The sequence below is a fragment of the Apium graveolens genome, chromosome 6 (genome assembly GCF_009905375.1).
Source record: "Apium graveolens cultivar Ventura chromosome 6, ASM990537v1, whole genome shotgun sequence".
Classification (NCBI taxonomy): Eukaryota; Viridiplantae; Streptophyta; class Magnoliopsida; order Apiales; family Apiaceae; genus Apium; species Apium graveolens.
In genome coordinates this window covers 54,378,692-54,450,780 of record NC_133652.1, presented here as the reverse complement: position 1 = coordinate 54,450,780, position 72,089 = coordinate 54,378,692, and the positions used below count along the sequence as shown (strand labels likewise).

At 35.3% G+C, this 72,089-nt stretch overlaps 6 protein-coding genes and 1 non-coding gene across 7 annotated transcripts; all 7 read right to left on the bottom strand.

The window, feature by feature from the left end:
* Positions 1-9,643: 9,643 nt before the first annotated feature.
* On the bottom strand, positions 9,644-10,645 carry LOC141667558 (putative germin-like protein 2-1). Its single transcript, XM_074474103.1, has 2 exons — positions 10,418-10,645; positions 9,644-10,336 (listed from the first exon to the last, which is right to left on the bottom strand). The coding sequence occupies exons 1-2, from the start codon at positions 10,545-10,547 to the stop codon at positions 9,798-9,800; spliced, it is 669 nt and encodes a 222-aa protein (XP_074330204.1). The 5' UTR covers positions 10,548-10,645; the 3' UTR covers positions 9,644-9,797.
* Positions 10,646-14,168: 3,523 nt separating this feature from the next.
* LOC141667805 (putative germin-like protein 2-1) lies at positions 14,169-15,136 on the bottom strand. Its single transcript, XM_074474428.1, has 2 exons — positions 14,962-15,136; positions 14,169-14,843 (listed from the first exon to the last, which is right to left on the bottom strand). Exons 1-2 carry the CDS (start codon positions 15,089-15,091, stop codon positions 14,293-14,295), a joined length of 681 nt encoding a protein of 226 aa, XP_074330529.1. The 5' UTR covers positions 15,092-15,136; the 3' UTR covers positions 14,169-14,292.
* Positions 15,137-27,907: 12,771 nt separating this feature from the next.
* Positions 27,908-28,909, bottom strand: LOC141667557 (putative germin-like protein 2-1). Its single transcript, XM_074474102.1, has 2 exons — positions 28,682-28,909; positions 27,908-28,600 (listed from the first exon to the last, which is right to left on the bottom strand). The coding sequence occupies exons 1-2, from the start codon at positions 28,809-28,811 to the stop codon at positions 28,062-28,064; spliced, it is 669 nt and encodes a 222-aa protein (XP_074330203.1). The 5' UTR covers positions 28,812-28,909; the 3' UTR covers positions 27,908-28,061.
* A 3,520-nt stretch (positions 28,910-32,429) lies between these two features.
* LOC141667807 (putative germin-like protein 2-1) lies at positions 32,430-33,397 on the bottom strand. The gene is made up of 2 exons (XM_074474429.1): positions 33,223-33,397; positions 32,430-33,104 (listed from the first exon to the last, which is right to left on the bottom strand). Exons 1-2 carry the CDS (start codon positions 33,350-33,352, stop codon positions 32,554-32,556), a joined length of 681 nt encoding a protein of 226 aa, XP_074330530.1. The 5' UTR covers positions 33,353-33,397; the 3' UTR covers positions 32,430-32,553.
* A 12,778-nt stretch (positions 33,398-46,175) lies between these two features.
* On the bottom strand, positions 46,176-47,177 carry LOC141667545 (putative germin-like protein 2-1). Its single transcript, XM_074474074.1, has 2 exons — positions 46,950-47,177; positions 46,176-46,868 (listed from the first exon to the last, which is right to left on the bottom strand). The coding sequence occupies exons 1-2, from the start codon at positions 47,077-47,079 to the stop codon at positions 46,330-46,332; spliced, it is 669 nt and encodes a 222-aa protein (XP_074330175.1). The 5' UTR covers positions 47,080-47,177; the 3' UTR covers positions 46,176-46,329.
* A 3,522-nt stretch (positions 47,178-50,699) lies between these two features.
* On the bottom strand, positions 50,700-51,568 carry LOC141667781 (putative germin-like protein 2-2). Its single transcript, XM_074474396.1, has 2 exons — positions 51,493-51,568; positions 50,700-51,374 (listed from the first exon to the last, which is right to left on the bottom strand). The coding sequence occupies exons 1-2, from the start codon at positions 51,566-51,568 to the stop codon at positions 50,824-50,826; spliced, it is 627 nt and encodes a 208-aa protein (XP_074330497.1). The 3' UTR covers positions 50,700-50,823.
* A 14,246-nt stretch (positions 51,569-65,814) lies between these two features.
* Positions 65,815-65,921, bottom strand: LOC141669774 (small nucleolar RNA R71). Its single transcript, XR_012554034.1, has one exon. It is a non-coding gene; the product is annotated as a small nucleolar RNA R71 (small nucleolar RNA).
* Positions 65,922-72,089: the final 6,168 nt, after the last annotated feature.

Genomic DNA, 72,089 nt, shown 5'->3' with positions numbered 1-72,089 from the left:
CAGCGCCCGGGGAATAGAGGCGAAACCGGAGAAGATCGAAGCGGTTATCAATATGAAGCCTCCCAAATGCATTAGAGATATATAGAAATTGACGGGCCGGCTCGCCGCCCTTCGGCGTTTCATTTCCCGGTCAGCCGAGAAAGCACTTCCCTTCTTCGCCGTGCTCAAAGGGACAAAGAGTTTTGAGTGGGGGCCCGAATGCCAAAAAGTGTTCGAAGAAGTAAAGGAATATTTAACAAAGGCACCACTCTTGACGAGGCCCGATCTGAAGGAAACTCTTCAGCTTTATCTAGCTGTGTCCGACAGAACTCTGGGGGCCGTTCCTCGTGAAAAATTATGAAGGTAATCAATATCCTGTGTTTTATGTGTCCCATGTCCTCAAAGACGCAGAGACAAGGTACCCCAACGCCGAAAAATTCGCATATGGGTTGGTTATGGCCTCTCGAAAATTGCGACATTATTTCCAGGGACGGACGGTCCAAGTTGTCACCAGCCAACCTTTGAAGAAAATTTTGAATAGGTCCGAAGCCTTTGGGAGAGTCGTAGCATGGTCCATCGAACTGAGGGAATTTGATCTCGAATACGTTCCCCGAACGACAATTAAGGCCCAGGCTTTGGCCGACTTCGTGGTTGAGTGCACATTCTCGAGTCCGAAGGATCTCTTGCCCGGCTTAATCCTATCTAGCCCCGAAGGATTTGAAATATGCCAAGCCATAAGGTTCGATTTCCCCTTGACAAATAATGAGGCCGAATATGAGGCCCTCCTCGCAGGAATGAAGCTTGCCCGAAGCCTCGAGGCGAAGCACCTAAGGGCCTTCAACGACTCCATATTGGTTGTGAAATATTTCACAGGGGAGTATGAACAAAGGGATCCCCGAACGAAAGCCTATGCTTCCAAGGTACGTGATGCTTCTTTATCATTTGAAACCTTAAAACTAAGTCAAATTGGCAGAGAGAACAATTCTAGGGCAGATGCCCTTTCCAGGCTAGCTTCGGCAGAGACACAGAACTTAACTGGTTCTATTTACCTCACCGAAGCCAAGATGCCTTCGATCGAGAAGAAAGAGTGCCTAGAGATTCACCAGGGAAGCGACTGGATGACCCCCCTCAGGAACTTTTTGGAGAAAGGCATTCTGCCACCCGACCGGAAAGATGCCCTGAAAGTTAAATACAGAGCATCAAGCTACACTATAATCAATGGGCGGATGTATCGCCGATCAGTCAGTTAACCTCTTCTGCGCTGCTTGAACAACGAAGAACATCAATAGGCTTTGGAGGCTGTACACGAAGGAATTCACGGCGAGCACCTGGATGGTCGGTCACTCGCCTTTAAAATTCTCCGGCAGGGATTCTTCTGGCCCACTCTGAAGGCAGACGCCATCGACTATGCAAAGAGATGTGTACAATGCCAACTGTTCTCCACTGTCCCGAAGCAACCTCCAGAAGAAATGACCTCTGTACTAAGCCCAATTCCATTCGCCGTATGGGCCGTGGATATAGTTGGCATACTACCCACTAGCACGAAGCAAGCGAAATACTGCATAATCGCCATCGACTACATGACCAAATGGGTCGAAGCCCGTCCTTTGTCGTCCATAACCGAAGAAGCCGCTAAAAAGTTCTTCTTGGAACAGGTCATCCTCCGGTTCGGCATCTCGAAAACCTGCGTCTCAGATAATGGAACTCAATTCATTGGAAATAAATTCCGCAAGTTTCTGCACCACTTCGGAATTGAACAGAAATTTAGCTCAGTCGCCCACCCACAAGGAAATGGGGCAATCGAGGCGGCGAACAAAGTAATATTCCGGGGAATCAAGAAGAGGCTGGGCGAGGCAAAAGGAAGATGGGCGGAAGAACTCCCTTGGATCTTATGGGCCTACCGAACCACCCCCCGGACATCGACCGGAGAAACTCCTTTTAGAATGGCTTATGGCAATGAGGCCTTAGTTCCTGTTGAAGTGGGCTTGGAATCATACCGAACCGAGACCTACAATGTGGAAACTAATAGCTTCGGGTTGAAGGCGAACGTAGACTTGCTGGAAGAAGAAAGAGAAGCCGCCCATCAAAGGAACACGAGGTATTTACTGCAAGCGGCACAACACTATGACTCCAATGTGAAGAAAAGGGCCTTCGGAGTAGGAGACCTAGTATTAAGGGAGTTGGCCGCATCTATGCCGGCCAAGCAAGGAAAGCTCCAGCCGAACTGGGAAGGGCCTTACAAAGTGACCGAAGTCGTTCGCCCCGGAACCTATAAGCTCGAAACATTGTCAGGCGAATCAATTAAAAATACTTGGCATGCCAGCCGCCTTCGAAAATTTTATCAGTAAGAAATTTCTTAAAAGCTTGTATTTCAATTATATGTGAAAAATGTAAGCAATCTGATTAAATAAAGATGCATTTCCTGTCAAAATTTCTTTATTTATACCTGCTGCGGCCAACCAAGTATTATTTGAGGGCAATCCCGAAGAAGATAAACCCTTCGGCCGCCGCCATTGTCTAATTTGTTAATTAAAGACATAAGGGGCAATCACCCAAAAATCGAACATCACTACGCTATTATGACAACTTGAAATTGGTAAACACGAATTAAGGGCCTTAAGGGGCAATCCTAGAATAACGCCCTATCATTCGTCTTAACTTAATTATTTATTATTAATGAGGCCCAAGGAACCCTTGTCCCTGGGCGATCAAAGGAAGAGCATGGTCCTTCGGCCTTGATAATGAAAAACAATTAATCCAACCAGGTTTAGGGGCGATCCCGAAGATGACCGTTGATCTAGGGGCGATCACTAAAAGATCAGCACCCATGTACCCTCGCCTGAATTAAAAAGGATTAACCGCCGAAATCATCTTCGGCCTTTAACCCTTGGGGCCGTAGGCGGTAAGAACACTTTGATAAAATCGTTGAGGCGAATAAAGCCGAAGATACGATTCCTTTTATATACGATTCATTTTATTATCAAAATTGTTGAGGCAGATAAAGCCGAAAATACAATTCGATAAGATCGTTGAGGCGAATGAAGCCAGAGATGCGATTCATTTAATTGTTGAGGCAGATAAAGCCGAAGATACAATTCAATAATTTCGTTAAGGCAAATGAATAAGCCGAAGATACGATTCATATTATTCAAATTATTAAAATTATTTAGGCGAATGAAGCCAAAGATGCAATTCATTTTGTAAGATTGTTAAGGCAAACGAAGCCAAAGATACAATTCATTTTTCCTTATGGCATCCATAATGCCGAAAATACGATTCATTTTTAAGGCGAATAATTAAATGTAGTCGGACAATGCTGATGAAAAACAAAAGATGCATTAAGATATAAAACCCCGAAGGCTAGTTAAATTACAAAGAGTACCAACTACGAGTACCAATTACAAAGTACAGATTACAAAAATAGAAATACAGGAAGACGAACGAAGAATGCCGCTGCAAGAGTTGGGTATGACCATGGAAACACCAACGACAAACTTCGCAACAAGATCATCTTCCGTCATGTCAAGCACCTCAGTGCTGAAGGTTCAGGCTTGGGGGTCTTCATCCGAGAGCTCTTCCTCTTCACCAGAGGAGACATGAGGGACTTCGAATGCTGGACGTCCGATAGGATCCTCCAGGCTGTCGTCCATCAACTGCTTATAGTCCCAGTTCAGGCCATGGGCCTTCTCCAGGACATAATCAGCCCCGAACTGGAGACATCGCTCCTCAGTCCGGTCCAGCTGCTTCTGCTTCTTCCGAAGCTCCTTTCGGGACCTCTTCAGCTGGACGTTTCGATGGGAAATCCTCCGGTTCTCCCTCTCTAGCTCGGTCTCCAGCCGAGATCTATCCTTCTTCAGCTCAGCGGCTTCGACCTCATTCTGGGCTTTCACCCGTACAAGTTCCTCCTCGGCCGTTGTAGCCCTCCTCTCCAACTCCTTCACCGTGGCCATGCGAGTCTCCATATCCTTAACCTTATCCTCCACGGTTGCGGCCCAAGGGGCAGCCTGCAAAAGGACGACAGAAATATTACTAAAGGATTCCGAAAGGAAAAAGATGGAAGAAAAATAGAAGATTAAAAACATACCAAGGACAGGAATGACAGAAGCTCCGTGCAGGCTTCGGTAGCAGAGGCCGAAGCAAAGGTTGGAAGGTCGACCGGGAGCTGAAGGCCATGGCAGAGATCCGAAGCCACCTCCTTCGTGGATTGCCGGGCTGGGTAAACAGTATGGTCGGACGTGAGCACGCCCCACCCCGGGAGATAAGAGCGCACAATCCCCTCCTTGCTCCGGGTCCTCTTGGAAGGGTTCCCCTCTCCCATGTACTCCAGATCGTCCCCCTCCTCGGCCTCAGAAGCCACTCGAGATTGACGGGGCGGCGAAGGCTTCTCGGTCTGGGCCCTTTTGCCTGTGCCCTCCGAGGGATCGGGCGTAGCCCCCATATCAGCAGCCTTCTTCGCCGCCTCTTCGGCCGCCCTCTTCTCGGCCGCCCTGGCCTTCTTTCTCTCGATCAGGGCCTCCCTTGAAGACACTGAAATAAGAAGGGAAAACAAGTCAGTCCAAGCATATATATAATCGAATGCATAATAAGAAAAAGCAAATACAGGTGCTGGGACAAAACTAAAGAAAAGACCAAGGAAGAAGTTTTGTTACCCCCACCCCACAAGCTGAAGAGCCAGTCCTTGTCCCTGAACTCTCCAGGACCCAGCTTCTTCACATTGACGTCTACCAACGCCGTGTATCTTTCCTTCTCCTCCAAGGTCAAGCTCGGCATGAGAAGCAGTGCGGGGTTTACATCCCGCCAAACCGACATGGCCGCCAACCCTGGACCACTCACATAACACCAATGTGTGTGAGTGGATTTATTGTTCGAGTTGGTCACCGTCCAATCAGGTCGCCCTGCCCGACGGGCGATGGTGTAAAAACCAGCACTCTTCGGATTCCTCCTGAAATCGTAGTGGTACCAGAATAGGCGAGTGCTGGGTGCGATCCCGGCGTAAAGACACCTGTTCTGAAAATAGTTAATGTGGATGAACCCGTTCGGGTCCATCTGTCCGAGGGCGATACCCATCTAGAAGAAGAGGTGCTTAATCAGCTTCAACGGTGGCACCCTCAAGCCACATTTGAAGGCCGCCTCCGAAATCCCTATGGCGCAGCCTTCATATCCGTCCGGTACCCCGGGAGTGTCGAAGATTCTTTCACCCTCCCTCGGCGCGTACAGCCAACAAAGCCCTCGGGGGACAGAGTAATTATCGTACATCTGAACGACGCGCTCTTTCGTCAGTTCAGATCTATTATTGGTTGCGGGATAGTCGGCAGTCGAACCGTATAGGGCCCGTCCTGTCCGCTCGGGGCGAATGGAAGACGTTCCCACCAAGCTGTTGGATAAGGGGTCCCAAGAATCCGGGGGACGTTCTGCTCGGTCCATGTCCCTGTATCAGGAACAGAGAGATATTAGTCCATGTACTCAAATTAGCAGATAAAAGAAAAAATAAACACCCGAGTACACGCCCGAGGACCAAACGAACCAGAACCCCGGAGGCTGTTTCCGAAGGCTGCTCCTGAGCCGAGCCCACCCGAAGGATGTTCTTGCCTACAGAGCCTTTCATAAACATCGCTCCAGACCACCTGTTTAAGCCCTGGGTCGGCTCCCGAAGGGCGTTCTAAAACCCAGAAATCCCGAAGAATGTTCTTGGTCAGAAAACGCATCGCATGCCATCTTTAAACCCTTGGGGCCTCCCCAGAATTGGTAAAACCCAAAAACCTATATTACCTACCCTGAAATACCCTAAAACCCCAGAAAAACGCAATAGCACACACAAAAACCCAGAAAAACCCCATAAACCCAGAACAAAAGTCCACATGCAAACTCTCTAAAACACGGAAAACTAGCATGCAAATTCAAAACTGGAAAACAAGAAAAGAGAATTACTTATTTGGAGATGTTCTTGGATTGAAATGGGATGATTTGGGAAGACGGAGTTGCTGTTGCCCGTGATTGAGAGATTCACCGCAATTTGTCACTGTGTATGGAGAAACTAAAGTGATAGAAAGGAAATGAAACATACAAATGGGCTTATATAGGCGCCTAAAATAAATTTAGAAAAGCGACATTTGGGGGATTTTGAAATGGACGTCCCAGATCAAGACGGTTGGCATTCAACGGCTGAGATTGAGTCATGGAACGACGTGCCACCAGCTGTCATCAATGCACTGCAAGTCCCCATAAGCTTGCCACATGTACGACCGAAGATCGAGGCGGGATTGAAGCGATAGCCCTAGGGTTCTTTCACCCCAATATGGGCCGAGATCGGTGTCCGTCGGCCGGCCCGAAGGCCCAGCCGAAGGACAGGGACATGTTGGTTATAGGCCCAATAAGGCCCATCGAACGAAGGCCCATTAAGCGGTTGTGCAACTGGGCCGAAGGACCTCCACGCCCGCGTAACGAAGGCCCACGGAAGCTCAGGCCGAGGCCCACTATTCGCGGACCGTTGGACAGAACAAGGGACATAACGCCCCCTTTTCCCTCCCTCCTTAATGATTTGTAACGGATCAGCATTGACTGCAGGATTGGGTATAAAAACCCTTGTAAAGTAAGACAAGGGAGACACATTCTCAACACTCTGCTTCTCTTGTATTACTACCCTATTTTTACAGCCAGATTCTGATTCTCACACCGGAGGTGAATCGGGGGTTTCGCATTCTCTTCACTTTCAGGTACGGCCGAAGTCATCTTCAATACAATCGAAGCCTGTTCACGCGACCGAAGGATCTAGGCGTAACAGGAACGATAAAAACGAGGAACACAAGATATTCGGGGAAATATATTTTCGTATATAAATCCTCGAGGGTGTTGCTACACTCCAGTCAATAAATTAACCGGCTACAATCTAAGAATAATAAAGTTCCTAACTACTACAAATATTTACAAATCAAATCCTATACAATAATCTAGCTTTTGTTTGTACTATGATTTAATTACCGGGTAAAGATTATAATGCCCCTAAGAATATACAAGAGTTAAATCGGGCATTATAACGTTACTCCGGTGAGAAGTTAAACGGATAAACAAATAGTTTGAACTTCTCTGTAAATCAATGCTGCCATTTCACTTCTATTTTTGGGAGAGAAGATGAACAGAAAATTATTCAGAATGAATGGCTTAAATCTCTTCTGCTGTAAAGTGTAGTCTTTTATCCAATAATGTGTGGCTGAGAATTGATAGCTTCTGTGGCGACAATTTTGTTCTTATGTGGCGACAGTAGTGTGTGGCGACAACGGGGGGAGGGGGATCCTGTGTGGCGACAAGGTTGTTTAACCAGTAAATATACATGTACTTGGTTAATCAAAATGGTTTTGTACATGTTTTTATTTCCTTGTTCATTTTGCTTTTCTTTTTTTTTTCTTTTTTTTTCTTTTCTTTTATTTTTCTTTTCTTTTGTTTTTGTTATTCTTTTTTTTCTTTTTGTTTTCTTTTTCCTTTTTTTGTTTCCTTTTTTTTAAGTTTAAATTGTAATTAAATTAATTTATAAAATAAACTTAAATATAACTTATATATATAAACTAATTTAGATTTGTAAAATAAACTTATTTAAAGTTTATAAGATAAATCAATTTAAGTTTATTAAATAAATTATTTTAAAGTCCATTAAATAAATTTATTTAATTTACCAATTAAACTTTAAGCTTCGCTAGTCCCCTGAGCTGTTTAGCTGAATACTCTGCGCACCTCTTCTCGTACTTTAACAGATAAACGTTCAACCTAAGTACGTTCCTCGACTTAACAATCCTTCTATAAATAATACCCAGATTCCTTTCACGAGCTGTTGATGCCTAGTGCAACTGGTCTGGTTCACAGACGACTAACCCCGATTCATGTCTTCGTATTATAGCCTTGAATACATTGTTAAGCTTGCCTCAACTTTATTGCTTCAGACACTGACTGTCAATAAACAATTGTACTTTCACTAGAATCCTTTCTGGTACTCTAGACAACGTCTTCATTAACCTCTGTCTATACCCTGTCTTCAATTCTTCAGATTCCTATGCTTCGAACACTGTCTATCTTCAATCAATGCCAATACACTGAAATCTTTCGGTAGCAATTGTATACTGAATCTTCAACATTTCTGAAACCCTGAAAGTCTTTAACCTTTGTTCTTCACTGAGGCATGATCATATTAATGAACTTTTTTCAGTGACCTGTAGACAGAGTTCAGGCTTTCTTCTAATCTTCTAATCTTCTGATTATTCGTATTTGCCTTATCTTCATTCTTCCTGATTTCTTGTGTAGACGTAATATTATTAACCTGTCCTGTTCTAGTGTTGTTATCGTGTTGAGTTATCACGTAACTGTTCATATAGCTACGCAGTCTTACCAACATAGATGTATGCCAATAAGTGCCAACTATGCATGGGTATACATGCCTACATGCATGATAAGTGTTCAATCGCTCTAAAACCTTAAGTTTAACAAATATAACCAATACGAATACTTGTACCAATTACAATATTTAATTTAAATCAAATAAATGAAGGTGAGATCTCGAAATCGAGTCCTTTTATAAATCGAGCTCCGATATCATGTTAAGTAATCAGTCGCTCTAAAATTTTAATATAGTAGAAAAAGATCTAAACAAGATCTTATACTCTTTAAATATGCCAACTAACAAACTACTTGATTAAGTTATTCTTCTTCTTAACAAAAAAACTAGCTTGATTAATAGGCTAAAAAATGTGATTTGTACTGGGCAATTCAATTGTAACTTAAATTCGAATTACTATCATTTTGAAATACTCACTCCGTCCTAAAATACATATTGTTTTAATTTTTGAGATTTGAGGATGGTTAGTCTAATAACCACCGGTCTATCACCTTTGGTGAGGATACTTTAAGAAAAACTCTACATGCTCACACAAGTAAATTAGGACTTTCATTCAAAAGTTCTTTTAAAGGCATTCAGATGAATATATAATAGATAACCTCCTAGTAATAGAAGGAATTCATGTCAGGAAAAAATCTCAGAGACAGTTCAAAACCCTGTTTCATATGCAGTCGGAAAATAACCGTCAATGTATATGTTTTAACTAAATTTACATACTATTCTCGTCCATTTGACTTTGTTGAAATTTATATTATACAAGTGGAAGATTTGGCTATGAAAATTCCACATTTCATAAAGGTACTTACCTTATACATTCGGTTTCCTCAATACTGGCGTGACAACAATACAAGAAGCAATTCTATCAACACTTAAATTGCACAAGTCATGCCAAACAGATTGATGTGAGATGTTTTTAGCAAATACATTTGAATGAAGTGCTTTCATTCTAATCGGATAATCACAAAAATTGTCTTGACCGGTTATGAGACTGATGAGGCCTTTTTAAGTTTTTTATTAATAAAGGCCTTCTTAAGTTTTAGACTAAAACTTTAAGTTTTTGCCGAATTCTCATATCCCCGTATCGCGCACCCGCACTCACGCACACGCACTCGTGCTTCCTAGGTTTTAGTAGAAGTTAAAAAGTAAGAAAAAGAAACATGTGATCATATTGAATGAGATGTCATTGAGGCTGTCTTAGCCTCCAATATCACAATGATATGGTAAAACCTCAAAGTTTTGAGGCTTGCAATTAACCAAGATATATAAAACACAATCAGTCACCGCTGATATTTTTATTTAAGGTTGATGCCAACAAGCAAATTGCGATACAATGAAATATCAAAATCATCAATGTCAAATATTAGTAATTAAACAATAATTGAACAATGGCTTCACAGCCATAAGAATTAATTATAACCAATCCAATACGTTCACCTGCTTAAAATCGTGCCTGCAGCTGCTGGACTGTGTTTTTGTTTAGTTGGAAAGCCTTGGCAAGAATGTCAGCAGATATATCAGGATTGGCTCCAAACACAGCATTAGCAATGGTGATAACCCCTGGATTTTGGCTGCTAAGAGCAGCAATTACTACTGCATTATCGTGTCCAATATTCTGTTGATAGTGTACAAGACCTTCTGGGAACACAAACACATCACCTTCGTTAAGGACTTTGGTGATATGACGATTTTCTGGATTCGAAGTGACAAATCCAACCCTCAATGTACCTTTGATAACTGTCAAAATTTCAGTAGCACGTGGATGAGTATGTGGAGCATTGATTCCCCATGGTGCAAAGTCAATACGAACAAGGGAAATGCCAAGAGTGTTGAGTCCAGGAATCCTGGCAACATTAACCGTAGTTACATTTGATCCAACTTTAGTGGATGATGTGTCACCGGCTATGTTCAATCCGCCAGTAAAGAAGTCGTTTTCAGTTACAACCTTGGGGTCCTTACAAACTAGTCCGTTCACCAACACTGAAAAAAGAATTATATTTTTCAAAGTGAACAACAAAGTGAGTTAGTTAAATATGTGAATCATGCATGAAATATATATACCTGGGCTATTTGCATCAGCAACGCAAAAATCCTGAAGAGGATTATTATCGGTCGCCAGAGCAACAAAGCAAGTCATACTACTTATAACAAAACATATAAAAAGAACTTTGGAGCCACTTGATGAAACCATCTTCAAACTTTTGGATATAATTGTGATATGTATAAACGAGTTGGAGAAACGTTTAGAGAACAGATAATGAGCTTTGAGAGTTGAGTTGTGAAGACATAGATATTGTCTATGGCTTATATACAATACTTTAACGAGGGAAAGTGTGACAGAGAGGATAAAAGATACACATATATTGCTTGCATGACATAGTCAATGTAATAAGAATGAGTCTGATTTAATTATATAAATTATGCACAGTCAAGATACCGGAAGTAGTAAAAATGGCAATTCGGTCGAGAATTGAAGTGGTAAAACTAAGTATCTGGCATTTGTTATTTTAATTATATATATGTGCATGACATAGTTTGGTTAAAAGTCTATCCAACAGATCATCTTTAACTAATTGTTAAATTTATTAGGTGCACTGCTTTTAGTATTCCCCAGGAAACAATAATAAAAAACCAAGCACCTCAATCTGTTTCTTAATGTTATTAATAAAATAGCGAACTGTCAGCTTCTGAGCATATATTCAAAATGCAATGTATTCCGCAAAATGAGTTCAAGACATTTCAACCCACGTGTAATTAACTTTGCATGTATTTCAATCAATTTTACCTGCTTATAAGTTTATATATACTTGTAACATACCATTGCTGCCACAAAAGAACGCTGACTGCTTATTAAGTTACTAATAAACCAGCAAGGTGAAGGGAATCATGGAAGTCTTACCTAATATAACAAACCTAGTTCAATTTAAGGTATTTAAGGTACATTTATATAGATAATTGTGATTTTAATATTTTCAATATTAATTTTTTTGATCTTTCACAGTATTGTACTAAAATTCAACTTCGAGGATGTAATATATACAATTAACGATTTAAGTATCATCCTTATCCTGAAGGTACATTACATGTAATATTTGATAACATTTTTTTAGTGCTAAATCATGTAAGATTGATTTTTATGTGCTTCTGGGAAACTGAAAACATTAGATTAAAAATTCAATCAATATTTTGAAAAATTGTAATTCTAATAATTTTAAGAAAATCGACGTCTAAGTATGATTATTATTATGTGATTTACTCACTAACATTAGACATCACGAATATAGATTTGGGGTTTTTAAACTTACGGTGCATGAAAAAAAATTAAAAGTTAATTTTAGAGTAAATATTATTTTGCATCCATAGCAATATGCCTTTTTTTAAAATGGTTATATATTATTTAAATTTTGGCACCTTGAACCTAAATATTAGTTGTTTTAATTTGAACTTTTTTGACCATATTTCGTCCAAATTGACTATTAACATTAGTTTGTGCAATGGTAGAATCAGAAAGCTCTTTTCACCACACTACAAGAGTTCATTTGTAATGGAAAATTTGCGACGAAATAATTGGGTACGCCACTTTATGTCAGATTATGATAATTTTTTATGACGGAAAACCAAATCGTCGCAAGAATAATATTTTATAATTAAAATTTGGCATTAGACATTAAAAAAAGGGAAATTCATACAACGTTATTTGAAAATTACGTCGATTTGAACTTTCCATTACGACAGGAAACTTATGACAGAAAAGTTAAGATCATCCAACTTACAACTGAAATCGGCGGAAGCGGTAAATTTGAAATTTTTGCCAAACTTTTGGCGGTAAATTCAACCTTTCTCAATTTTTCAGCGCACAATAACTTGCGACGGTCGTTAGTAAGCAAATATTTTTTTTAAAAAAGAAATATTTTTCAATGATCCAACCATACAGATATTAAGATATATCAATTTTATTCATATAAAAATTAATTATAAAATTTCAAATTTATCTTGTATGATATGATTTGAAAAATATAATAAAAGTACTACTCACTAAAACGAGATTCGTTTATGATTAACTAGTTATATTTTTAGTAACTTTCCCGAATACGGTCTATCACATGTACTCATGCTTTTATTTTCCTGATTCCGTAATTATTGTATAATCAAAATTGAAGTCCAATATTACGGAGAACAAACCACACAAAATCCTAACTTCGTTTTCTACTAAATCAAACACAAAATTTACAAATAAATACATGGATCGATTGCTAATGATAAGTGAAAGCTATCTATAATATCAAAAATTATAAAAAATGTCTAGAAATTAAACCCCCAATTTTAAACAATAAAACCCTAAAATCAGGTTTTAGTTCCTTACATCTTTCAATAATTTTGAATAGAATCTTTTGGGGTTCGATGAGAGTTTCATGACTGCTACTCACATGCTCGATTTGGATGCCACTAACACCACGACATAGTAGATTGATTTCAAGAATATTTAATTAACCCTAATCGTAATCAAAACCCCAAATCAACCGAATTTCAAAAGAGTAGTGCTAGATGCACAAAAAATTTTACAAAAAATTGTTAAAAAATGATGTGTCATGGTAGATGTGGCAGTTTAAAATGATTTAATTGGTGCTTTTGATGTAAATGCATGAGGTCCATTTTCATTTAGCCAATAAAAATTTGACACTTGACATTTTGTAATTATTTTTGGGAACCAATTTGGTACCCTTAGTATTTTCCTTTCAAAAATTACCAAACACCAAATTAGATGTTAGAAATGGATAGTGCTCATTATGGAACTCTATGCTGGTCTCTGAGAGTTGGAGTTCAATAACATTTTCAAAGTTGTTGATTTTTGAAATTTGGAATTATGAGGTTTTATTCTATTATTATCTAAACTTTGAATGATATTTTTCCCAATTTTGCCCATGGTCAATTTTTCGGTAATAGTTAATTAGGACACTAAACGATTCGGAGATGTAAAACGAACCGACAATTAATATTTTAGGCACAAGGTGCCAAGATAAATAAAATAGAACAAATTCGGAAAAAACGTAAATTGTTAGGTGGTGCAAAATATATTTTACTCTTAATGTTAATATACATGATCAAATTTTATAATCAATTCCTTTACAAAAAGAATTTATAATCACAAAAATATGGTTATGCATACTATTAATTCCTAACATATTTAGATATCTTAAAAAAAGATAAATCATAACACACAAAATCGAAAGAATAAAATGATAAAATTATCAATTATTAAAAATTTAATCAAAATAACCATTCTAAAAACGATGATCAATTTTAGCCAATTGGATACTCCACTATAAGTAATTGGGTATCTCAATTTATATTAGGTAGCCCTACTGACAGTTTGGTATACTATATACATAGAATACTCCAAATGATAGTTTGTATCTTATATATTGGACAATTGGATATGCCGAATGTTAAAGTTGGCTAATTTTTGAAAAATGATTATTTTTATTAAATTTATATAAAAATTAGGCTAAACTTGTTTTTCGTGAGAGTTTAAGATTAGAGATGAATATGTTGTACTATGATAAAGTACCTAGTTGGCCTAGAGTTGAGAATAAGAAGAGAGTGGAAACTTACTAGTTATTTAAAGAGAACTTAACTAATTAAATCGACTACATTTGGAAAAACAACATCAGAAAGATTTAGAAGATGTCTCTTTTTAAATGCACACAAGAAATGTCAAAGCTTAACAAATATTATCTGGAGTTCCTAAAGTAAAGTAGAGCCATAACTTCAGTCACCGATGAGATTTTATTTAATAAGGCTGATACCAACAACTACAAGAACATGGCGATACAAATAAAAATTAAAGGCAACAATGTCAAATAACAGTAATTAAACAACTGAGCAATGGCTTAACAGCCTTAATTAAGAAATATATAATAAATCCAATACGTTCATCAATCTGCTTCATCAAAATGCGCCTGCAATTGCTGGACTGTGTTTTTGTTTAGTTGGAATGCTTTGGCAAGAATATCAGCAGATATATTAGGATTGGCTCCGAATACAGCGTTTGCGATGGTGATAACCCCTGGGTTTTGGCTGCTAAGAGCAGCAATCACTACCGCATTATCATGTCCAATATTTTGTTGGTAGTGTATAAGACCTTCCGGGAACACAAACACATCACCTTCGTTAAGGACTTTGGTGATATGACGATTTTCTGTATTTGAAGTGACAAATCCTACCCTCAATGTACCTTTGATAACTGTCAAAATTTCAGTAGCACGGGGATGTGTGTGTGGAGCATTGATTCCATATGGTGCAAAGTCGATACGAACAAGAGAAATGCCAAGCGTGTTGAGTCCAGGAATCCTAGCAACATTAACTGTGGTTACATTTGATCCAACTTTATTGGATGATGTGTCACCAGCTACGTTCAATCCGCTAGTAAAGAAGTCGTTTTCGGTTACAACCTTGGGGTCCTTACAAACTAGTCCGTTCACCAAAACTGAAAAAAGAAGCAAGTCTGTCAGATGTTTGTAGTGTACAAGTAAAATGTAGACAACAGATAATATGAAAATGAGGTAGTTACGTCAAGAATGCATGCATTTAAAATATATATATACCTGGGCTATTTGCATCAGCAACACAGAAATCCTGAAGAGGATTATTATCAGTGGCCAGAGCAACAAAGCAAGTCATACTACTTACAATTAAACATATGAAAACAAGTTTGGAGCCCCTTGAAGAATCCATATTTGAAAACTTTTGGTTAAAAAAAATGCTAAGAGACCAAATGATGAGTTCTGAGAGTTGAGTTGTAAAGATACGGATCTTGTCCAAGGCTTATATAGAAAACTTCTACCAGGGAAAGTGTGACAGAGAGGATAAAATATATACAAAATTGCTTACCTATGGCACTGACATATTCAAGATACAGAGAAGTAGTAAAACTATATATGTAATTGGCATCTGTTATTTATTTATATTTATTGTTGTGACATAACTTGGTTGAAAGTCTATCCAATAGATCATCTTTAACTAGTTTTTAAATGTATCAGGTTCACTGCTTCTAGTTTCCTCAAGAAACAATAATGAAAAAACCAAGTAACTCAAGTATGTTTTTCAATGTTAATAACAATATAGCTAACTAGTCAGCTTCTGAGCAGATATTCAAATTGCAATGTATTCAGCAAATGATTTTGAGACAAATTCAACCCGCGTCTAAGCTAATTCTCCTGCAGCTGGTAAAACCTTTGCATGTGTTTGAATCAGTTTTACCTGCTTAATATATAATAATTCTCCTACGCTGCTGCCCCAAAAGAATGTTTGCCGCCTAGAGCAATTCCAACCATATGGTCGGAGCAAGTCTTATACGTGCTCTTAACTTCAAATATAAAAAATGATAACAAAATTTATAATCCAACAATATCTACTTCCTTAAATCACTAATTTCTTTTATTTTATAAAACCCTAATTTGTACCCTCTTTGTTAACTCAATAACTTTGTCAGTGTCAGCCGTTTATTTTAAAATAGTTTAAAAACCGGGAGATGCAGTGCTGCTATGCACGGGTCTTTTAGTAGTAATATATTTTTATATTATTATTATATATAATTTTGATGTATAAGTAATTAAATACTAAAATATTATATATATACGATTCCATTTATATAAAAATAATATAAATATTTGGTATATAAAAATAAAAAAGGAAAATATTACATATAGAAAGTCATATAGGAATAAAAAAAAGAATAATAATCATATATTTAGAGCTATAGTAACATTTAAAAGGGGTGAAATTAAAGTTCGTAAAACCGAAAATGGTGAAACCAAAGTACCCTTAAAAATGGATTCCCTTATTAATTACAATGTACAAATGATTCTAATTTATTATTTTAATAAAAATAAAAGAGGGAAAATAGAAATATCATAATTATAATATGATTCCAGGAATCTATATTTCGTTAAAAAATAACATAAAAATCTATATGAAATAAAAATCTAGGGGTCAAACAAAAATACAGCGTAACCGTACTAAAATAAAAACAAGTATCTACCAAAAAATAATTTAGAATTCTACTGATATAGAATTGTAATCATAATAAGGTTTGAACAATCTTTATTATTTTTAAGGGGTGAAATCAAAATACAGTATTTATAATATCCATATTATTTTTATTTAAAATGAAATTCTACCAACATATTAAGTATTCTAAATTAAAATATTTCAATTTAAACACATGACCTATTTACTTGGTCGTGATTTATATTTTTCGAAACCTATTTAGTTGGACCAATATATGAACCTATATATTTTAAAATATAATTAAAAACAGGATTCAAACCAATAAAAAAATAAAAAAGTATGGCTTATAAAATTCAAAAAATGGGTAAAAATAAAGGATTTTTTCATAAATACCCAAGTTTTACAAAATTTTTGCAAAAATACTATCACTTTTTAAAAATATTTGCTAAATACTTGCAATCATTTTTGCAACCACGTTTGCAACTTGAAATTATAAAAAAGAATTGCAAAATTATGTTCCGTAAATTGAAATCATATTTACGGCATAAAATGTAACATAAAATACAACCTAAAACAGTTACACAATTTACACTAAATTACAACCTATTATACAACATCGTATTTTTGTAAATATTTTCAGAGTAAAATGGTATTTTTTCAAATCTTTTCAGAAGTTAGTAAAACCGCGAATAATTTTACAAAAACTAGTATTTTTGGTAAATTTCCTAAAAATAATATATACAGAATTATAAGTCATATAAGAATAACAAAAATAAAAACAATAAACTTAGAGTTGTAACATGAATCATAAAAGCTGAAACCAAAAGTTGGTAGAAATAAAAAATAAGTGAAACCAAAATATTACTTAAAAAGAGATTTGTTATTAATAAAAGTTATTAATTATAAATAGATATAATTAATTAATAAAATGTAATTGAATGAAAATAGGTTTAAAATTGTTCTCGCATATAGTTTGGAGAGCTAAACTGAAATTCGAATTATGTTCGAGAAATTAAAAGGTTAGTGTTGTGAAATGGAAAGGTTTGAATACAGGAGAGAAGACGAAAACGAGTGTTATGCGTAATTGTAGATTTGTTAGAGTTGTTCATGTTGTATTGTCATGGATTAAGAATGAAAAGTATTGTGAGTAGTGTTAGGTATCCCAAATTTATTATCCAATTTTTTTATTAAATGACAGAACAAATATGTGACGCATTTTGATTTGGGGACGCATATGTATATATGCATGGTCCATATCATTATTTGGAAATTTAGTAATTACAAAGTTGACACATCAGTATTTAGGAAAAATTTTGGTAAATATATTTAAGGTCTCTATCATTTTCCCAGTAATATATAATTTTTTCTAATTTTTTTTCTTGAAAGTAATTAAGTAAGGGCATTTAAATAAATTTAGCAAGAATTGTACGATAGACTAATTATCAAATTTTCAATTTGGAGTAGAGTTTTTTTAACGACTTTAATATAAGTTAAATTATAATATAGTAAAATTAAGTAAGGTAAATTAAGTAATTTCAGTGAGTACAAACCGACTACCAACCTTTTGATATTTTGTCTATCATAATATAGTATAAATTTTCTAAACAAAAGTTTTTGAAATTAATTAAGTCAGGACATTTAGGTAAATTTAGCAAGCATTGTACGATCGACCAATTATCAAATTTTCAATTTGAAGTAGTCTTTTTTAACGACTTTAATATATTTGATTAAGAATATACTAAGATTAAGTAAGGGCAATTAAGTAATTTCAGTAAGTACCGACCTACTATCAAACTTTTAATATTTCGTCTATTATAATATATTATAGATAATTCTGCAAATATTTTGAGAAATTAAAAGTTTGGGCTCACAATACAAGGAGAAAGGGCAATTGTGATAAAAGTTAGTAAATTTGTTTCGAAAAGCTAATTTTCTGACAGAAAATAATGATTCTTTCACATACTTTGTGAAACATCTATTCTGTCATAAACACTGAATACTTAATTAAATTATTTTCCGCTTGCCATGTCCTTATAAAATTAAGCTCAAACTACTAAGATGCTCTGGTATTGCATATCGCATCTACTAAATTATATTAAGAGGAATAGGCTCTTAGATATATATTTTTTACTTTTATTAAATAAATAATGTGATACAGCTACTTACACTACAAGAAATAGAGTCATTTCCGGCCGCATAATACTAACCGAACCAATATATAAATGGGAAGAAAATGACTAACATTTACAATCGATCGGAATTACAAAGGAATTAATGATCTATTTTTAGTGACCGATTATTATAATCGCAGTCAAATTTGGTTGATTAACCATTGACATATCTTATTCCGACCAATTATATCGACTGTTGAGCAGTTATTAAAAGATTAAAAGAAAAATGATCAATTAATATGATTAGAAAGCCAAATTATAATTAACCGATCCTTGCCATGTTACTACGTCGTAAAGACCGACCAATACATAGTTCGATATTTCGGTCAATATTGTGCTGTGGTTTTTTAATTATAACATTAAAAATTTAAAATCCCTTACTTTCTCTACCTTGACAACCCCTCTTTCACCTGGTTAACATCCCTCTCTCTCTCCCTTTCTCTAATTAGCTTCGGAGACTTTGTCTCTATGTCTTTCTCTTATACCCTCTGTTTCTTTCTCACTATTTCAATTAAGGATTATATATTCTTGTTTTAAGAATTTAAAATTAGGTATATTTATGTTGATGAATGTAAAATTCAACCAAAAAAGTAAACAATAATTAGGATTAACTTGTCTGATCAGATTGCGATCCTTATTTCCTAATACCGAGCGACTTTGGACCTAAAACGACCACTCCAGCGGTCGGTAAAGGCCATCTTTCTTTTAGTGTAAACTATTGAATTGCTAAACTACTATTCTCCATATACCACAACTTCTTCTAAATAAACTTAGTAGATCATCTAAACTTTTTAAGCAATGCTATATACACAAAAAAATATTCAAAACTTTCCCAAAATGACACCTGTCATCTTTTTATTCGCGAGATTTATATTAATAAACGAGGGTCCATTTAATTTATCAGTAAATATCCAATAACATGATGATAACTCATCATTCCAGTTCGGTCTGGGGAACGATTTTTGTAAACATAGCATTTTTCTTAATATTTTTATTATAAGATACTTCTGATTCCCTTTGTTGCATTTTTTTTTGATTAAGTCATGTACATAATTTAGGAATATTTAATTTATTGATTACGATTCCAAGGATTCTTAAAAATAGTTGGATCCTGAAATTTTGAGGTATATAGCAGCTACAACTCTTCACCAGTGATTTAAAAAAAAAATTGTTCGCCTTAGTGCTCTCTGGAATCAAATTCTACCTTCTACTCGAAAAAATGTCCAAAGATATAGCAAAGAAGTAGAAGGTCAGAGGTTTACTGTGAAAGTGTTTTAGAGAAGACATGTATCGTATGCTAAAAACTAGTTGTAGGCCTCGCTAACAGGTACAGATTTACTATGTCTCTATATTCTGACTAAAAAGGTTCCGGAAATGGTGAGAGCATGGCTCGGGCCTATATTTTCCTCATGCAAAGACGAAGATAGTGCTTTTGACCATTTATATTTTATAACGATGACCTTGACCAAGATATAACTTATCTTGAAGTGGAAAACTGAAACACCACAAAATTTACTTTATTTGATTAAACCTTGAGATATTACTTTTTTACATAAAATAGCTTAGATTTCCAGGACGTTCAAGCCATATTACTACATAAGTTTCAACATATTTGTACAAACAGTAAAACGAAATGGTCCTGACCAACTTAAACAAAACAATTAAACCTGATACATACTATACCAATACTATAAACTTCAAAAAATTTAGTCATTTGTAGATTCCTAAGAAAACAAGTCAATCCAAAACTTGATGCTCCATTTTTTCCATTCTTCTTCCTTTAGTTGATCCTTTGCTTTTATCGAATTTGGTTGAACAATGAGTATAATCGATATGAGCGAAAAAAAGCGCAATAAGTTTTACTATCCGGAGCATAAAGTCGGAAATAAACATAATACGAAGAATGAAAATAATAATAAAGACAAAATGTACGCACTTATCAGACAAGATAGTACTTACACAAAATACTCTAAATGAGTTATCAAGTATTTCTTGAGCAAATTTAAAATACATTTCTTTGCTAACGTAGACCAAGAAACTGAGTGATCCTTCGATCATTTAGGACTAAATTTTTCCATAATGCAATATAGGGGTAAGTCCTTGTTGATACCAGTATTCTTTAAGATTACCTAATACTACCCTTCCATCTCCCTCTTCCAAATACCTGCGTACTATCATTTTTAATTTTCTTTTGGCCTTAACTCCCACTCTATAAAATTACCCAGCTTATATATATATATATATATATATATATATATATATAGAATATTAATAACTAGATTAGTCATCACTAAATAATCATTTTATTGACACATTTAAATATAGGACCAAATATTAGATTATAAAATATAACACTTGTCAAATCATATACCTCATTTAAAAGTATAAGATGCACTTGAATAAATATAAAATCAAGTGTTTTGAAAAAATGACTTATAATGTGAAGTATAATATTTAACTTATAAAAATTTGAAATGATTGCAAGTCCCAAAATTTAAATTGATATAAGTAAAATATAATTATTATTATTACCATTTTTTAGATAGGGTCATTACATTCACCCCTCGTCGAAAGGATTTCGCCCTAGAATCTACTATCTCGACACCTATGTAATATGCAATTAACTTGGTATTTGATCGCAACTAGATAATTTGTCTTAAGAATAAATGTAGTACCAAAATTAATCACCCAAATATGTTTTGTCTCTAATAAAATTATAGTCTAACACAACTTATTATAGAGTATTCTTCAGGAATCTATCTTGCACTATAAGACTACTATATGGATCAAAACAAATATCTGACTCTATTTTTCCGCTAAGATTTAGTAATTGCAGATTACCAAGAACTTGTCATCTTGATTAACTATGACGTGCAACATTGCAAGACCAGACCATGACCATTTCTTCTTCTTGTATACCCTTGATAAAATAATCAATAATGGCAGACTATTGCTATTATGACAGACTCAAGTGATCAGTACTGATGAAGTGCCCAGACTAGCGCGCTACTCTTAGTACATCTACCAGTAGGATACACCTCATCTGGAATATTTTTTTTTTCTTTTTTTTGCCAAGGTGACTTCAATATTATTTATTAATATTATTATCATCCCAACCGAAAAAATTCAAGTTCTGCTCTTAACCTGCTTGTTAGATAGGAAATTCTAATTTATTTAATACTAAGACATGCTACAAAACTAAACTTCCAAGTCTTGAAAAACTTTATCCAATAGTGTTGGAATTAATCTAAATGTTTTAATTGTTTTAATTCTTTGAATAAATCAGATGTACTAGCGTGTATGTCGTAGCACGAATATGTATTCATTGTTAGTAGTTTGTGTTGTAAATCTCACTAACAAATATAGAAACAATAATCAGCCCCGAACTGGAGACATCGCTCCTCAGTCCGGTCCAGCTGCTTCTGCTTCTTCCGAAGCTCCTTTCGGGACCTCTTCAGCTGGACGTTTCGATGGGAAATCCTCTGGTTCTCCCTCTCTAGCTCGGTCTCCAGCCGAGATCTATCCTTCTTCAGCTCAGCGGCTTCGACCTCATTCTGGGCTTTCACCCGTACAAGTTCCTCCTCGGCCGTTGTAGCCCTCCTCTCCGACTCCTTCACCGCGGCCATGCGAGTCTCCATATCCTTAACCTTATCCTCCACGGTTGCGGCCCAAGGGGCAGCCTGCAAAAGGACGACAAAAATATTACTAAAGGATTCCGAAAGGAAAAAGATGGAAGAAAAATAGAAGATTAAAAACATACCAAGGACAGGAATGACAGAAGCTCCGTGCAGGCTTCGGTAGCAGAGGCCGAAGCAAAGGTCGGAAGGTCGACCGGGAGCTGAAGGCCATGGCAGAGATCCGAAGCCACCTCCTTCGTGGATTGCCGGGCTGGGTAAACAGTATGGTCGGACGTGAGCACGCCCCACCCCGGGAGATAAGAGCGCACAATCCCCTCCTTGCTCCGGGTCCTCTTGGAAGGGTTCCCCTCTCCCATGTACTCCAGATCGTCCCCCTCCTCGGCCTCAGAAGCCACTCGAGATTGACGGGGCGGCGAAGGCTTCTCGGTCTGGGCCCTTTTGCCTGTGCCCTCCGAGGGATCGGGCGTAACCCCCATATCAGCAGCCTTCTTCGCCGCCTCTTCGGCCGCCCTCTTCTCGGCTGCCCTGGCCTTCTTTCTCTCGATCAGGGCCTCCCTTGAAGACACTGAAATAAGAAGGGAAAACAAGTCAGTTCAAGCATATATATAATCGAATGCATAATAAGAAAAAGCAAATACAGGTGCTGGGACAAAACTAAAGAAAAGACCAAGGAAGAAGTTTTGTTACCCCCACCCCACAAGCTGAAGAGCCAGTCCTTGTCCCTGAACTCTCCAGGACCCAGCTTCTTCACATTGACGTCTACCAACGCCGTGTATCTTTCCTTCTCCTCCAAGGTCAAGCTCGGCATGAGAAGCAGTGCGGGGTTTACATCCCGCCAAACCGACATGGCCGCCAACCCTGGACCACTCACATAACACCAATGTGTGTGAGTGGATTTATTGTTCGAGTTGGTCACCGTCCAATCAGGTCGCCCTGCCCGACGGGCGATGGTGTAAAAACCAGCACTCTTCGGATTCCTCCTGAAATCGTAGTGGTACCAGAATAGGCGAGTGCTGGGTGCGATCCCGGCGTAAAGACACCTGTTCTGAAAATAGTTAATGTGGATGAACCCGTTCGGGTCCATCTGTCCGAGGGCGATACCCATCTAGAAGAAGAGGTGCTTAATCAGCTTCAACGGTGGCACCCTCAAGCCACATTTGAAGGCCGCCTCCGAAATCCCTATGGCGCAGCCTCCATATCCGTCCGGTACCCCGGGAGTGTCGAAGATTCTTTCACCCTCCCTCGGCGCGTACAGCCAATAAAGCCCTCGGGGGACAGAGTAATTATCGTACATCTGAATGACGCGCTCTTTCGTCAGTTCAGATCTATTATTGGTTGCGGGATAGTCGGCAGTCGAACCGTATAGGGCCCGTCCCGTCCGCTCGGGGCGAATGGAAGACGTTCCCACCAAGCTGTTGGATAAGGGGTCCCAAGAATCCGGGGGACGTTCTGCTCGGTCCATGTCCCTGTATCAGGAACAGAGAGACATTAGTCCATGTACTCAAATTAGCAGATAAAAGAAAAAATAAACACCCGAGTACACGCCCGAGGACCAAACGAACCAGAACCCCGGAGGCTGTTTCCGAAGGCTGCTCCTGAGCCGAGCCCACCCGAAGGATGTTCTTGCCTACAGAGCCTTTCATAAACATCGCTCCAGACCACCTGTTTAAGCCCTGGGTTGGCTCCCGAAGGGCGTTCTAAAACCCAGAAATCTCGAAGAACGTTCTTGGTCAGAAAACGCATCGCATGCCATCTTTAAACCCTTGGGGCCTCCCCAGAATTGGTAAAACCCAAAAACCTATATTACCTACCCTGAAATACCCTAAAACCCCAGAAAAACGCAATAGCACACACAAAAACCCAGAAAAACCCCATAAACCCAGAACAAAAGTCCACATGCAAACTCTCTAAAACACGGAAAACTAGCATGCAAATTCAAAACTGGAAAACAAGAAAAGAGAATTACTTATTTGGAGATGTTCTTGGATTGAAATGGGATGATTTGGGAAGACGGAGTTGCTGTTGCCCGTGATTGAGAGATTCACCGCAATTTGTCACTGTGTATGGAGAATCTAAAGTGATAGAAAGGAAATGAAACATACAAATGGGCTTATATAGGCGCCTAAAATAAATTTAGAAAAGCGACGTTTGGGGGATTTTGAAATGGACGTCCCAGATCAAGACGGTTGGCATTCAACGGCTGAGATTGAGTCATGGAACGACGTGCCACCAGCTGTCATCAATGCACTGCAAGTCCCCATAAGCTTGCCACGTGTACGACCGAAGATCGAGGCGGGATTGAAGCGATAGCCCTAGGGTTCTTTCACCCCAATATGGGCCGAGATCGGTGTCCGTCGGCCGGCCCGAAGGCCCAGCCGAAGGACAGGGACATGTTGGTTATAGGCCCAATAAGGCCCATCGAACGAAGGCCCATTAAGCGGTTGTGCAACTGGGCCGAAGGACCTCCACGCCCGCGTAACGAAGGCCCACGGAAGCTCAGGCCGAGGCCCACTATTCGCGGGCCGTTGGACAGAACAAGGGACATAACGCCCCCTTTTCCCTCCCTCCTTAATGATTTGTAACGGATCAGCATTGACTGCAGGATTGGGTATAAAAACCCTTGTAAAGTAAGACAAGGAGACACATTCTCAACACTCTGCTTCTCTTGTATTACTACCCTATTTTTACAGCCAGATTCTGATTCTCACACCGGAGGTGAATCGGGGGTTTCGCATTCTCTTCACTTTCAGGTACGGCCGAAGTCATCTTCAATACAACCGAAGCCTGTTCACGCGACCGAAGGATCTAGGCGTAACAGGAACGATAAAAACGAGGAACACAAGATATTCGGGGAAATATATTTTCATATATAAATCCTCGAGGGTGTTGCTACACTCCAGTAAATAAATTAACCGGCTACAATCTAAGAACAATAAAGTTCCTAACTACTACAAATATTTACAAATCAAATCCTATACAATAATCTAGCTTTTGTTTGTACTATGATTTAATTACCGGGTAAAGATTATAATGCCCCTAAGAATATACAAGAGTTAAATCGGGCATTATAACGTTACTCCGGTGAGAAGTTAAACGGATAAACAAATAGTTTGAACTTCTCTGTAAATCAATGCTGCCATTTCACTTCTATTTTTGGGAGAGAAGATGAACAGGAAATTATTCAGAATGAATGGCTTAAATCTCTTCTGCTGTAAAGTGTAGTCTTTTATCCAATAATGTGTGGCTGAGAATTGATAGCTTCTGTGGCGACAATTTTGTTCTTATGTGGCGACAGTAGTGTGTGGCGACAACGGGGGGAGGGGGATCCTGTGTGGCGACAAGGTTGTTTAACCAGTAAATATACATGTACTTGGTTAATCAAAATGGTTTTGTACATGTTTTTATTTCCTTGTTCATTTTGCTTTTCTTTTTTTTTTCTTTTTTTTTTTTTTTTTTTTTTTTTTTTTTTTTTTTTTGCTTTTCTTTTGTTTTTTGTATTCTTTTTTTTTTCTTTTTGTTTTCTTTTTCCTTTTTTTGTTTTCTTTTTTTTTTAAGTTTAAAGTGTAATTAAATTAATTTATAAAATAAACTTAAATATAACTTATATATATAAACTAATTTAGATTTGTAAAATAAACTTATTTAAAGTTTATAATAGATAAATCAATTTAAGTTTATTAAATAAATTATTTTAAAGTCCATTAAATAAATTTATTTAATTTACCAATTAAACTTTAAGCTTCGCTAGTCCCCTGAGCTGTTTAGCTGAATACTCTGCGCACCTCTTCTCGTACTTTAACAGATAAACGTTCAACCTAAGTACGTTCCTCGACTTAACAATCCTTCTATAAATAATACCCAGATTCCTTTCACGAGCTGTTGATGCCTAGTGCAACTGGTCTGGTTCACAGACGACTAACCCCGATTCATGTCTTCGTATTATAGCCTTGAATACATTGTTAAGCTTGCCTCAACTTTATTGCTTCAGACACTGACTGTCAATAAACAATTGTACTTTCACTAGAATCCTTTCTGGTACTCTAGACAACGTCTTCATTAACCTCTGTCTATACCCTGTCTTCAATTCTTCAGATTCCTATGCTTCGAACACTGTCTATCTTCAATCAATGCCAATACACTGAAATCTTTCGGTAGCAATTGTATACTGAATCTTCAACATTTCTGAAACCCTGAAAGTCTTTAACCTTTGTTCTTCACTGAGGCATGATCATATTAATGAACTTTTTTCAGTGACCTGTAGACAGAGTTCAGGCTTTCTTCTAATCTTCTAATCTTCTGATTATTCGTATTTGCCTTATCTTCATTCTTCTTGATTTCTTGTGTAGACGTAATATTATTAACCTGTCCTGTTCTAGTGTTGTTATCGTGTTGAGTTATCACGTAACTGTTCATATAGCTACGCAGTCTTACCAACATAGATGTATGCCAATAAGTGCCAACTATGCATGGGTATACATGCCTACATGCATGATAAGTGTTCAATCGCTCTAAAACCTTAAGTTTAACAAATATAACCAATACGAATACTTGTACCAATTACAATATTTAATTTAAATCAAATAAATGAAGGTGAGATCTCGAAATCGAGTCCTTTTATAAATCGAGCTCCGATATCATGTTAAGTAATCAGTCGCTCTAAAATTTTAATATAGTAGAAAAAGATCTAAACAAGATCTTATACTCTTTAAATATGCCAACTAACAAACTACTTGATTAAGTTATTCTTCTTCTTAACAAAAAAACTAGCTTGATTAATAGGCTAAAAAATGTGATTTGTACTGGGCAATTCAATTGTAACTTAAATTCGAATTACTATCATTTTGAAATACTCACTCTGTCCTAAAATACATATTGTTTTAATTTTTGAGATTTGAGGATGGTTAGTCTAATAACCACCGGTCTATCACCTTTGGTGAGGATACTTTAAGAAAAACTCTACATGCTCACACAAGTAAATTAGGACTTTCATTCAAAAGTTCTTTTAAAGGCATTCAGATGAATATATAATAGATAACCTCCTAGTAATAGAAGGAATTCATGTAGGAAAAAATCTCAGAGACAGTTCAAAACCCTGTTTCATATGCAGTCGGAAAATAACCGTCAATGTATATGTTTTAACTAAATTTACATACTATTCTCGTCCATTTGACTTTGTTGAAATTTATATTATACAAGTGGAAGATTTGGCTATGAAAATTCCACATTTCATAAAGGTACTTACCTTATACATTCGGTTTCCTCAATACTGGCGTGACAACAATACAAGAAGCAATTCTATCAACACTTAAATTGCACAAGTCATGCCAAACAGATTGATGTGAGATGTTTTTAGCAAATACATTTGAATGAAGTGCTTTCATTCTAATCGGATAATCACAAAAATTGTCTTGACCGGTTATGAGACTGATGAGGCCTTTTTAAGTTTTTTATTAATAAAGGCCTTCTTAAGTTTTAGACTAAAACTTTAAGTTTTTGCCGAATTCTCGTATCCCCGTATCGCGCACCCGCACTCACTCACACGCACACGCACACGCACTCTTGCTTCCTAGGTTTTAGTAGAAGTTAAAAAGTAAGAAAAAGAAACATGTGATCATATTGAATGAGATGTCATTGAGGCTGTCTTAGCCTCCAATATCACAATGATATGGTAAAACCTCAAAGTTTTGAGGCTTGCAATTAACCAAGATATATAAAACACAATCAGTCACCGCTGATATTTTTATTTAAGGTTGATGCCAACAAGCAAATTGCGATACAATGAAATATCAAAATCATCAATGTCAAATATTAGTAATTAAACAATAATTGAACAATGGCTTCACAGCCATAAGAATTAATTATAACCAATCCAATACGTTCACCTGCTTAAAATCGTGCCTGCAGCTGCTGGACTGTGTTTTTGTTTAGTTGGAAAGCCTTGGCAAGAATGTCAGCAGATATATCAGGATTGGCTCCAAACACAGCATTAGCAATGGTGATAACCCCTGGATTTTGGCTGCTAAGAGCAGCAATTACTACTGCATTATCGTGTCCAATATTCTGTTGATAGTGTACAAGACCTTCTGGGAACACAAACACATCACCTTCGTTAAGGACTTTGGTGATATGACGATTTTCTGGATTCGAAGTGACAAATCCAACCCTCAATGTACCTTTGATAACTGTCAAAATTTCAGTAGCACGTGGATGAGTATGTGGAGCATTGATTCCCCATGGTGCAAAGTCAATACGAACAAGGGAAATGCCAAGAGTGTTGAGTCCAGGAATCCTGGCAACATTAACCGTAGTTACATTTGATCCAACTTTAGTGGATGATGTGTCACCGGCTATGTTCAATCCGCCAGTAAAGAAGTCGTTTTCAGTTACAACCTTGGGGTCCTTACAAACTAGTCCGTTCACCAACACTGAAAAAAGAATTATATTTTTCAAAGTGAACAACAAAGTGAGTTAGTTAAATATGTGAATCATGCATGAAATATATATACCTGGGCTATTTGCATCAGCAACGCAAAAATCCTGAAGAGGATTATTATCGGTCGCCAGAGCAACAAAGCAAGTCATACTACTTATAACAAAACATATAAAAAGAACTTTGGAGCCACTTGATGAAACCATCTTCAAACTTTTGGATATAATTGTGATATGTATAAACGAGTTGGAGAAACGTTTAGAGAACAGATAATGAGCTTTGAGAGTTGAGTTGTGAAGACATAGATATTGTCTATGGCTTATATACAATACTTTAACGAGGGAAAGTGTGACAGAGAGGATAAAAGATACACATATATTGCTTGCATGACATAGTCAATGTAATAAGAATGAGTCTGATTTAATTATATAAATTATGCACAGTCAAGATACCGGAAGTAGTAAAAATGGCAATTCGGTCGAGAATTGAAGTGGTAAAACTAAGTATCTGGCATTTGTTATTTTAATTATATATATGTGCATGACATAGTTTGGTTAAAAGTCTATCCAACAGATCATCTTTAACTAATTGTTAAATTTATTAGGTGCACTGCTTTTAGTATTCCCCAGGAAACAATAATAAAAAACCAAGCACCTCAATCTGTTTCTTAATGTTATTAATAAAATAGCGAACTGTCAGCTTCTGAGCATATATTCAAAATGCAATGTATTCCGCAAAATGAGTTCAAGACATTTCAACCCACGTGTAATTAACTTTGCATGTATTTCAATCAATTTTACCTGCTTATAAGTTTATATATACTTGTAACATACCATTGCTGCCACAAAAGAACGCTGGCTGCTTATTAAGTTACTAATAAACCAGCAAGGTGAAGGGAATCATGGAAGTCTTACCTAATATAACAAACCTAGTTCAATTTAAGGTATTTAAGGTACATTTATATAGATAATTGTGATTTTAATATTTTCAATATTAATTTTTTTGATCTTTCACAGTATTGTACTAAAATTCAACTTCGAGGATGTAATATATACAATTAACGATTTAAGTATCATCCTTATCCTGAAGGTACATTACATGTAATATTTGATAACATTTTTTTAGTGCTAAATCATGTAAGATTGATTTTTATGTGCTTCTGGGAAACGAAAACATTAGATTAAAAATTCAATCAATATTTTGAAAAATTGTAATTCTAATAATTTTAAGAAAATCGACGTCTAAGTATGATTATTATTATGTGATTTACTCACTAACATTAGACATCACGAATATAGATTTGGGGTTTTTAAACTTACGGTGCATGAAAAAAAATTAAAAGTTAATTTTAGAGTAAATATTATTTTGCATCCATAGCAATATGCCTTTTTTTAAAATGGTTATATATTACTTAAATTTTGGCACCTTGAACCTAAATATTAGTTGTTTTAATTTGAACTTTTTTGACCATATTTCGTCCAAATTGACTATTAACATTAGTTTGTGCAATGGTAGAATCAGAAAGCTCTTTTCACCACACTACAAGAGTTCATTTGTAATGGAAAATTTGCGACGAAATAATTGGGTACGCCACTTTATGTCAGATTATGATAATTTTTTATGACGGAAAACCAAATCGTCGCAAGAATAATATTTTATAATTAAAATTTGGCATTAGACATTAAAAAAAGGGAAATTCATACAACGTTATTTGAAAATTACGTCGATTTGAACTTTCCATTACGACAGGAAACTTATGACAGAAAAGTTAAGATCATCCAACTTACAACTGAAATCGGCGGAAGCGGTAAATTTGAAATTTTTGCCAAACTTTTGGCGGTAAATTCAACCTTTCTCAATTTTTCGGCGCACAATAACTTGCGACGGTCGTTAGTAAGCAAATATTTTTTTAAAAAAGAAATATTTTTCAATGATCCAACCATACAGATATTAAGATATATCAATTTTATTCATATAAAAATTAATTATAAAATTTCAAATTTATCTTGTATGATATGATTTGAAAAATATAATAAAAGTACTACTCACTAAAACGAGATTCGTTTATGATTAACTAGTTATATTTTTAGTAACTTTCCCGAATACGGTCTATCACATGTACTCATGCTTTTATTTTCTGATTCCGTAATTATTGTATAATCAAAATTGAAGTCCAATATTACGGAGAACAAACCACACAAAATCCTAACTTCGTTTTCTACTAAATCAAACACAAAATTTACAAATAAATACATAGATCGATTGCTAATGATAAGTGAAAGCTATCTATAATATGAAAAATTATAAAAAATGTCTAGAAATTAAACCCCCAATTTTAAACAATAAAACCCTAAAATCAGGTTTTAGTTCCTTACATCTTTCAATAATTTTGAATAGAATCTTTTGGGGTTCGATGAGAGTTTCATGACTGCTACTCACATGCTCGATTTGGATGCCACTAACACCACGACATAGTAGATTGATTTCAAGAATATTTAATTAACCCTAATCGTAATCAAAACCCCAAATCAACCGAATTTCAAAAGAGTAGTGCTAGATGCACAAAAAATTTTACAAAAAATTGTTAAAAAATGATGTGTCATGGTAGATGTGGCAGTTTAAAATGATTTAATTGGTGCTTTTGATGTAAATGCATGAGGTCCATTTTCATTTAGCCAATAAAAATTTGACACTTGACATTTTGTAATTATTTTTGGGAACCAATTTGGTACCCTTAGTATTTTCCTTTCAAAAATTACCAAACACCAAATTAGATGTTAGAAATGGATAGTGCTCATTATGGAACTCTATGCTGGTCTCTGAGAGTTGGAGTTCAATAACATTTTCAAAGTTGTTGATTTTTGAAATTTGGAATTATGAGGTTTTATTCTGTTATTATCTAAACTTTGAATGATATTTTTCCCAATTTTGCCCATGGTCAATTTTTCGGTAATAGTTAATTAGGACACTAAACGATTCGGAGATGTAAAACGAACCGACAATTAATATTTTAGGCACAAGGTGCCAAGATAAATAAAATAGAACAAATTCGGAAAAAACGTAAATTGTTAGGTGGTGCAAAATATATTTTACTCTTAATGTTAATATACATGATCAAATTTTATAATCAATTTCCTTTACAAAAAGAATTTATAATCACAAAAATATGGTTATGCATACTATTAATTCCTAACATATTTAGATATCTTAAAAAAAGATAAATCATAACACACAAAATCGAAAGAATAAAATGATAAAATTATCAATTATTAAAAATTTAATCAAAATAACCATTCTAAAAACGATGATCAATTTTAGCCAATTGGATACTCCACTATAAGTAATTGGGTATCTCAATTTATATTAGGTACCCTACTGACAGTTTGGTATACTATATACATAGAATACTCCAAATGATAGTTTGTATCTTATATATTGGACAATTGGATATGCCGAATGTTAAAGTTGGCTAATTTTTGAAAAATGATTATTTTTATTAAATTTATATAAAAATTAGGCTAAACTTGTTTTTCGTGAGAGTTTAAGATTAGAGATGAATATGTTGTACTATGATAAAGTACCTAGTTGGCCTAGAGTTGAGAATAAGAAGAGAGTGGAAACTTACTAGTTATTTAAAGAGAACTTAACTAATTAAATCGACTACATTTGGAAAAACAACATCAGAAAGATTTAGAAGATGTCTCTTTTTAAATGCACACAAGAAATGTCAAAGCTTAACAAATATTATCTGGAGTTCCTAAAGTAAAGTAGAGCCATAACTTCAGTCACCGATGAGATTTTATTTAATAAGGCTGATACCAACAACTACAAGAACATGGCGATACAAATAAAAATTAAAGGCAACAATGTCAAATAACAGTAATTAAACAACTGAGCAATGGCTTAACAGCCTTAATTAAGAAATATATAATAAATCCAATACGTTCATCAATCTGCTTCATCAAAATGCGCCTGCAATTGCTGGACTGTGTTTTTGTTTAGTTGGAATGCTTTGGCAAGAATATCAGCAGATATATTAGGATTGGCTCCGAATACAGCGTTTGCGATGGTGATAACCCCTGGGTTTTGGCTGCTAAGAGCAGCAATCACTACCGCATTATCATGTCCAATATTTTGTTGGTAGTGTATAAGACCTTCCGGGAACACAAACACATCACCTTCGTTAAGGACTTTGGTGATATGACGATTTTCTGTATTTGAAGTGACAAATCCTACCCTCAATGTACCTTTGATAACTGTCAAAATTTCAGTAGCACGGGGATGTGTGTGTGGAGCATTGATTCCATATGGTGCAAAGTCGATACGAACAAGAGAAATGCCAAGCGTGTTGAGTCCAGGAATCCTAGCAACATTAACTGTGGTTACATTTGATCCAACTTTATTGGATGATGTGTCACCAGCTACGTTCAATCCGCTAGTAAAGAAGTCGTTTTCGGTTACAACCTTGGGGTCCTTACAAACTAGTCCGTTCACCAAAACTGAAAAAAGAAGCAAGTCTGTCAGATGTTTGTAGTGTACAAGTAAAATGTAGACAACAGATAATATGAAAATGAGGTAGTTACGTCAAGAATGCATGCATTTAAAATATATATATACCTGGGCTATTTGCATCAGCAACACAGAAATCCTGAAGAGGATTATTATCAGTGGCCAGAGCAACAAAGCAAGTCATACTACTTACAATTAAACATATGAAAACAAGTTTGGAGCCCCTTGAAGAATCCATATTTGAAAACTTTTGGTTAAAAAAAATGCTAAGAGACCAAATGATGAGTTCTGAGAGTTGAGTTGTAAAGATACGGATCTTGTCCAAGGCTTATATAGAAAACTTCTACCAGGGAAAGTGTGACAGAGAGGATAAAATATATACAAAATTGCTTACCTATGGCACTGACATATTCAAGATACAGAGAAGTAGTAAAACTATATATGTAATTGGCATCTGTTATTTATTTATATTTATTGTTGTGACATAACTTGGTTGAAAGTCTATCCAATAGATCATCTTTAACTAGTTTTTAAATGTATCAGGTTCACTGCTTCTAGTTTCCTCAAGAAACAATAATGAAAAAACCAAGTAACTCAAGTATGTTTTTCAATGTTAATAACAATATAGCTAACTAGTCAGCTTCTGAGCAGATATTCAAATTGCAATGTATTCAGCAAATGATTTTGAGACAAATTCAACCCGCGTCTAAGCTAATTCTCCTGCAGCTGGTAAAACCTTTGCATGTGTTTGAATCAGTTTTACCTGCTTAATATATAATAATTCTCCTACGCTGCTGCCCCAAAAGAATGTTTGCCGCCTAGAGCAATTCCAACCATATGGTCGGAGCAAGTCTTATACGTGCTCTTAACTTCAAATATAAAAAATGATAACAAAATTTATAATCCAACAATATCTACTTCCTTAAATCACTAATTTCTTTTATTTTATAAAACCCTAATTTGTACCCTCTTTGTTAACTCAATAACTTTGTCAGTGTCAGCCGTTTATTTTAAAATAGTTTAAAAACCGGGAGATGCAGTGCTGCTATGCACGGGTCTTTTAGTAGTAATATATTTTTATATTATTATTATATATAATTTTGATGTATAAGTAATTAAATACTAAAATATTATATATATACGATTCCATTTATATAAAAATAATATAAATATTTGGTATATAAAAATAAAAAAGGAAAATATTACATATAGAAAGTCATATAGGAATAAAAAAAAGAATAATAATCATATATTTAGAGCTATAGTAACATTTAAAAGGGGTGAAATTAAAGTTCGTAAAACCGAAAATGGTGAAACCAAAGTACCCTTAAAAATGGATTCCCTTATTAATTACAATGTACAAATGATTCTAATTTATTATTTTAATAAAAATAAAAGAGGGAAAATAGAAATATCATAATTATAATATGATTCCAGGAATCTATATTTCGTTAAAAAATAACATAAAAATCTATATGAAATAAAAATCTAGGGGTCAAACAAAAATACAGCGTAACCGTACTAAAATAAAAACAAGTATCTACCAAAAAATAATTTAGAATTCTACTGATATAGAATTGTAATCATAATAAGGTTTGAACAATCTTTATTATTTTTAAGGGGTGAAATCAAAATACAGTATTTATAATATCCATATTATTTTTATTTAAAATGAAATTCTACCAACATATTAAGTATTCTAAATTAAAATATTTCAATTTAAACACATGACCTATTTACTTGGTCGTGATTTATATTTTTCGAAACCTATTTAGTTGGACCAATATATGAACCTATATATTTTAAAATATAATTAAAAACAGGATTCAAACCAATAAAAAAATAAAAAAGTATGGCTTATAAAATTCAAAAAATGGGTAAAAATAAAGGATTTTTTCATAAATACCCAAGTTTTACAAAATTTTTGCAAAAATACTATCACTTTTTAAAAATATTTGCTAAATACTTGCAATCATTTTTGCAACCACGTTTGCAACTTGAAATTATAAAAAAGAATTGCAAAATTATGTTCCGTAAATTGAAATCATATTTACGGCATAAAATGTAACATAAAATACAACCTAAAACAGTTACACAATTTACACTAAATTACAACCTATTATACAACATCGTATTTTTGTAAATATTTTCAGAGTAAAATGGTATTTTTTCAAATCTTTTCAGAAGTTAGTAAAACCGCGAATAATTTTACAAAAACTAGTATTTTTGGTAAATTTCCTAAAAATAATATATACAGAATTATAAGTCATATAAGAATAACAAAAATAAAAACAATAAACTTAGAGTTGTAACATGAATCATAAAAGCTGAAACCAAAAGTTGGTAGAAATAAAAAATAAGTGAAACCAAAATATTACTTAAAAAGAGATTTGTTATTAATAAAAGTTATTAATTATAAATAGATATAATTAATTAATAAAATGTAATTGAATGAAAATAGGTTTAAAATTGTTCTCGCATATAGTTTGGAGAGCTAAACTGAAATTCGAATTATGTTCGAGAAATTAAAAGGTTAGTGTTGTGAAATGGAAAGGTTTGAATACAGGAGAGAAGACGAAAACGAGTGTTATGCGTAATTGTAGATTTGTTAGAGTTGTTCATGTTGTATTGTCATGGATTAAGAATGAAAAGTATTGTGAGTAGTGTTAGGTATCCCAAATTTATTATCCAATTTTTTTATTAAATGACAGAACAAATATGTGACGCATTTTGATTTGGGGACGCATATGTATATATGCATGGTCCATATCATTATTTGGAAATTTAGTAATTACAAAGTTGACACATCAGTATTTAGGAAAAATTTTGGTAAATATATTTAAGGTCTCTATCATTTTCCCAGTAATATATAATTTTTTCTAATTTTTTTTCTTGAAAGTAATTAAGTAAGGGCATTTAAATAAATTTAGCAAGAATTGTACGATAGACTAATTATCAAATTTTCAATTTGGAGTAGAGTTTTTTTAACGACTTTAATATAAGTTAAATTATAATATAGTAAAATTAAGTAAGGTAAATTAAGTAATTTCAGTGAGTACAAACCGACTACCAACCTTTTGATATTTTGTCTATCATAATATAGTATAAATTTTCTAAACAAAAGTTTTTGAAATTAATTAAGTCAGGTTATTTAGGTAAATTTAGCAAGCATTGTACGATCGACCAATTATCAAATTTTCAATTTGAAGTAGTCTTTTTTAACGACTTTAATATATTTGATTAAGAATATACTAAGATTAAGTAAGGGCAATTAAGTAATTTCAGTAAGTACCGACCTACTATCAAACTTTTAATATTTCGTCTATTATAATATATTATAGATAATTCTGCAAATATTTTGAGAAATTAAAAGTTTGGGCTCACAATACAAGGAGAAAGGGCAATTGTGATAAAAGTTAGTAAATTTGTTTCGAAAAGCTAATTTTCTGACAGAAAATAATGATTCTTTCACATACTTTGTGAAACATCTATTCTGTCATAAACACTGAATACTTAATTAAATTATTTTCCGCTTGCCATGTCCTTATAAAATTAAGCTCAAACTACTAAGATGCTCTGGTATTGCATATCGCATCTACTAAATTATATTAAGAGGAATAGGCTCTTAGATATATATTTTTTACTTTTATTAAATAAATAATGTGATACAGCTACTTACACTACAAGAAATAGAGTCATTTCCGGCCGCATAATACTAACCGAACCAATATATAAATGGGAAGAAAATGACTAACATTTACAATCGATCGGAATTACAAAGGAATTAATGATCTATTTTTAGTGACCGATTATTATAATCGCAGTCAAATTTGGTTGATTAACCATTGACATATCTTATTCCGACCAATTATATCGACTGTTGAGCAGTTATTAAAAGATTAAAAGAAAAATGATCAATTAATATGATTAGAAAGCCAAATTATAATTAACCGATCCTTGCCATGTTACTACGTCGTAAAGACCGACCAATACATAGTTCGATATTTCGGTCAATATTGTGCTGTGGTTTTTTAATTATAACATTAAAAATTTAAAATCCCTTACTTTCTCTACCTTGACAACCCCTCTTTCACCTGGTTAACATCCCTCTCTCTCTCCCTTTCTCTAATTAGCTTCGGAGACTTTGTCTCTATGTCTTTCTCTTATACCCTCTGTTTCTTTCTCACTATTTCAATTAAGGATTATATATTCTTGTTTTAAGAATTTAAAATTAGGTATATTTATGTTGATGAATGTAAAATTCAACCAAAAAAGTAAACAATAATTAGGATTAACTTGTCTGATCAGATTGCGATCCTTATTTCCTAATACCGAGCGACTTTGGACCTAAAACGACCACTCCAGCGTTCGGTAAAGGCCATCTTTCTTTTAGTGTAAACTATTGAATTGCTAAACTACTATTCTCCATATACCACAACTTCTTCTAAATAAACTTAGTAGATCATCTAAACTTTTTAAGCAATGCTATATACACAAAAAAATATTCAAAACTTTCCCAAAATGACACCTGTCATCTTTTTATTCGCGAGATTTATATTAATAAACGAGGGTCCATTTAATTTATCAGTAAATATCCAATAACATGATGATAACTCATCATTCCAGTTCGGTCTGGGGAACGATTTTTGTAAACATAGCATTTTTCTTAATATTTTTATTATAAGATACTTCTGATTCCCTTTGTTGCATTTTTTTTGATTAAGTCATGTACATAATTTAGGAATATTTAATTTATTGATTACGATTCCAAGGATTCTTAAAAATAGTTGGATCCTGAAATTTTGAGGTATATAGCAGCTACAACTCTTCACCAGTGATTTAAAAAAAAAATTGTTCGCCTTAGTGCTCTCTGGAATCAAATTCTACCTTCTACTCGAAAAAATGTCCAAAGATATAGCAAAGAAGTAGAAGGTCAGAGGTTTACTGTGAAAGTGTTTTAGAGAAGACATGTATCGTATGCTAAAAACTAGTTGTAGGCCTCGCTAACAGGTACAGATTTACTATGTCTCTATATTCTGACTAAAAAGGTTCCGGAAATGGTGAGAGCATGGCTCGGGCCTATATTTTCCTCATGCAAAGACGAAGATAGTGCTTTTGACCATTTATATTTTATAACGATGACCTTGACCAAGATATAACTTATCTTGAAGTGGAAAACTGAAACACCACAAAATTTACTTTATTTGATTAAACCTTGAGATATTACTTTTTTACATAAAATAGCTTAGATTTCCAGGACGTTCAAGCCATATTACTACATAAGTTTCAACATATTTGTACAAACAGTAAAACGAAATGGTCCTGACCAACTTAAACAAAACAATTAAACCTGATACATACTATACCAATACTATAAACTTCAAAAAATTTAGTCATTTGTAGATTCCTAAGAAAACAAGTCAATCCAAAACTTGATGCTCCATTTTTTCCATTCTTCTTCCTTTAGTTGATCCTTTGCTTTTATCGAATTTGGTTGAACAATGAGTATAATCGATATGAGCGAAAAAAAGCGCAATAAGTTTTACTATCCGGAGCATAAAGTCGGAAATAAACATAATACGAAGAATGAAAATAATAATAAAGACAAAATGTACGCACTTATCAGACAAGATAGTACTTACACAAAATACTCTAAATGAGTTATCAAGTATTTCTTGAGCAAATTTAAAATACATTTCTTTGCTAACGTAGACCAAGAAACTGAGTGATCCTTCGATCATTTAGGACTAAATTTTTCCATAATGCAATATAGGGGTAAGTCCTTGTTGATACCAGTATTCTTTAAGATTACCTAATACTACCCTTCCATCTCCCTCTTCCAAATACCTGCGTACTATCATTTTTAATTTTCTTTTGGCCTTAACTCCCACTCTATAAAATTACCCAGCTTATATATATATATATATATATATATATATATATATATATATATATATATATAGAATATTAATAACTAGATTAGTCATCACTAAATAATCATTTTATTGACACATTTAAATATAGGACCAAATATTAGATTATAAAATATAACACTTGTCAAATCATATACCTCATTTAAAAGTATAAGATGCACTTGAATAAATATAAAATCAAGTGTTTTGAAAAAATGACTTATAATGTGAAGTATAATATTTAACTTATAAAAATTTGAAATGATTGCAAGTCCCAAAATTTAAATTGATATAAGTAAAATATAATTATTATTATTACCATTTTTTAGATAGGGTCATTACATTCACCCCTCGTCGAAAGGATTTCGCCCTAGAATCTACTATCTCGACACCTATGTAATATGCAATTAACTTGGTATTTGATCGCAACTAGATAATTTGTCTTAAGAATAAATGTAGTACCAAAATTAATCACCCAAATATGTTTTGTCTCTAATAAAATTATAGTCTAACACAACTTATTATAGAGTATTCTTCAGGAATCTATCTTGCACTATAAGACTACTATATGGATCAAAACAAATATCTGACTCTATTTTTCCGCTAAGATTTAGTAATTGCAGATTACCAAGAACTTGTCATCTTGATTAACTATGACGTGCAACATTGCAAGACCAGACCATGACCATTTCTTCTTCTTGTATACCCTTGATAAAATAATCAATAATGGCAGACTATTGCTATTATGACAGACTCAAGTGATCAGTACTGATGAAGTGCCCAGACTAGCGCGCTACTCTTAGTACATCTACCAGTAGGATACACCTCATCTGGAATATTTTTTTTTTCTTTTTTTTGCCAAGGTGACTTCAATATTATTTATTAATATTTTTATCATCCCAACCGAAAAAATTCAAGTTCTGCTCTTAACCTGCTTGTTAGATAGGAAATTCTAATTTATTTAATACTAAGACATGCTACAAAACTAAACTTCCAAGTCTTGAAAAACTTTATCCAATAGTGTTGGAATTAATCTAAATGTTTTAATTGTTTTTAATTCTTTGAATAAATCAGATGTACTAGCGTGTATGTCGTAGCACGAATATGTATTCATTGTTAGTAGTTTGTGTTGTAAATCTCACTAACAAATATAGAAACAATAATCAGCCCCGAACTGGAGACATCGCTCCTCAGTCCGGTCCAGCTGCTTCTGCTTCTTCCGAAGCTCCTTTCGGGACCTCTTCAGCTGGACGTTTCGATGGGAAATCCTCTGGTTCTCCCTCTCTAGCTCGGTCTCCAGCCGAGATCTATCCTTCTTCAGCTCAGCGGCTTCGACCTCATTCTGGGCTTTCACCCGTACAAGTTCCTCCTCGGCCGTTGTAGCCCTCCTCTCCGACTCCTTCACCGCGGCCATGCGAGTCTCCATATCCTTAACCTTATCCTCCACGGTTGCGGCCCAAGGGGCAGCCTGCAAAAGGACGACAAAAATATTACTAAAGGATTCCGAAAGGAAAAAGATGGAAGAAAAATAGAAGATTAAAAACATACCAAGGACAGGAATGACAGAAGCTCCGTGCAGGCTTCGGTAGCAGAGGCCGAAGCAAAGGTCGGAAGGTCGACCGGGAGCTGAAGGCCATGGCAGAGATCCGAAGCCACCTCCTTCGTGGATTGCCGGGCTGGGTAAACAGTATGGTCGGACGTGAGCACGCCCCACCCCGGGAGATAAGAGCGCACAATCCCCTCCTTGCTCCGGGTCCTCTTGGAAGGGTTCCCCTCTCCCATGTACTCCAGATCGTCCCCCTCCTCGGCCTCAGAAGCCACTCGAGATTGACGGGGCGGCGAAGGCTTCTCGGTCTGGGCCCTTTTGCCTGTGCCCTCCGAGGGATCGGGCGTAACCCCCATATCAGCAGCCTTCTTCGCCGCCTCTTCGGCCGCCCTCTTCTCGGCTGCCCTGGCCTTCTTTCTCTCGATCAGGGCCTCCCTTGAAGACACTGAAATAAGAAGGGAAAACAAGTCAGTTCAAGCATATATATAATCGAATGCATAATAAGAAAAAGCAAATACAGGTGCTGGGACAAAACTAAAGAAAAGACCAAGGAAGAAGTTTTGTTACCCCCACCCCACAAGCTGAAGAGCCAGTCCTTGTCCCTGAACTCTCCAGGACCCAGCTTCTTCACATTGACGTCTACCAACGCCGTGTATCTTTCCTTCTCCTCCAAGGTCAAGCTCGGCATGAGAAGCAGTGCGGGGTTTACATCCCGCCAAACCGACATGGCCGCCAACCCTGGACCACTCACATAACACCAATGTGTGTGAGTGGATTTATTGTTCGAGTTGGTCACCGTCCAATCAGGTCGCCCTGCCCGACGGGCGATGGTGTAAAAACCAGCACTCTTCGGATTCCTCCTGAAATCGTAGTGGTACCAGAATAGGCGAGTGCTGGGTGCGATCCCGGCGTAAAGACACCTGTTCTGAAAATAGTTAATGTGGATGAACCCGTTCGGGTCCATCTGTCCGAGGGCGATACCCATCTAGAAGAAGAGGTGCTTAATCAGCTTCAACGGTGGCACCCTCAAGCCACATTTGAAGGCCGCCTCCGAAATCCCTATGGCGCAGCCTCCATATCCGTCCGGTACCCCGGGAGTGTCGAAGATTCTTTCACCCTCCCTCGGCGCGTACAGCCAATAAAGCCCTCGGGGGACAGAGTAATTATCGTACATCTGAACGACGCGCTCTTTCGTCAGTTCAGATCTATTATTGGTTGCGGGATAGTCGGCAGTCGAACCGTATAGGGCCCGTCCCGTCCGCTCGGGGCGAATGGAAGACATTCCCACCAAGCTGTTGGATAAGGGGTCCCAAGAATCCGGGGGACGTTCTGCTCGGTCCATGTCCCTGTATCAGGAACAGAGAGACATTAGTCCATGTACTCAAATTAGCAGATAAAAGAAAAAATAAACACCCGAGTACACGCCCGAGGACCAAACGAACCAGAACCCCGGAGGCTGTTTCCGAAGGCTGCTCCTGAGCCGAGCCCACCCGAAGGATGTTCTTGCCTACAGAGCCTTTCATAAACATCGCTCCAGACCACCTGTTTAAGCCCTGGGTCGGCTCCCGAAGGGCGTTCTAAAACCCAGAAATCTCGAAGAACGTTCTTGGTCAGAAAACGCATCGCATGCCATCTTTAAACCCTTGGGGCCTCCCCAGAATTGGTAAAACCCAAAAACCTATATTACCTACCCTGAAATACCCTAAAACCCCAGAAAAACGCAATAGCACACACAAAAACCCAGAAAAACCCCATAAACCCAGAACAAAAGTCCACATGCAAACTCTCTAAAACACGGAAAACTAGCATGCAAATTCAAAACTGGAAAACAAGAAAAGAGAATTACTTATTTGGAGATGTTCTTGGATTGAAATGGGATGATTTGGGAAGACGGAGTTGCTGTTGCCCGTGATTGAGAGATTCACCGCAATTTGTCACTGTGTATGGAGAATCTAAAGTGATAGAAAGGAAATGAAACATACAAATGGGCTTATATAGGCGCCTAAAATAAATTTAGAAAAGCGACGTTTGGGGGATTTTGAAATGGACGTCCCAGATCAAGACGGTTGGCATTCAACGGCTGAGATTGAGTCATGGAACGACGTGCCACCAGCTGTCATCAATGCACTGCAAGTCCCCATAAGCTTGCCACGTGTACGACCGAAGATCGAGGCGGGATTGAAGCGATAGCCCTAGGGTTCTTTCACCCCAATATGGGCCGAGATCGGTGTCCGTCGGCCGGCCCGAAGGCCCAGCCGAAGGACAGGGACATGTTGGTTATAGGCCCAATAAGGCCCATCGAACGAAGGCCCATTAAGCGGTTGTGCAACTGGGCCGAAGGACCTCCACGCCCGCGTAACGAAGGCCCACGGAAGCTCAGGCCGAGGCCCACTATTCGCGGGCCGTTGGACAGAACAAGGGACATAACGCCCCCTTTTCCCTCCCTCCTTAATGATTTGTAACGGATCAGCATTGACTGCAGGATTGGGTATAAAAACCCTTGTAAAGTAAGACAAGGGAGACACATTCTCAACACTCTGCTTCTCTTGTATTACTACCCTATTTTTACAGCCAGATTCTGATTCTCACACCGGAGGTGAATCGGGGGTTTCGCATTCTCTTCACTTTCAGGTACGGCCGAAGTCATCTTCAATACAACCGAAGCCTGTTCACGCGACCGAAGGATCTAGGCGTAACAGGAACGATAAAAATGAGGAACACAAGATATTCGGGGAAATATATTTTCATATATAAATCCTCGAGGGTGTTGCTACACTCCAGTAAATAAATTAACCGGCTACAATCTAAGAACAATAAAGTTCCTAACTACTACAAATATTTACAAATCAAATCCTATACAATAATCTAGCTTTTGTTTGTACTATGATTTAATTACCGGGTAAAGATTATAATGCCCCTAAGAATATACAAGAGTTAAATCGGGCATTATAACGTTACTCCGGTGAGAAGTTAAACGGATAAACAAATAGTTTGAACTTCTCTGTAAATCAATGCTGCCATTTCACTTCTATTTTTGGGAGAGAAGATGAACAGGAAATTATTCAGAATGAATGGCTTAAATCTCTTCTGCTGTAAAGTGTAGTCTTTTATCCAATAATGTGTGGCTGAGAATTGATAGCTTCTGTGGCGACAATTTTGTTCTTATGTGGCGACAGTAGTGTGTGGCGACAACGGGGGGAGGGGGATCCTGTGTGGTGACAAGGTTGTTTAACCAGTAAATATACATGTACTTGGTTAATCAAAATGGTTTTGTACATGTTTTTATTTCCTTGTTCATTTTGCTTTTCTTTTTTTTTTCTTTTTTTTTCTTTTTTTTTTTCTTTTTTTTTTGTTTTCTTTTGTTTTTGTTATTCTTTTTTTTCTTTTTGTTTTCTTTTTCCTTTTTTTGTTTTCTTTTTTTTTTTAAGTTTAAATTGTAATTAAATTAATTTATAAAATAAACTTAAATATAACTTATATATATAAACTAATTTAGATTTGTAAAATAAACTTATTTAAAGTTTATAAGATAAATCAATTTAAGTTTATTAAATAAATTATTTTAAAGTCCATTAAATAAATTTATTTAATTTACCAATTAAACTTTAAGCTTCGCTAGTCCCCTGAGCTGTTTAGCTGAATACTCTGCGCACCTCTTCTCGTACTTTAACAGATAAACGTTCAACCTAAGTACGTTCCTCGACTTAACAATCCTTCTATAAATAATACCCAGATTCCTTTCACGAGCTGTTGATGCCTAGTGCAACTGGTCTGGTTCACAGACGACTAACCCCGATTCATGTCTTCGTATTATAGCCTTGAATACATTGTTAAGCTTGCCTCAACTTTATTGCTTCAGACACTGACTGTCAATAAACAATTGTACTTTCACTAGAATCCTTTCTGGTACTCTAGACAACGTCTTCATTAACCTCTGTCTATACCCTGTCTTCAATTCTTCAGATTCCTATGCTTCGAACACTGTCTATCTTCAATCAATGCCAATACACTGAAATCTTTCGGTAGCAATTGTATACTGAATCTTCAACATTTCTGAAACCCTGAAAGTCTTTAACCTTTGTTCTTCACTGAGGCATGATCATATTAATGAACTTTTTTCAGTGACCTGTAGACAGAGTTCAGGCTTTCTTCTAATCTTCTAATCTTCTGATTATTCGTATTTGCCTTATCTTCATTCTTCTTGATTTCTTGTGTAGACGTAATATTATTAACCTGTCCTGTTCTAGTGTTGTTATCGTGTTGAGTTATCACGTAACTGTTCATATAGCTACGCAGTCTTACCAACATAGATGTATGCCAATAAGTGCCAACTATGCATGGGTATACATGCCTACATGCATGATAAGTGTTCAATCGCTCTAAAACCTTAAGTTTAACAAATATAACCAATACGAATACTTGTACCAATTACAATATTTAATTTAAATCAAATAAATGAAGGTGAGATCTCGAAATTGAGTCCTTTTATAAATCGAGCTCCGATATCATGTTAAGTAATCAGTCGCTCTAAAATTTTAATATAGTAGAAAAAGATCTAAACAAGATCTTATACTCTTTAAATATGCCAACTAACAAACTACTTGATTAAGTTATTCTTCTTCTTAACAAAAAAACTAGCTTGATTAATAGGCTAAAAAATGTGATTTGTACTGGGCAATTCAATTGTAACTTAAATTCGAATTACTATCATTTTGAAATACTCACTCTGTCCTAAAATACATATTGTTTTAATTTTTGAGATTTGAGGATGGTTAGTCTAATAACCACCGGTCTATCACCTTTGGTGAGGATACTTTAAGAAAAACTCTACATGCTCACACAAGTAAATTAGGACTTTCATTCAAAAGTTCTTTTAAAGGCATTCAGATGAATATATAATAGATAACCTCCTAGTAATAGAAGGAATTCATGTAGGAAAAAATCTCAGAGACAGTTCAAAACCCTGTTTCATATGCAGTCGGAAAATAACCGTCAATGTATATGTTTTAACTAAATTTACATACTATTCTCGTCCATTTGACTTTGTTGAAATTTATATTATACAAGTGGAAGATTTGGCTATGAAAATTCCACATTTCATAAAGGTACTTACCTTATACATTCGGTTTCCTCAATACTGGCGTGACAACAATACAAGAAGCAATTCTATCAACACTTAAATTGCACAAGTCATGCCAAACAGATTGATGTGAGATGTTTTTAGCAAATACATTTGAATGAAGTGCTTTCATTCTAATCGGATAATCACAAAAATTGTCTTGACCGGTTATGAGACTGATGAGGCCTTTTTAAGTTTTTTATTAATAAAGGCCTTCTTAAGTTTTAGACTAAAACTTTAAGTTTTTGCCGAATTCTCGTATCCCCGTATCGCGCACCCGCACTCACTCACACGCACACGCACACGCACTCTTGCTTCCTAGGTTTTAGTAGAAGTTAAAAAGTAAGAAAAAGAAACATGTGATCATATTGAATGAGATGTCATTGAGGCTGTCTTAGCCTCCAATATCACAATGATATGGTAAAACCTCAAAGTTTTGAGGCTTGCAATTAACCAAGATATATAAAACACAATCAGTCACCGCTGATATTTTTATTTAAGGTTGATGCCAACAAGCAAATTGCGATACAATGAAATATCAAAATCATCAATGTCAAATATTAGTAATTAAACAATAATTGAACAATGGCTTCACAGCCATAAGAATTAATTATAACCAATCCAATACGTTCACCTGCTTAAAATCGTGCCTGCAGCTGCTGGACTGTGTTTTTGTTTAGTTGGAAAGCCTTGGCAAGAATGTCAGCAGATATATCAGGATTGGCTCCAAACACAGCATTAGCAATGGTGATAACCCCTGGATTTTGGCTGCTAAGAGCAGCAATTACTACTGCATTATCGTGTCCAATATTCTGTTGATAGTGTACAAGACCTTCTGGGAACACAAACACATCACCTTCGTTAAGGACTTTGGTGATATGACGATTTTCTGGATTCGAAGTGACAAATCCAACCCTCAATGTACCTTTGATAACTGTCAAAATTTCAGTAGCACGTGGATGAGTATGTGGAGCATTGATTCCCCATGGTGCAAAGTCAATACGAACAAGGGAAATGCCAAGAGTGTTGAGTCCAGGAATCCTGGCAACATTAACCGTAGTTACATTTGATCCAACTTTAGTGGATGATGTGTCACCGGCTATGTTCAATCCGCCAGTAAAGAAGTCGTTTTCAGTTACAACCTTGGGGTCCTTACAAACTAGTCCGTTCACCAACACTGAAAAAAGAATTATATTTTTCAAAGTGAACAACAAAGTGAGTTAGTTAAATATGTGAATCATGCATGAAATATATATACCTGGGCTATTTGCATCAGCAACGCAAAAATCCTGAAGAGGATTATTATCGGTCGCCAGAGCAACAAAGCAAGTCATACTACTTATAACAAAACATATAAAAAGAACTTTGGAGCCACTTGATGAAACCATCTTCAAACTTTTGGATATAATTGTGATATGTATAAACGAGTTGGAGAAACGTTTAGAGAACAGATAATGAGCTTTGAGAGTTGAGTTGTGAAGACATAGATATTGTCTATGGCTTATATACAATACTTTAACGAGGGAAAGTGTGACAGAGAGGATAAAAGATACACATATATTGCTTGCATGACATAGTCAATGTAATAAGAATGAGTCTGATTTAATTATATAAATTATGCACAGTCAAGATACCGGAAGTAGTAAAAATGGCAATTCGGTCGAGAATTGAAGTGGTAAAACTAAGTATCTGGCATTTGTTATTTTAATTATATATATGTGCATGACATAGTTTGGTTAAAAGTCTATCCAACAGATCATCTTTAACTAATTGTTAAATTTATTAGGTGCACTGCTTTTAGTATTCCCCAGGAAACAATAATAAAAAACCAAGCACCTCAATCTGTTTCTTAATGTTATTAATAAAATAGCGAACTGTCAGCTTCTGAGCATATATTCAAAATGCAATGTATTCCGCAAAATGAGTTCAAGACATTTCAACCCACGTGTAATTAACTTTGCATGTATTTCAATCAATTTTACCTGCTTATAAGTTTATATATACTTGTAACATACCATTGCTGCCACAAAAGAACGCTGGCTGCTTATTAAGTTACTAATAAACCAGCAAGGTGAAGGGAATCATGGAAGTCTTACCTAATATAACAAACCTAGTTCAATTTAAGGTATTTAAGGTACATTTATATAGATAATTGTGATTTTAATATTTTCAATATTAATTTTTTTGATCTTTCACAGTATTGTACTAAAATTCAACTTCGAGATGTAATATATACAATTAACGATTTAAGTATCATCCTTATCCTGAAGGTACATTACATGTAATATTTGATAACATTTTTTTAGTGCTAAATCATGTAAGATTGATTTTTATGTGCTTCTGGGAAACGAAAACATTAGATTAAAAATTCAATCAATATTTTGAAAAATTGTAATTCTAATAATTTTAAGAAAATCGACGTCTAAGTATGATTATTATTATGTGATTTACTCACTAACATTAGACATCACGAATATAGATTTGGGGTTTTTAAACTTACGGTGCATGAAAAAAAATTAAAAGTTAATTTTAGAGTAAATATTATTTTGCATCCATAGCAATATGCCTTTTTTTAAAATGGTTATATATTACTTAAATTTTGGCACCTTGAACCTAAATATTAGTTGTTTTAATTTGAACTTTTTTGACCATATTTCGTCCAAATTGACTATTAACATTAGTTTGTGCAATGGTAGAATCAGAAAGCTCTTTTCACCACACTACAAGAGTTCATTTGTAATGGAAAATTTGCGACGAAATAATTGGGTACGCCACTTTATGTCAGATTATGATAATTTTTTATGACGGAAAACCAAATCGTCGCAAGAATAATATTTTATAATTAAAATTTGGCATTAGACATTAAAAAAAGGGAAATTCATACAACGTTATTTGAAAATTACGTCGATTTGAACTTTCCATTACGACAGGAAACTTATGACAGAAAAGTTAAGATCATCCAACTTACAACTGAAATCGGCGGAAGCGGTAAATTTGAAATTTTTGCCAAACTTTTGGCGGTAAATTCAACCTTTCTCAATTTTTCGGCGCACAATAACTTGCGACGGTCGTTAGTAAGCAAATATTTTTTTTAAAAAAGAAATATTTTTCAATGATCCAACCATACAGATATTAAGATATATCAATTTTATTCATATAAAAATTAATTATAAAATTTCAAATTTATCTTGTATGATATGATTTGAAAAATATAATAAAAGTACTACTCACTAAAACGAGATTCGTTTATGATTAACTAGTTATATTTTTAGTAACTTTCCCGAATACGGTCTATCACATGTACTCATGCTTTTATTTTCTGATTCCGTAATTATTGTATAATCAAAATTGAAGTCCAATATTACGGAGAACAAACCACACAAAATCCTAACTTCGTTTTCTACTAAATCAAACACAAAATTTACAAATAAATACATAGATCGATTGCTAATGATAAGTGAAAGCTATCTATAATATGCAAAAATTATAAAAAATGTCTAGAAATTAAACCCCCAATTTTAAACAATAAAACCCTAAAATCAGGTTTTAGTTCCTTACATCTTTCAATAATTTTGAATAGAATCTTTTGGGGTTCGATGAGAGTTTCATGACTGCTACTCACATGCTCGATTTGGATGCCACTAACACCACGACATAGTAGATTAATTTCAAGAATATTTAATTAACCCTAATCGTAATCAAAACCCCAAATCAACCGAATTTCAAAAGAGTAGTGCTAGATGCACAAAAAATTTTACAAAAAATTGTTAAAAAATGATGTGTCATGGTAGATGTGGCAGTTTAAAATGATTTAATTGGTGCTTTTGATGTAAATGCATGAGGTCCATTTTCATTTAGCCAATAAAAATTTGACACTTCACATTTTGTAATTATTTTTGGGAACCAATTTGGTACCCTTAGCATTTTCCTTTCAAAAATTACCAAACACCAAATTAGATGTTAGAAATGGATAGTGCTCATTATGGAACTCTATGCTGGTCTCTGAGAGTTGGAGTTCAATAACATTTTCAAAGTTGTTGATTTTTGAAATTTGGAATTATGAGGTTTTATTCTGTTATTATCTAAACTTTGAATGATATTTTTCCCAATTTTGCCCATGGTCAATTTTTCGATAATAGTTAATTAGGACACTAAACGATTCGGAGATGCAAAACGAACCGACAATTAATATTTTAGGCACAAGGTGCCAAGATAAATAAAATAGAACAAATTCGGAAAAAACGTAAATTGTTAGGTGGTGCAAAATATATTTTACTCTTAATGTTAATATACATGATCAAATTTTATAATCAATTTCCTTTACAAAAAGAATTTATAATCACAAAAATATGGTTATGCATACTATTAATTCCTAACATATTTAGATATCTTAAAAAAAGATAAATCATAACACACAAAATCGAAAGAATAAAATGATAAAATTATCAATTATTAAAAATTTAATCAAAATAACCATTCTAAAAACGATGATCAATTTTAGCCAATTGGATACTCCACTATAAGTAATTGGGTATCTCAATTTATATTAGGTACCCTACTGACAGTTTGGTATACTATATACATAGAATACTCCAAATGATAGTTTGTATCTTATATATTTGGACAATTGGATATGCCGAATGTTAAAGTTGGCTAATTTTTGAAAAATGATTATTTTTATTAAATTTATATAAAAATTAGGCTAAACTTGTTTTTCGTGAGAGTTTAAGATTAGAGATGAATATGTTGTACTATGATAAAGTACCTAGTTGGCCTAGAGTTGAGAATAAGAAGAGAGTGGAAACTTACTAGTTATTTAAAGAGAACTTAACTAATTAAATCGACTACATTTGGAAAAACAACATCAGAAAGATTTAGAAGATGTCTCTTTTTAAATGCACACAAGAAATGTCAAAGCTTAACAAATATTATCTGGAGTTCCTAAAGTAAAGTAGAGCCATAACTTCAGTCACCGATGAGATTTTATTTAATAAGGCTGATACCAACAACTACAAGAACATGGCGATACAAATAAAAATTAAAGGCAACAATGTCAAATAACAGTAATTAAACAACTGAGCAATGGCTTAACAGCCTTAATTAAGAAATATATAATAAATCCAATACGTTCATCAATCTGCTTCATCAAAATGCGCCTGCAATTGCTGGACTGTGTTTTTGTTTAGTTGGAATGCTTTGGCAAGAATATCAGCAGATATATTAGGATTGGCTCCGAATACAGCGTTTGCGATGGTGATAACCCCTGGGTTTTGGCTGCTAAGAGCAGCAATCACTACCGCATTATCATGTCCAATATTTTGTTGGTAGTGTATAAGACCTTCCGGGAACACAAACACATCACCTTCGTTAAGGACTTTGGTGATATGACGATTTTCTGTATTTGAAGTGACAAATCCTACCCTCAATGTACCTTTGATAACTGTCAAAATTTCAGTAGCACGGGGATGTGTGTGTGGAGCATTGATTCCATATGGTGCAAAGTCGATACGAACAAGAGAAATGCCAAGCGTGTTGAGTCCAGGAATCCTAGCAACATTAACTGTGGTTACATTTGATCCAACTTTATTGGATGATGTGTCACCAGCTACGTTCAATCCGCTAGTAAAGAAGTCGTTTTCGGTTACAACCTTGGGGTCCTTACAAACTAGTCCGTTCACCAAAACTGAAAAAAGAAGCAAGTCTGTCAGATGTTTGTAGTGTACAAGTAAAATGTAGACAACAGATAATATGAAAATGAGGTAGTTACGTCAAGAATGCATGCATTTAAAATATATATATACCTGGGCTATTTGCATCAGCAACACAGAAATCCTGAAGAGGATTATTATCAGTTGCCAGAGCAACAAAGCAAGTCATACTACTTACAATTAAACATATGAAAACAAGTTTGGAGCCCCTTGAAGAATCCATATTTGAAAACTTTTGGTTAAAAAAAATGCTAAGAGACCAAATGATGAGTTCTGAGAGTTGAGTTGTAAAGATACGGATCTTGTCCAAGGCTTATATAGAAAACTTCTACCAGGGAAAGTGTGACAGAGAGGATAAAATATATACAAAATTGCTTACCTATGGCACTGACATATTCAAGATACAGAGAAGTAGTAAAACTATATATGTAATTGGCATCTGTTATTTATTTATATTTATTGTTGTGACTTAACTTGGTTGAAAGTCTATCCAATAGATCATCTTTAACTAGTTTTTAAATGTATCAGGTTCACTGCTTCTAGTTTCCTCAAGAAACAATAATGAAAAAACCAAGTAACTCAAGTATGTTTTTCAATGTTAATAACAATATAGCTAACTAGTCAGCTTCTGAGCAGATATTCAAATTGCAATGTATTCAGCAAATGATTTTGAGACAAATTCAACCCGCGTCTAAGCTAATTCTCCTGCAGCTGGTAAAACCTTTCCATGTGTTTGAATCAGTTTTACCTGCTTAATATATAATAATTCTCCTACGCTGCTGCCCCAAAAGAATGTTTGCCGCCTAGAGCAATTCCAACCATATGGTCGGAGCAAGTCTTATACGTGCTCTTAACTTCAAATATAAGAAATGATAACAAAATTTATAATCCAACAATATGTACTTCCTTAAATCACTAATTTCTTTTATTTTATAAAACCCTAATTTGTACCCTCTTTGTTAACTCAATAACTTTGTCAGTGTCAGCCGTTTATTTTAAAATAGTTTAAAAACCGGGAGATGCAGTGCTGCTATGCACGGGTCTTTTAATAGTAATATATTTTTATATTATTATTATATATAATTTTGATGTATAAGTAATTAAATACTAAAATATTATATATATACGATTCCATTTATATAAAAATAATATAAATATTTGGTATATAAAAATAAAAAAGGAAAATATTACATATAGAAAGTCATATAGGAATAAAAAAAAGAATAATAATCATATATTTAGAGCTATAGTAACATTTAAAAGGGGTGAAATTAAAGTTCGTAAAACCGAAAATGGTGAAACCAAAGTACCCTTAAAAATGGATTCCCTTATTAATTACAATGTACAAATGATTCTAATTTATTATTTTAATAAAAATAAAAGAGGGAAAATAGAAATATCATAATTATAATATGATTCCAGGAATCTATATTTCGTTAAAAAATAACATAAAAATCTATATGAAATAAAAATCTAGGGGTCAAACAAAAATAACAGTACTAAAATAAAAACAAGTATCTACCAAAAAATAATTTAGAATTCTACTGATATAGAATTGTAATCATAATAAGGTTTGAACAATCTTTATTATTTTTAAGGGGTGAAATCAAAATACAGTATTTATAATATCCATATTATTTTTATTTAAAATGAAATTCTACCAACATATTAAGTATTCTAAATTAAAATATTTCAATTTAAACACATGACCTATTTACTTGGTCGTGATTTATATTTTTCGAAACCTATTTAGTTGGACCAATATATGAACCTATATATTTAAAATATAATTAAAAACAGGATTCAAACCAAAAAAAAATAAAAAAGTATGGCTTATAAAATTCAAAAAATGGGTAAAAATAAAGGATTTTTTCATAAATACCCAAGTTTTACAATATTTTTGCAAAAATACTATCACTTTTTAAAAATATTTGCTAAATACTTGCAATCATTTTTGCAACCACGTTTGCAATTTGAAATTATAAAAAAGAATTGCAAAATTATGTTCCGTAAATTGAAATCATATTTACGGCATAAAATGTAACATAAAATGCAACCTAAAACAGTTACACAATTTACACTAAATTACAACCTATTATACAACATCGTATTTTTGTAAATATTTTCAGAGTAAAATGGTATTTTTTCAAATCTTTTCAGAAGTTAGTAAAACCGCGAATAATTTTACAAAAACTAGTATTTTTGGTAAATTTCCTAAAAATAATATATACAGAATTATAAGTCATATAAGAATAACAAAAATAAAAACAATAAACTTAGAGTTGTAACATGAATCATAAAAGCTGAAACCAAAAGTTGGTAGAAATAAAAAATAAGTGAAACCAAAATATTACTTAAAAAGAGATTTGTTATTAATAAAAGTTATTAATTATAAATAGATATATTTAATTAATAAAATGTAATTGAATGAAAATAGGTTTAAAATTGTTCTCGCATATAGTTTGGAGAGCTAAACTGAAATTCGAATTATGTTCGAGAAATTAAAAGGTTAGTGTTGTGAAATGGAAATGTTTGAATACAGGAGAGAAGACGAAAACAAGTGTTATGCGTAATTGTAGATTTGTTAGAGTTGTTCATGTTGTATTGTCATGGATTAAGAATGAAAAGTATTGTGAGTAGTGTTAGGTATCCCAAATTTATTATCCAATTTTTTTATTAAATGACAGAACAAATATGTGACGCATTTTGATTTGGGGACGCATATGTATATATGCATGGTCCATATCATTATTTGGAAATTTAGTAATTACAAAGTTGACACATCAGTATTTAGGAAAAATTTTGGTAAATATATTTAAGGTCTCTATCATTTTCCCAGTAATATATAATTTTTTCTAATTTTTTTTCTTGAAAGTAATTAAGTAAGGGCATTTAAATAAATTTAGCAAGAATTGTACGATAGACTAATTATCAAATTTTCAATTTGGAGTAGACTTTTTTTAACGACTTTAATATAAGTTAAATTATAATATAGTAAAATTAAGTAATTTCAGTGAGTACAAACCGACTACCAACCTTTTGATATTTTGTCTATCATAATATAGTATAAATTTTCTAAACAAAAGTTTTTGAAATTAATTAAGTCAGGACATTTAGGTAAATTTAGCAAGCATTGTACGATCGACCAATTATCAAATTTTCAATTTGAAGTAGTCTTTTTTAACGACTTTAATATATTTGATTAAGAATATACTAAGATTAAGTAAGGGCAATTAAGTAATTTCAGTAAGTACCGACCTACTATCAAACTTTTAATATTTCGTCTATTATAATATATTATAGATAATTCTGCAAATATTTTGAGAAATTAAAAGTTTGGGCTCACAATACAAGGAGAAAGGGCAATTGTGATAAAAGTTAGTAAATTTGTTTCGAAAAGCTAATTTTCTGACAGAAAATAATGATTCTTTCACATACTTTGTGAAACATCTATTCTGTCATAAACACTGAATACTTAATTAAATTATTTTCCGCTTGCCATGTCCTTATAAAATTAAGCTCAAACTACTAAGATGCTCTGGTATTGCATATCGCATCTACTAAATTATATTAAGAGGAATAGGCTCTTAGATATATTTTTTTTACTTTTATTAAATAAATAATGTGATACAGCTACTTACACTACAAGAAATAGAGTCATTTCCGGCCGCATAATACTAACCGAACCAATATATAAATGGGAAGAAAACGACTAATATTTACAATCGATCGGAATTACAAAGGAATTAATGATCTATTTTTAGTGACCGATTATTATAATCGCAGTCAAATTTGGTTGATTAACCATTGACATATCTTATTCCAACCAATTATATCGACTGTTGAGCAGTTATTAAAAGATTAAAAGAAAAATGATCAATTAATATGATTAGAAAGCCAAATTATAATTAACCGATCCTTGCCATGTTACTACGTCGTAAAGACCGACCAATACATAGTTCGATATTTCGGTCAATATTGTGCTGCGGTTTTTTAATTATAACATTAAAAATTTAAAATCCCTTACTTTCTCTACCTTGACAACCCCTCTTTCACCTGGTTAACATTCCTCTCTCTCTCTCCCTTTCTCTAATTAGCTTCGGAGACTTTGTCTCTATGTCTTTCTCTTATACCCTCTGTTTCTTTCTCACTATTTCAATTAAGGATTATATATTCTTGTTTTAAGAATTTAAAATTAGGTATATTTATGTTGATGACTGTAAAATTCAACCAAAAAAGTAAACAATAATTAGGATTAACTTGTCTGATCAGATTGCGATCCTTATTTCCTAATACCGAGCGACTTTGGACCTAAAACGACCACTCCAGCGGTCGGTAAAGGCCATCTTTCTTTTAGTGTAAACTATTGAATTGCTAAACTACTATTCTCCATATACCACAACTTCTTCTAAATAAACTTAGTAGATCATCTAAACTTTTTAAGCAATGCTATATACACAAAAAAATATTCAAAACTTTCCCAAAATGACACCTGTCATCTTTTTATTCGCGAGATTTATATTAATAAACGAGGGTCCATTTAATTTATCAGATGATAACTCATCATTCCAGTTCGGTCTGGGGAACGATTTTTGTAAACATAGCATTTTTCTTAATATTTTTATTATAAGATACTTCTGATTCCCTTTGTTGCATTTTTTTTTGATTAAGTCATGTACATAATTTAGGAATATTTAATTTATTGATTACGATTCCAAGGATTCTTAAAAATAGTTGGATCCTGAAATTTTGAGGTATATAGCAGCTACAACTCTTCACCAGTGATTTAAAAAAAAAATTGTTCGCCTTAGTGCTCTCTGGAATCAAATTCTACCTTCTACTCGAAAAAATGTCCAAAGATATAGCAAAGAAGTAGAAGGTCAGAGGTTTACTGTGAAAGTGTTTTAGAGAAGACATGTATCGTATGCTAAAAACTAGTTGTAGGCCTCGCTAACAGGTACAGATTTACTATGTCTCTATATTCTGACTAAAAAGGTTCCGGAAATGGTGAGAGCATGGCTCGGGCCTATATTTTCCTCATGCAAAGACGAAGATAGTGCTTTTGACCATTTATATTTTATAACGATGACCTTGACCAAGATATAACTTATCTTGAAGTGGAAAACTGAAACACCACAAAATTTACTTTATTTGATTAAACCTTGAGATATTACTTTTTTACATAAAATAGCTTAGATTTCCAGGACGTTCAAGCCATATTACTACATAAGTTTCAACATATTTGTACAAACAGTAAAACGAAATGGTCCTGACCAACTTAAACAAAATAATTAAACCTGATACATACTATACCAATACTATAAACTTCAAAAAATTTAGTCATTTGTAGATTCCTAAGAAAACAAGTCAATCCAAAACTTGATGCTCCATTTTTTCCATTCTTCTTCCTTTAGTTGATCCTTTGCTTTTATCGAATTTGGTTGAACAATGAGTATAATCGATATGAGCGAAAAAAAGCGCAATAAGTTTTACTATCCGGAGCATAAAGTCGGAAATAAACATAATACGAAGAATGAAAATAATAATAAAGACAAAATGTACGCACTTATCAGACAAGATAGTACTTACACAAAATACTCTAAATGAGTTATCAAGTATTTCTTGAGTGTAACGACCGAGGAATTACGTATGTATTATATTATACTAATGATAAATTATGTGTATTATTATGTGATTAAATGTGTTAAGTCATTAAACCCTAACTGCTATGTGTTACGTGTTGTTTGTTCTGATACAAACGTGTTGTGGATATTTATTGAGTGTTCTATCGTCAGTTATATATATTATATCAAAACCTGTACAGCTCAAAACTATGTTTTAAAAGCCCGTATTTCAAACAAAATCATTGGCCCTATTTTACCAAAAATGCCCTATACCGTATCGCTATTTTGAACCCCTAGACGTTTTACCAATTGACCTTTTTCGCGAAAAACGACTTTTTCCGGACCCCTTCGGGTACCAAAAACCCCACAAAAATCACATTTTTATTTTTATATGATCATGAAATTATCATATATCATTTTTCTTTGCATTTTTGTAATATTCACAATTTTTGGGAATTTTTAGCATTTATTTTGTATTTATTGGATATTTAAAAATTCAATATTAATACCCAAAAATTATAAAAATTGGGGCCAAATATTTTTATTAAATGTAGAATTAGACCCTTAATTTTATTTAGGGGTATTATTTTCATTAGTATAAATACCTGTTTTATTATTAATTATTCATTAATTAATTGTTAAAAAAATCAGAAAATCAAGAAATTCTTGTGTTGGTGAAGAACAACCAGGGAATTAAACTGCAGATTTGAGAGTGATTCTGTTATCCAAATCGATCATGTGAGTAACCAAAACAAAGCTTTTGATCTCTACTTTCTATTCATACCATAAATTTCATGTTTTGATGTTTAGATTTTCAATTCGTATTTTAGGGTTCTTGGACTGAAATTGGGGGTTTTTGATTATGGGGTTATGGGTTGATTTTGATGCTTGGTATAGTTTCCTGTACTTGTTTACAATCGATTTATGCTATTTATTTGAACAAACAATTGTTCTAAGTTTTAGTTCTTAGTTTCAAGTTTATACAATTCTATTTTAGTTCGTTTTTAATTTTGTATGAACCTGAGGTTAATATGATTATAGGGGTTAGATTATACAAGTGTTAAGCTTTATTTTGGTATTTTATTTGTAATTTTTGATGTACGAAATCGTTAGTTTAGGTTTTGGCCGGAAAATTGCTTGGTTTGGCCGGAGAAATTGTTCCAGAGGTTATTAGGTGATGTTACTGATATGATTGTGTTCCTGGAGTGATTTTGAATGAAAACCCACCAAGAAACGAATCAAACGGTTGTGTTTTGACCCTAGAAACCGAGCTCGTCGGAATCTGCAGCAGTTCGCCGGCCGATGCTCTGTTTTTCGCCGGAGAAGACGACTGGGACGACAGGGATGGAAGAGGACGACGGAGTTGTGTTTCTGCAGTCACATGGAATCGATCGGGATAAAAACCTTGCAGAAACAATGATCTGCACGTTCGAATTGGGTTCGCCGGAAACAGCTCGCCGGTGCCGGTTTCTGGGCAGCACGACGGCTGTTCTTCAGCGACCCGCCGACCCGGTTGTTGACCCGAAAAACAACCCGGGTTTGATCCCCTCAACCCTGAATCCATTTCCAGATTTCTGTTTCTGGATTTTCTATTAATTTATTTATATTTTATTAATTTAAAAATCAGTTTTATTAATTCTAAAAATATAATAAAAATTAGATTTAAATTCTGAAAATTATTATTAATAATTTCTAAATTATTTTATTAATTTATAAATTCGAATTTAATTATTTAATTAATTATTTAATTATTTATCTAATTATTTATTAGTTATCTAATTAATTAATAATTGGGTAATTAATTAATAATTAGGTAATTAATTAATAAATAAGAATTAGAAATAATTAAGTGATATGATTAATAATCTAATAATTAGTTAATAATGCGAATAGTAATTCGATAATTAGAATTAGTATTCGAGCGATAGTTATTCGAATAATATTGTAGTGATTATTTGTATCGTATAATTAAATACCGATAGTTAATTAATTAACGAATCGTATAAGTTTCAGTAATAATGTAATAGTTCGATAATTATGTGAGGATTACGAGTAGCTCGTATTTATACGAGTAATTAATCGTTGAGTTAGATTATAATTCGAGCACATAGTAGATATTCGATAAATAGCGTATCCGTTAATAGATCGATTGATTATTTGTAAATAATCGATCTGATCGAGTAAGTATTAATAATTAGTAAATTAGTGTAATAAATTGTAATTAATCCTAATAATTAGGGATTAATTATTTTAAAATGCAATAATTATTAAATAATTATCTAAAAATATAATTAAGGATTATTTAATTATAATTCATTATTTATAATTAGTTATTAATTAATTAAATCTTGTTTAATTCATAATAATTAAACCGTTAGTCCGATTTGAGCAAAACGAAGACCTCTAGACTCAGAAAAATGAGACGAATCCAATAAAAATGGTTGTAAGTTATAATTTCTTCCGGAAGAGAGTGATCTTGTGATAATTAATAGTTCATAGGCCTAATAGGGGTATAACTGAGTTGAATAAATCCCGAAAAATTATAATAAAATCAGATACGACTAGTAATGCAAGTATAAGCCCAGAATTGATTCTAAAAATAATTATAAATCTAGAAATTAATTATGTGCTTTACGTGCTACGTGCTTTATGTGATTATGTGAATAGATGTGCTGTATAAATGTATGTATATATATATGCGAATCAGATAGAAACGCATGGGTAGACTGATAAGGTTGCGTGATATCAATTCAAGATACACGTATGTAGTAAATTATCTAAACACCTATCTTTCCATGATTTGTTCAGTGTTAGCAAGGCAGAACAAGCTAGGGTCAAAAGGCAGTGAGATAAACCAGGTTAAGTACGCGCAAGGCAAGTTTCTCCCCTATTCTAAATTCAGAATAGTGATTTATATTTCCTTTCTATCGTATCGAATCTCTTTGATAATCATTGTTCATATACACTGTTACCTACTTATTATCACTTGTTCCATTTCATTTCAATTCTTGATTTACCCAATTTATTGAATTCCCTGTTCATATTTCAATTCCTTTACCCTTGTTACATATAGTCTGGTATATCCTGGTGTTGGGATATATCAATAGCATTTCGATTATTCCGGATGCTAAGCCTTGGACTGGATGGTTACTTTACGGGCTGGGTTTTACCCAGACCATTATTTAATAGGCCATAGTTGCCTGAGTACTCCTAATGTTGGTTGGGTCTATGCAGTTGGGTATAGATCCGCACTATATTCTGACTGATCAGCAGGTTATAGTGCATATGTTGGTTCTTGTTCCAGTCTTGTTCATTTGGCACTCGCCAGTGTTGGCAAATTATTATCATATACAGATACAGATGGTTGTTCAAACCAACAGCTTATTGGTTCATTTATTTCTCTCTTTTTATAATATATATATATTGTTGCAGGCTTGTTGAGCAATTTTGGCTCATTTCTTTTATTGTCATTCATATTGTTTTACAGTTAAGGTAGAGAATGAAACCCATCAGGACCCGCATTGTCAAGAAGCGAGTCAAGCAGCGGGACCCTCTTATACCAAGAGTGTTCCTTCCTATTTCCGAAGAGAGTTTTGAATTGCCAGATCAGGTGTAGCAGGATAAGTAGTAATGTTGGGTTGAATAAAAGTTTTGTGTAGTCTGAATAAAAGATTGTGTAGTGAAATTGTAGATAGAATAAAGTTTTGTAATAAAGAGAGTTCTTAAGACAGGTTTTATTTAGTTGGGTTTGTAATAAGTATAGTGCATGATTCTTGTTTTTCAAACTCAAACCTTAAAAGATCCTGAGTAGTGATAGTTCGGGGTAATTATTATATTTATATTCCGCTTGTGCAGGTATAGTTGGTAGTTGTTGTTAATAATGCCCCAAATCTATACCCCGGATTTGGAGGGTGTTATATTGAGCAAATTTAAAATACATTTCTTTGCTAACGTAGACCAAGAAACTGAGTGATCCTTCGATCATTTAGGACTAAATTTTTCCATAATGCAATATAGGGGTAAGTCCTTGTTGATACCAGTATTCTTTAAGATTACCTAATACTACCCTTCCATCTCCCTCTTCCAAATACCTGCGTACTATCATTTTTAATTTTCTTTTGGCCTTAACTCCCACTCTATAAAATTACCCAGCTTATATATATATATATATATATATATATATATAGAATATTAATAACTAGATTAGTCATCACTAAATAATCATTTTATTGACACATTTAAATATAGGACCAAATATTAGATTATAAAATGTAACACTTGTCAAATCATATACCTCATTTAAAAGTATAAGATGCACTTGAATAAATATAAAATCAAGTGTTTTGAAAAAATGACTTATAATGTGAAGTATAATATTTAACTTATAAAAATTTGAAATGATTGCAAGTCCCAAAATTTAAATTGATATAAGTAAAATATAATTATTATTATTACCATTTTTTAGATAGGGTCATTACATTCACCCCTCGTCGAAAGGATTTCGCCCTAGAATCTACTATCTCGACACCTATGTAATATGCAATTAACTTGGTATTTGATCGCAACTAGATAATTTGTCTTAAGAATAAATATAGTACCAAAATTAATCACCCAAATATGTTTTGTCTCTAATAAAATTATAGTCTAACACAACTTATTATAGAGTATTCTTCAGGAATCTATCTTGCACTATAAGACTACTATATGGATCAAAACAAATATCTGACTCTATTTTTCCGCTAAGATTTAGTAATTGCAGATTACCAAGAACTTGTCATCTTGATTAACTATGACGTGCAACATTGCAAGACCAGACCATGACCATTTCTTCTTGTATACCCTTGATAAAATAATCAATAATGGCAGACTATTGCTATTATGACAGACTCAAGTGATCAGTACTGATGAAGTGCCCAGACTAGCGTGCTACTCTTAGTACATCTACCAGTAGGATACACCTCATCTGGAATAATTTTTTTTTCTTTTTTTTGCCAAGGTGACTTCAATATTATTTATTAATATTATTATCATCCCAACCGAAAAAATTCAAGTTCTGCTCTTAACCTGCTTGTTAGATAGGAAATTCTAATTTATTTAATACTAAGACATGCTACAAAACTAAACTTCCAAGTCTTGAAAAACTTTATCCAATAGTGTTGGAATTAATCTAAATGTTTTAATTGTTTTTAATTCTTTGAATAAATCAGATGTACTAGCGTGTATGTCGTAGCACGAATATGTATTCATTGTTAGTAGTTTGTGTTGTAAATCTCACTAACAAATATAGAAATATAGAGGCAAGTATATAAAAAATTTAGCAAGTTCAGGCCAAGACCACAATTAACAAAATAAAACATGCTTGTAAACAAAATCAGTAACTGAAATAACGAAGAGAAAAATGAAGATGTACCCGAAATCATAGTTTTCAACAGTGACTGAAAATAATGGTTGTGCACAGATACATAACACCAAGAAAAGAAGATCATAGCTGAGAGATCACCAGGCCTTGCACGAAGCCCTGGCTGCTCTTGAAGAGAATATTGTCCCCTACCTGCTGCATTTGGGATGTGCGCAATATTTCCACCAGGATAAAATAACTCGGAGTTTGTGTTAACAGCAGCAACAAAACCTCCACCTGGACTAGTGATAAGTGGCATTTTATACCACTTAGAACATCTTATAATGGCTTAAATTGATGCCTTGAAATCAAGTATTTTGTGTATTTGATGCGTTTTTCTAGTGTTTATGCATTTCAGGGTATTAGTTGCATTTCAGAGGAGTAATCATCAAGAATAAGCCTTGGCATGTGTTCACCATTGAGAGAGGAAAGAAAGGGGCAGATTACGGCGAAGAAACGGAGTAAACTCAGGATTTTTCCAGTAGGGTCCTGAGCGCCCGCTCAGCAATGCTGAGCGGCGGCGCAGGAAGTTGAGCGCCCGCTCAGCTATGCTGAGCGGCCGCGCAGGGTCGGGAAAAATAATAAATTGTTTTAGACTTCTACTTCTGTTTGGCTTCCAACTTCTATGTAATCTGAGTTTTATGGGACTATTATATAAGTAGATTTAGAGACGTTTCCAGGAGAGGGGATCGTGGTATTAAGCAAGGAGCGAAGGAGATAAGGAAGAAGACCGTTTTAGCACACAGCAACGAAGAGGAAGCATATTTTCTTGTGATTCTTGTTTCGTTGTAACGTTGGATGCTAGTTTTCTTACTTTGAACCTATTTACTCTTGTGACGTACTCTGGTTTAATATAATTAGTTTAGTTATTATTTTCTTGTGTTTGTTTATCATGATTTCATATGAAACTCTTGTGACGTACTCTGGTTTAATATAATTAGTTTAGTTATTATTTTCTTGTGTTTGTTTATCATGATTTCATATGAACCCATGATGACGATAAGTGCTATTATGGGCTAATCATGATCATGGGGTTGCAACAGATTTACTATGGAATTCTTTAGTTAATTGTTAATACTTTAGTGTGTGATGATTGTATGATATCTAGTATTGGTTGTGCGTATTCGTCTTATGTGCATCGCGAACATATAAGATAGGGTGTTAATCTCTTGTGAAGCGACGGTGGATCTTGAGATTTAGAACTTGCAATGCTAGCATAGGTTCATGTATGATGTGCATGATTAGTGGGTAACTCTAACAGTTTTATTCGCCTTGTGTAATGATAAGTGGCATTTTATACCACTTAGAACATCTTAAAATGGCTTAAATTGGTGCATTGAAATCAAGTATTTTGTGTATTTGATGCGTTTTTCTAGTGTTTATGCATTTCAGGGTATTAGTTGCATTTTGGAGGAGTAATCATCAAGAATAAGTCTTGGCATGTGTTCATCATTGAGAGAGGGAAGAAATGGGCAGATTACGGCGAAGGAACGGAGCAAACTCAGGAATTTTCCAGAAGGGTCCTGAGCGCCCGCTCAGCAATGCTGAGCGGCCGCGCAGAAAGCTGAGCGCCCGCTCAGCTATGCTGAGCGACCGCGCAGGGTCGGGGAAAAAAGATAATTTGTTTTAGGACTTCTATTTCTGTTTGGCTTCAACTTCTATGTAATCTGAGTTTTATGGGACTATTATATAAGTAGATTTGGAGACGTTTTTAAGGGAGAGGATCGTGGTATTACGCAAGGAGCGAAGGAGATAAGGAAGAAGACCGTTTTAGTACACAGCAACGAAGAGGAAGCATATTTTCTTGTAATTCTTGTTTCGTTGTAACGTTGGATGCTAGTTTTCTTACTTTGAACCTATTTACCCTTGTGACGTACTCTGATTTAATATAATTAGTTTAGTTATTACTTTCTTGTGTTTGTTTATCATGATTTTATATGAATCCATGATGACGATAAGTGCTATTATGGGCTAATCGTGATCATGGGGTTGCAATGGATTTACTATGGAATTCTTTAGTTAATTGTTTAATACTTTAGTGTGTGATGATTGTATGATATCTAGTATTGGTTGTGCATATTCGTCTTATGTGCGTCGCGAACATATAAGATAGGGTGTTAATCTCTTGTGAAGCGACGGTGGATCTTGAGATTTAGAACTTGCCATGCTAGCATAGGTTTATGTACGTTGTGCATGATTAGTGGGTAACTCTAACAGTTTTATTTGCCCTATGTAATCAAAAGGAATAACTTGTGCTTAAATCGTTGTGTTGTCAATTCTTGTAGACATATAGGAACTCAACATAATTGATGACTATTCAACTTCTAACTTAATTGTGGATGTTTGGTAGAATGGTATTAGTACAATGAAAGTTGGCTTTTATCAGTTTTGTGTTATTCGATTAATATCATCACTGTCACATGCTAAAGGAATTAACAATGACTATTGAAGGAAGTAGTAATGAAGTTGTGATCTCATGAGTGTTTTATTATTGATAAATTGAAGTGTTAATTAAGTGATTAATTAAGTAGTTAGATGTAGTTAATATTTAGTCAACAATTCTAAGTGTTAGTGTCTTAACATTGAGAAGTAATCATACATTGGTGAGTGAGTTTAATTAGACAATAAATTAGTCCGAGTCTCTGTGGGAACGAACTAGAAAGTATTCTATATTACTTGCGAACACGTATACTTGCGTGAATATTAGCGTGTGTTTTCGCCCTAACAAGTTTTTGGCGCCGCTGCCGGGGACTCGGCGTATTTGTTTAGTTTATGTACTTACCATCATTGGTCATTAGGACTCAGTGATTAGGACGTAGTAGTTACTTATTGTTTTCGGTTGTGTTTCAGGCACTTTAGCGAGCGTTTATGCAAACTCGTTCTCGTACTCGCAAGAGGACTTTAGATACAGCTGAGGAGACAGACGAAGTTCTTGACATTCCGGAGAAGTTAGATTTTGAAGATTCGGATTCAGGAACTGAGCGGAAAGAACCAGTAAACATGGGTGATCATATTATTCAAGCTGATCCAGCTCTCATGGACTTTTCTCTGCCAAAAATTGATGACATTCAGTCAAGCATTCTTCATCCGGCCATTCAAGCTAACACCTTTGAAATCAAGCCGGGCACTATTCAGATGGTGCATAATTCTGTTTCTTTTGGAGGAGCGGCGACTGAAGACCCCAACATGCACATAAGGAATTTTGTCGAGATCTGCAGCACTTTTAAGTATAATGGCGTGACTGATGAGGCTATCAAGCTGAGGCTTTTCCCATTCTCACTAAGGGACAAAGCTAAGGACTGGTTATATTCTGAACCAGCTGGGTCCATCACTACGTGGCAAGATCTTGCGTAAAAGTTTCTGGTGAAGTTTTATCCAATGACAAAGACTGCTGCTATGAGGAGTGCTCTTACACAGTTTGCGCAGCAACCAACAGAATCTATGTGCGAAGCTTGGGAACGCTACAAGGAAATGTTGAGAAAGTGTCCACATCATGGAATGCCTGATTGGATGGTGATCACGGGTTTCTATAATGGTTTGGGGGCCCAATCTCGGCCCATGCTCGATGCAGCAGCTGGAGGCGCTTTATGGGATAAAAGCTATACTGAGGCTTATAATCTTATCGAGACTATAGCTGCAAATGAGCATCAAAACCCAACTCAGAGGATGATGCCTGGTAAGGTAGCAGGTATTCTGGAAGTTGATACAGCCACCGCTATTGCAGCACAGCTTCAAGCGCTGTCAATGAAGGTTGATTCTCTGGCTACATATGGAGTTAATCAAATAGCTATGGTTTGTGAGCTTTGTGCAGGTTCTCATGCTACGGATCAGTGTTCTCTTGTCAACAAATCTGTTCAGTATGTAAATAATTATCAGCGACAACAGCAGCCTGTGCCAGCGACCTATCATCCTAATAACAGAAATCATCCAAATTTCAGCTGGGGGAATAATCAGAATGCTATTCAGCCACCATATCAGCAAGGGGTGAGTAAATAGTTTAACCCACCTGGATTTCAGCAACCACAGCAGTATACTCAAAGGCAATCATATCCTCAACAGGGTAGTGCAGCTGCACCTACTAGTGCTGATTTTGAGGAACTTAAGCTGTTATGCAAGAGTCAGGCGGTTTCTATCAAGACCTTGGAAAATCAAATCGGTCAATTAGCCAATGCAGTGCTCGATCGTCAACCTGGCACTCTTCCCAGTGACACGGAAGTACCAGGCATGAAGGAAGCTAAAGAGCAAGTCAAGGCTATTACCTTAAGGTCTGGAAAAGTTGTTGATGCTGAAGAAGGAGAAGCTGAAATTAGAGATGAAGAAGCTAAGCAAAAGGAGAAAGCGGCGGAACCAAGGAAGACTACTGTTGAACACACTCTGCCTGAGGGTAATACAGGGGAGAAACAGCTCTATCCTCCACCACCTTTTCCTAAGAGATTGCAGCAACAAAAGCTGGATAGACAGTTCGGTAAGTTTCTGGAGGTGTTCAAGAAACTTCACATCAATATACCTTTCGCTGAGGCTCTAGAGCAAATACCTAGTTATGCAAAGTTTATGAAGAGTATTCTTTCAAGGAAGGTGAAACTGGATGACCTTGAGACCGTTGCTCTCACGGAAGAACGCAGCGCTGTTCTGCAGCAACAGTTACCACCAAAACTGAAAGATCCAGGTAGCTTCACCATTCCTTGCACCATTGGCAAATTGACTTTTGACAAGTGCCTTTGTGATTTAGGAGCAAGCATTAATCTAATGCCGTTGTCGATCTTTAAAAATCTGGATTTGCTTGATCCAAAACCCACATACATGTCTCTACAATTAGGCTGATCGTTCCATTACTTACCCAAGGGGCATAGTGGAGGATGTGCTAGTCAAGGTGGATAAGCTCTTCTTTCCTGCAGATTTTATTATTCTGGATTTTGAGGAAGATAAGAAGATTCCCATAATCTTGGGAAGACCTTTCTTGGCTACTGGCCGTACCTTGATAGATGTGCAAAAAGGTGAACTTACTATGCGGGTACAAGATCAGGATGTGACCTTCAACGTCTTCAAGGCAATGAAATTCCCTACAGAAGATGAGGAATGCTTAAAAGTGGATGTGATTGATTCTGCGGTTACTTCGGAACTTGATCGCATGCTAATGTCTGATGAATTGGAAAAGGCCTTAGTGGGGGATTTTGACAGCGATGATGAAGATGGCAACGAGCAATTACAATATCTGAACGCTTCTCCCTGGAAGCGAAAGCTGGACATGCCATTTGAATCTCTTGGTACTTCTGACCTCAAGAATGCTGAAGGAAAGCTCAAACCATCAATAGAGGAAGCACCTAACTTTGAGCTCAAGCCATTACCTGAACACTTGAGGTATGCTTTTTTAGGTGATGCATCTACTTTACCTGTTATTATTGCATCTGACCTTTCAGGTAGTGAGGAAGACAAGCTCTTAAGGATTTTGAGAGAATTCAAATCGGCTATTGGATGGACCATAGCAGACATCAAGGGAATCAGTCCTTCATATTGTATGCATAAAATTCTGCCAGAGGAAGGTAGTAAGCCGACTGTTGAACATCAGCGCAGACTTAATCCTATAATGAAGGAGGTGGTGAAGAAAGAAATTCTGAAATGGCTGGATACATGCATCATTTATCCTATTTCTGACAGTTCTTGGGTGAGCCCCGTACAATGTGTACCTAAGAAAGGAGGTATCACTGTGGTAGCAAATGAAAAGAATGAGCTCATCCCCACTCGAACAGTTACAGGATGGAGAGTATGCATGGATTATAGAAAATTGAACAAAGCCACAAGGAAGGATCACTTCCCTCTTCCGTTTATTGATCAAATGCTTGACAGGTTGGCTGGTCATGAGTATTTTTGTCTTCTGGATGGCTATTCAGGGTATAATCAGATTTGTATTGCACCAGAGGAACAGGAAAAGACTACCTTCACTTGTCCATTTGGCACGTTTGCTTTTCGCAGAGTTTCGTTTGGGTTATGTGGCGCACCGGCCACTTTTCAGAGATGTATGATGGCTATATTCTCTGACATGATTGGAAATAATGTCGAAGTGTTCATGGACGACTTCTCCGTCTTTGGACATTCATATGATGAATGTTTGAATAATCTTCGCGCCGTACTCAAAAGGTGCGTGGAAACTAATTTGGTGCTCAATTGGGAGAAATGTCATTTTATGGTGCGTGAAGGCATTATTCTTGGGCATAAGGTCTCTAACAAGGGTCTGGAGGTGGACAAGGCCAAGGTGGGAGTCATTGAAAATCTTCCAACACCTAATTCTGTGAAAGGAATCCGTAGTTTTCTTGGTCATAGCGGATTTTTATCGGCGATTCATCAAGGACTTTTCAAAGATATCTAAGCCATTGTGCAATTTGCTTGAGAAAGATGTGCCTTTCAAATTTGATGATGAATGTTTGGCAGCATTCGAGACTCTCAAGAAGAGCTTGATCACTGCACCAGTTATTACAGTACCAGATTGGAAAGAACCGTTTGAGATGATGTGTGATGCGAGTGATTACGCGGTAGGTGCAGTTCTGGGACAGCGCAAGAAAAATCTCTTCCATGTGGTCTACTATGCGAGTAAGACTTTAAATGGGGCCCAAATGAAATACACCACTACTGAGAAGGAGCTCTTGGCTATAGTCTTTGGTTTCGAGAAATTTCGATCTTATCTACTTGGTACTAAAGTAACAGTATTCACTGATCATGCGGCCATTCACTATCTGGTTTCCAAGAAGAATTCGAAGCCGAGACTCATTCGTTGGTGCTTTTACTTCAGGAATTTGAGTTAGAGATCAAGGATAAAAAAGGTACTGAGAATCAAGTAGCTGACCATCTCTCTAGGTTGGAGAATCCCGATTCTACTTCACAAGATAGGACATTAATCAATGAATCTTTTCCAGATGAGCAGTTGTTTGTAGTTCAGGAGGAAGAACCATGGTTTGCAGATATTGTAAACTATCTCGTCAGCAATGTACTGCCTCTTAAATTGACCTCAGCTCAAAAGAAGAAATTTCTGCATGAGGTGAAGTGGTATATATGGGATGAACCATATTTGTTTAGACAGGGAGCTGACCAGATCATCAGGAGATGTATCCCGTTCTGTGAGATGGAGGGGATATTACGAGACTGCCACTCCACGGTTTATGGTGGACACTATGGTGGTGAGAAGACGGCAGCTCGTATTCTGCAAGCAGGTTTTTTCTGGCCTACTTTGTTTAAGGATGCTCATCAGTTTGTTTTAAGGTGTGATCGTTGCCAAAGAGTGGGAAATTTGACGAGAAAGGATGAGATGCCGTTAAATGTGATGCTTGAAGTCGAGGTCTTTGATGTTTGGGGAATCGATTTCATGGGGCCTTTTGTCTCGTCTTACAATAATCAGTACATCTTGCTGGAAGTCGATTATGTATCAAAATGGGTAGAAGTCAAAGCTTTACCGACAAATGATGCAAAGGTAGTGCTAAATTTTCTTCATAAGCAGATTTTCACAAGGTTTGGAACACCTCGGGTAATCATAAGTGATGAAGGGTCGCATTTCTGCAACCGTAAGTTCACTTCTATGATGCAGCGTTATAATGTGAATCATCGAGTGGCTACTGCCTATAATCCACAAATAAATGGTCAAGCGGAAGTGTCTAACAGAGAAATCAAGCGCATTCTAGAGAAGGTTATTGGTCCGTCAAGGAAGGATTGGTCTTTAAAGCTCGATGAAGCTGTTTGGGCTTACAGAACAGCATACAAAACTCCACTTGGTATGTCCCCGTTTCAGTTGGTGTACGGTAAGGGATGTCATCTACCTGCGGAGCTTGAGCATAAGGCCTACTGGGCATTGAAAAAGTTGAACCTGGATTTAGATGCAGCTGGTAAGAAAAGAATGCTTCAGCTTAATGAACTTGATAAATTTCGACTTCAAGCGTACGAGAATAACAAAATATATAAGGAAAAGGTGAAGAGGTGGCACGATAGGAAGCTACATCCTAAGTTATTTGTGCCAGGGCAACAAGTTCTCTTATTCAACTCTCGTCTCCGACGTTTTCCTGGGAAGTTGAAATCGAGGTGGTCTGGACCTTTTATTGTCAAAACTGTGTTTCCACATGGAGCCGTGGAAATTTTTGAGAATGATCCGGACCAAGCATTCAAGGTTAACGGTCAGCGTTTGAAGCACTACTATGGGGACATGGCAAACCGAGAAGTGGTTAGTGCCATTTTGTTGACTACTTGAGAAAGGTATGCAACGTCAAGCTAATGATGAAAAAGAAGTGCTGCGTGGGAGGCGACCCATGATTTGTTGTTACAGGAACCCTTAGAAGTTAATAACCTATCCAAAAATACAAAAAAATCAGAAAAACGGGGCTGAATTTTTTTTTTCCAGTGACCCCCTGAGCGCCCGCTCAGCTTTGCTGAGCGACCGCTCAGGGGTCGGCTGCCAGATTTTTTTTTTAAGTTCATAAAAAAAAAACAAATTTTAGCCCATAAACCCACAATTTGTTCCCACTACCCCATCATTTTAACCCTTAATCCCCAAACCTTAATCTAATTTAACCTATTCCATACCATATATATACATACACATATCCTACATATCTCCCACAAACTTCCTACACTTAAAATCTCTCCCAAGCACCAAAACTAAGTTCTTAAACACTTTTATTGGAGAATCAATGGCACCCAAGAGAGCACGAACTATCGATAGCAGCAGCACAGTCCCTACTGCTGATTCATCAAGGGGTACTGCTGCAAGGCCTCGGTTGACTGACAGAGCTGCGGAGGAGGAGTACACTAGGCTTTTGGGGAAGCCGATTCTGAAGGAGAGAGGGTTTTTACCATCGGGGAGGGATGGTGAGTTGCTACCCATGATTGTAGAGAAGGGGTGGATAGCTTTTTATGAGTCACCCGAAGCAGTGCCGATGAGCGTGGTTCGCGAGTTCTATGCGAACGCGAAGGCCGAAAAGAATGGGTTTTCTGTGGTCCGAGGGCTGACAGTGGATTATCACCCTGCGGCGATTCGCCGTGTGATTGGACAGCGAGAGAGGAAGCCCGAGGAGGAGAACTGGAATGAGAAGACTGCTGAGGATTTTGACTTGGATTTGATTTGTGCGACTCTCTGTAGGCCGGGCACAATTTGGACCTTCAAGACCGGCACTAATGAGTATCGTCACTTCTCGGCGATCGCTATGAACAGGTATGCCCGTGCATGGAATGCATTTATTTGTGCTAATATTTTGCCTTCTTCGCATGCACACGAGGTCACAGTTGAGAGAGCACAGTTGTTGTGGGGAATTCTTAATGAGGAGTACTATGTGGACCTAGGTGAGTTTATCTACCAAGGAATTCTGAAGTTTTTGAGGGGAGCTAAGCATATGAACATCCCTTATGCATCCACGGTTACGAAGCTGTGCCAAGCAGTAGGAGTGAACTGGCCGGCTCATGAGCAGTTACAGTTGCCAGCAGCTCCGATTGATTCTGGGACTCTGAATGGGATGCAGGAGTGGACCGGTGGTGAGCCCGAGGAGCATGGGCTGGGTTATCGTCTTCCAGGAGGGCGTCCATCATGAGGTGCTACTATGGCTAGGCCAGGGCGTGATGAGGCTGGTTCTTCGAGAGCTCAGGAGGGTGCTGGGATGGCTGATACCCAGTATAGGAGGCTTTCACGGCGGATGGAT

Bases quoted from the DNA above. Each gene is read 5' to 3' on its own strand.
- LOC141667558 (XM_074474103.1), bottom strand. From the start codon at position 10,547: ATGGTTTCATCAAGTGGCTCCAAAGTTCTTTTTATATGTTTTGTTATA. The intron at 10,337-10,417 runs GTATATATATTT...TTCTTTTTTCAG, and splicing joins TGCTGATGCAAATAGCCCAG to TGTTGGTGAACGGACTAGTT.
- LOC141667805 (XM_074474428.1), bottom strand. From the start codon at position 15,091: ATGGATTCTTCAAGGGGCTCCAAACTTGTTTTCATATGTTTAATTGTA. The intron at 14,844-14,961 runs GTATATATATAT...TTCTTTTTTCAG, and splicing joins TGCTGATGCAAATAGCCCAG to TTTTGGTGAACGGACTAGTT.
- LOC141667557 (XM_074474102.1), bottom strand. From the start codon at position 28,811: ATGGTTTCATCAAGTGGCTCCAAAGTTCTTTTTATATGTTTTGTTATA. The intron at 28,601-28,681 runs GTATATATATTT...TTCTTTTTTCAG, and splicing joins TGCTGATGCAAATAGCCCAG to TGTTGGTGAACGGACTAGTT.
- LOC141667807 (XM_074474429.1), bottom strand. From the start codon at position 33,352: ATGGATTCTTCAAGGGGCTCCAAACTTGTTTTCATATGTTTAATTGTA. The intron at 33,105-33,222 runs GTATATATATAT...TTCTTTTTTCAG, and splicing joins TGCTGATGCAAATAGCCCAG to TTTTGGTGAACGGACTAGTT.
- LOC141667545 (XM_074474074.1), bottom strand. From the start codon at position 47,079: ATGGTTTCATCAAGTGGCTCCAAAGTTCTTTTTATATGTTTTGTTATA. The intron at 46,869-46,949 runs GTATATATATTT...TTCTTTTTTCAG, and splicing joins TGCTGATGCAAATAGCCCAG to TGTTGGTGAACGGACTAGTT.
- LOC141667781 (XM_074474396.1), bottom strand. From the start codon at position 51,568: ATGACTTGCTTTGTTGCTCTGGCAACTGATAATAATCCTCTTCAGGAT. The intron at 51,375-51,492 runs GTATATATATAT...TTCTTTTTTCAG, and splicing joins TGCTGATGCAAATAGCCCAG to TTTTGGTGAACGGACTAGTT.